Below are 72,089 nucleotides of genomic sequence, written 5' to 3'. Positions count from 1 at the left end.
TAGCGGTAAAAGAAGGCGTGGACAACAGACCGTGGTGCAAGATGAGTCTCATTGGAAAAAGAAGAGTATATGCTTTGATCTCCCATACTGGGAGACCAACATATTACGTCAAAACCTTGACGTCATGCACATAGATAAGAATGTGTGCGACAACATTGTTTTCACCATGTTGAACGAGAGTGGTAAATCCAAAGACCACCTAAAAGCTAGAAAAGATCTCCAATTGATGGGAATCAGGCATGACATGTGGCCACTTGAAGGTGGAAAGTATCCCTATGCAGTCTTTACCATGTCCAATCCACAGAAGGATGTCTTTCTGAAGACCATCAAGAATATGGTCTTTCTAGACGGGTACTCAAACAACATCTCTTGCTGTGTTGATTTAAAACAGCGTAAGTTATTGGGCTTGAAGAGTCATGACTGCCACATTCTAATGGAATATCTATTGCCAATTGCGTCAATACATGTATTGTCCACCCCTGTGTCTGCCGTCTTGGCAGAGTTATCAACCTTTTTCCAACAAATATGCAGTAAATCCATAGATCCTCAGCAACTTTCTCTCCTTCAAAATCGTGTGGTCCATACTCTGTACCACATGAAGATGATATTTCCACCTTCCTTCTTCACAGTCATGGTTCATCTAACGGTGCATCTAGTCGAAGAGGTATGCCTTGGTGGCCCAATACATTACCGGTGGATGTACCCAATTGAGAGGTAAAAATCTAAATACGCCTTCTCAACCTGTTTTATTATGATAGCCTGAACCTAGTTGTTTACTTATTATATTCTCGAAGGTACCTATGTCGTCTCAAGCACTACGTGCGTAATAGGGCACAACCGGAAGGCTCAATTGCAGAGGGCTACTTATTTGAGGAGATTTTTACATTCTTTTCAAGGTACCTAGATAATGTCGAGACAAGGATCAACAAACCAACGCGCATTGATGATCGGCCGACCGAAGTGCTGCCGAGCGAAATTGCCAGCATATTTCCAGAGGTTGGAAAGGCGGTTGGGGCTACTTCATTTTTTACTCTAACAACAAGCGAAAACCTTCAAGCACATCGTCATGTACTGGTCAATTGCATTGCTGTAGAGACATTCTTAGAGTAAGTATGGAGTGTGAGTTCTATGAGTATGAAGTGAGCCAATATGGTATTGAGAGTACTGACCTGCAATCAACTTTTTGTGTGCACAGTGACTTCAGAGCATTTAAAAAGAGAAAGCTGCAAAATAAAATAAGGTCTCAGTCTCACATAGATAGTGTTGTGCACAGAGGATTTCCCAACTGGTTCAGGCATGAGATAATCTTTTATATCTCAGGATTCCTACTACCCTTTGATGCTATTTTGCGTCTAATTGTTCCATGCCAGGTTCCCTTTGGAAGCACCAGTCATTCGAACGAGTTGGAGTGGCTTGCCTATGGTCCCATTGCTCAGGCTAGACGCTTCACGACTTACAACGTAATGGATTTAAATTTAGAACCATGTCGAGGGAGGAAAGGATGAAAACACAAAATAGCGAGATTTACGTCACTTCAGATACTAGAAGTTATGCAAGCAAACGGGATAGCAATGTTGTTGTTGGCGGTATCTCATATTACGTGAGATTAGTAGATATCATTGAGCTAAATTACAGTGATCAGTTCACGTTAGTTTTGTTCAAGTGTCTTTGGGCAAACACCACGTCGAGTAAAGGCATACGACAAGACGTATTGGGCCATACCTGTGTCAACTTTGCCACTTTAATTCACACCGGTGATCGAGAAGACGACGAGCCATACATCTTAGCATTTGAGGTGCGTCTTGTGTTCTACGTGGATGATGAGGTTGACAACGGATGGAGTGTCGTAGTCCATGTGATGCCAAGAGATTTGTTTGACATGGTGAAGATTATGAACATTGTGAGGTCGACCTTCATCCCCAACCTTGTATGATTAGCTAGCTTGAATTTGATGTCGAAGGCTTGCAGTTGACATGAGATGGTGATTTAGAAGAATCCACTAATGACGGCGTTGAAGATCGTGATGAGGCCGCCGATTCGTAAATACATTTCTTCGTCATGCATTTAGTTCATATTTATAGGAGATTCTGCATAAATATTAATTGGCACAATGAGTGAAACTACTAGAAATCAGTATTCTTCGGACGAATTTTAAGACAAAATTGAGATAAATTTTGAACAAATTAGAGACAATTTTTATTTCGAACAAAATAAAGACGAATTTTTTTTGTCCAAAAAACCCTTGTTGCAAATTTACTTTTTGTCTGAAATTTTGTCCGAAATTTTTTTCAAACGATTTTGTGACAAATTTCGAATACACTAAATTTCTAACTCTTATGATGTATTTTAGACAAATTAGCCAACATAAAGGTAATGTATTTCAAACAAATTTCAAACGTAAAAATATTTTATTTTAGACAAATTTTAAACAAAAAATATGCTTCATTTTAGACAAATTTCTAACGAATTTAGTCAAATATAACAGATTTTTTTCGAACAAATTTTAGACAAATCAAATATTTTTTATCGATTAAATTTTAGACAAATCTAATTTAATATAATTTACGTATTTGAAACAAATCTCATACAGAACAAAAAATAATTTTCGCACAAATTTTCTACAAATTTTCTATAATATTTCAAACAATTCTCATACAAAATAATTTGTTATTTAATATATAAATATTTTAGAAAATAAATTGTATACGATCTGCTTTCTGTATTAAGACCATTTTAATAAATAAATTTTTCATATTACATCATTGAAATTATAAATACAATAAAATCATGAAAAAGTTAATTACAATAAAAAACTTAAAAAATATTTTTGTCCATAAATATAATCAAACTAAAATTAAAAAAATAATTAAACTAAAATAAAGAAAGAAAGCCTTTAAAAAGGTCACAAATCATGAATAAATTAAAATGTACTAACCAATTCACCTAAAAATTCCTTAATCTAAATCAGAAAAAAATATATACTCCAAATATCAATCACTCATGTTATCAACCTCATCATCATTAAAGCCTGTCTCAAGCTCATCTTCCGCAGGAACAGATAATGTTGAAGGAAGTGGGAGATTCAACTTTTTTATATAAAGCATGAAATGTCTTTTCAGTAGAACCAATTCTTTTCTGTTGAACTTTTAGTTGACATCCTTAATTTTTTAACTTGTGCTCAGTATCATTCAACTTAACCTTTTGGCCTTCGTTGATCATTTCTTGCTCCTTTGTCCCTTTTTTTTCCACATGTGAAATTCTTACTCAATATTTAGATCGTCTTTGAATGTGTTTAAGCAATTTTTAGAACTCAACTTTAAAGAAGAGATCTAAACTAAAAGAACCTAAACCAAAAATAAATTTTTTTCTTTACCACAACTTCGTTTCAAATAGTATAATTATCTAGTAAATAATGTTAAATCATGCATATATATTTATAAATATATACATGGTTTAACATTATTGATTACTTCAGCTAAATTTGGCAATGAAATTATAGTAAATGATGAATATACTAAAAAATAAAAATATATAATAAATAGAGTTAAGTAAGAAAAGACAAAAGAGACAAAGGCATATATAACTAAGAGGATTAAATCAGAATCAAAACTTGGTCATGTCACATTTATGTTTTTTTAGTTAATTTGTTATAATCAAAAGTTCAATTATAACTCGGCCAATGAATTTGGGATGGTCAAGTTCATATATAGATAAAAGATCACACCAAGCGAAACTACAATTTAAAATGAAATCTTTTATTGTTTCAAAACTTCTATTGACTACATGGAAACTAAGCATTCAGAGAATATAATGCTAGCTATTAACAAAAATTAATAATCTTTGAATTTAGATTCCATAGATAATACTAATTTATACACACATACATTCATGTATATATAAGTCTTATTGTGCACATATCTTTAGAAGATAGGAAACGTGATCCACTTTAAAAATCTGTAAGATAACAAATGATAAGTATATATGCCTGGTTTAACATTGTTGACTACTTCAACATAATTTGACAACAAAATTATAATAAAAGATGAATAATTGAATATACTAAAATTATATGGTAATTAGAGTTAATTAAGAAAAGAATATTTCCTGTTGCTATGATCCTGATCCACACCACACCACAATATACATCTACTCCATGCATTTGAATTACAACTATTTCACAGCAAGCTTATTAATGTGAAGCGCATCATTGAACTCATGATTCAAGCATGGTGTTCACTGTTAAACAAACAGAATTCTGACATCATTGATAAAATTCACAATTCTAATTTAAATTGTGGCTGCGTTACTACTGTAAATATATTGTTACAATTATAATCATTTTAATTGTGGGTTTTTCTATTTTTGTGATATGCATTGTGATTGTTATGGGTTTTTCTTTTTCACTAGTGCAACTTAAAAAGCGGTTTCATGTTGTTCACTATTTTCCTGGGTTATGGCTTAATGCGGCTAATGTTACCATCCCCCCCCCCCAACAATTATTCAACCACTAACATTCAGACTATATATATATAATTCTAAATTTAATTAATCCAATTTGACCTTGTTAAACTTTCATACATATAAAAAATATTAGAATGAACAAATATTGGCTAAAATTGCGATGAATATTAAAATGAAGACAATGAAATGTTACTGCAAAAAGTGTAAAGACAAACAAGAAAAAGACTTTAAATGGTGAAAGATCTAAAAGAATGTATATACGAATGAAAATAATGACTAAGATGGTGACAGAAAAGGAGAAACAAGAATGAAATAAAAGACATCCAATAGATGCAAAACAGAAGAGAGTATCACTCATATCCAAAGAGTTAAGAACAAACCCTAACTTTTTTAATAGGACTCTAATTTTATCCTTAGAAAGACCAAAGGACCATTGATAAAACTCCAAGTCATAGTCTGATAACGAGAACCATCATTAACAAAGAAACAAACAAGAATCACATCACTACTCACAAAAAATTGGGACTTGATAGAGGTCGCACAAAGACTCAAAGTGGCAAGGGTTGGAGGCGGGTGGCGGTGCGAGGTCCGAGACCGGAGGAGGCGACCACATGCAGGAGGCAGAACAGTGTGAGCGGGTGAGAGCTATTACCTGTGAACGCAAACCACGAGGGTGGTGGTCGCCTGAGTTGCGAGGTCAGAGGTTGGCTGGAGTGCGACCCGGAAGATCAGCGACGCCGCGGCGGCCACAAGGCAGAGCACGTGAGCGAGTTAGGGCTCTATAATCTGTGAGCGGAAAGAACGAGGGAGGGTAGAGGTCGCTTGAGTTGCAAGGGCGGAGGTTGGCTGGAGTGCGACTCGAAAGATCGATGGTGGCCACAGGTAGGAGAGCAGTGTGAGTGAGTGAAGGCTCTCTGTAAACCGTAAGGAGGCAGAGCAGTTTTCGAGAAAGAGATAAAAATTGAAACCAAAAGGGCGGGTTTGAATAAAATTTGGCTTTTTGGTGCAGAGTAAAGAGGTGGTTTTGAAACAATTACATATGTTAAAATTTTAAAATTAAATTATATCTAAATTTTACCAAGAAATTAAAAAAAAAATTATATCATTAGTATTTAAAAGATAAGTTTTGGAACATTGGTACCTAATAAAAGGCAAATATTTAATAAAATTAAATTTAAATTTAATTTTAAACTATTTGAATTTTAAGTTGTATTTTTAAATCTTTGTTATATAATAATTTTAAAAAATATATTTAGTAAAATTAAATTTAATATTAATGCTAGCTAAAGATATTTATGATACATTTAAAAAAATATTTATAATTGTGCATAAACATTTTATTTGGTGATGCATGTCAATAGATTTCAATTAAGATCATAAGTAATTTTTTTTCTAAATTCTTGAAGGTGTTTATATAGTTCCTACCTGCGTGACACAATCATTAATCAATAGATAAATTCATATACAAAGCTACACTTTATATATATATATTTACTGTAGGGATTAGGGTGAATTCTTCTTTTAAGCTATGGTATTTGGATTAATTTGTTAGAGGTCTCTTGAAGAAACTCTATATAAGTAAGTTCTTTTTTTAGTAACTATCATTGTGTGTATTAATGTTCATTTTTTTCTTTTATTAAAATCAGTTTGTTAAAAATCAATTTTTATAGTTTAATTTGGTTTTAAACCAAATAAAACTAGTATCTAATTTTACTGCAATAATATTAAAACTAAGCGTTTTATCAATTGTTATATGAAAAAGTAGTTTAGTTCAGTTTCTAAAATATTTAGGATGTGTTTGGTTTAGCATTAGAAACACAAGAAACCCATTCAATCTTATTGAATACTAAAATTTTTTGTTTGGCAATTTTTTTTCTCTAAACACAAATATGATTCTGGATTTTAACTCCCATTCATCAGAAGCAATAAATTATAACTTTTGCGTTTAGCGTTTGCGTTCAATTGTTAAATTGAAAAATTAATTAAAATTTTTATTTTTTCTATCAATTTTGTCATTTAACGTCATTTGTAACAAGAGATATTAGAAACAATCATCAGAGTTCTTGAATATTTTTTATGGTTATGTTTTACAAACAAATAATTTTTTAATATCATTGTAGTATTCTTTGTTAAGTTTTGATTTTTTATCAATTTTTTATTTATTTTGTTGTTCATAGTATGGATTTTTTTTTAGAATTTTTTTATGTTCACTAATGTATATATTTTTATTTTTAATAGAATTTTTATTGTTATTTATTCATATAAATTTTTTAATCATTTTTATTAATACATATTTTTTATAGAACTTTATTATTTTTTTATTTGACTTTGTTTCATTTTTACCATGCATTTTTAAAATTAGTATATACTTTATTTATTATTGTTATTTTTTCATAATATAAATTATTGATCTTGGAACCTTGACTCGCATGATCTCTTCCACTAATGGATCTTCACCTCTAAGAGGGTTTTCCTTCCAATCTGTTCGACTGCTTTGCCTTTGGAGGTCGATGATGAGAGGATAATTTATACGCTTTTTGGCATTGTTTTTACATAGTTTTCAGCATAATTTACTTAGTTTTTAGTATATTTTTATTAGTTTCTAAATAAAAATCATATTTCTGGACTTTACTATGAGTTTGTGTATTTTTCTGTGATTTCAGGTATTTTCTGGCTGAAATTGAGGGACCTGAGCAAAAATCAGATTCAGAGGTTGAAGAAGGACTGCAGATGCTGATAGATTCTGACCTCCCTACACTCAAAGTGGGTTTTCTGGAGCTACAGAACTCCAAATGGCGTGCTCTTAATTGCGTTGGAAAGTAGACATCCAGGGCTTTCCAGAAATATATAATAATCCATACTTTGATTAAGGATAAATGACGTAAACTGGCGTTGAACGCCAGTTCCATGCTGCATTCTGGAGTCAAACGCCAGAAACAGGTTGCAAAGTGGAGTTAAACGCCAGAAACAGGTTACAAACTGGCGTTCAACTCCAAGAAAGACCTCTACACATGTAAAGCTCAATGCTCAGCCCAAGCACATACCAAGTGGGCCCTAGAAGTGAATTTCTGCATCATTTACTCATTTCTGTAAACCCTAGTAACTAGTTTAGTATAAATAAGACTTTTTACTATCTTTGTAAGGGATCCTTGATTAGTTTTTATGCTATCTTAGACTTTCATGGGGGCTGGCCATTCGGCCATGCCTGGACCATTATCACTTATGTATTTTCAAACGGTAGAGTTTCTACACACCATAGATTAAGGTGTGGAGCTCTACTGTTCCTCATGAATTAATACAAAGTACTACTATTTTTATATTCAATTCAAGCTTATTCCTTCTCTAAGATATCCATTCGTACCCAAGAACATGATGAATGTGATGATTATGTGACGCTCATCATCATTCTCACCTATGAACGCGTGCCTGACAAACACTTCCGTTCTACATGCAAACAAGCTAGAATGAGTATCTCTTAGATATCTAATACAGAGGACCGAGTCCGAGATATTAGAATCTTCGTGGTATAAGTTAGAACCCATGAATGGCCATTCTTGAGATCCGGAAAGTTTAAACCTTGTCTGTGGTATTCCGAGTAGGATCTGGGAAGGGGTGGCTGTGACGAGCTTCAAACTCGCGAGTGCTGGGCGTAGTGACAGACGCAAAAGGATAGTAAATCCTATTCCAGTATGATCGAGAACCGACAGATGATTAGCCATGCAGTGACAGCGCATTGGACCATTTTCACAGAGAGGATGGGATGTAGCCATTGACAACGGTGATGTCCTACATAAAGCTTGCCATGGAAAGGAGTAGGAATGATTGGATGAAGACAGCATGAAAGCAGAGGTTCAGAGGAATGAAAGCATCTCTATATGCTTATCTGAAATTCTCACCAATGAATTACATAAGTATCTCTATCCTAAGCTATGTTTTATTTATCTTTTAATTATTAAAACTCTATATCCATTTGAATCCGCCTGACTGAGATTTACAAGGTGACCATAGCTTGCTTCAAGCCGACAATCTCCGTGGGATCGACACTTACTCACGTAAGGTTTATTACTTGGACGACCCAGTGCACTTGTTGGTCAGTTGTGCGAAGTTGTGACAAAGAATTAAGATTATGAACGTGCGTATAAAGTTTTCAGCGCCGTTACCAAGGAATGGAACCGTCACGGTTTCTGCGCACCAAGTTTTTGGCACCGTTGCCGGCGATTGTTCAAGTTTGGACAACTGATGGTTCATCTTGTTGCTCAGATTAGGTAATTTTCTTCTTGTTTCAACTTTTATTTGGTTTTCAAAAACTTTTTCAAAAATTTTTCTTTGTTTTTGTTTTTCTTAAAATAAATTTTCGAAAAATAAAAAATTTAATAAAATGATAAAACCAAAAATATTTTGTGATTCTTGTTTAAGTCTATAGTCAAGTTTTAAGTTTGATGTCAATTGCATCTTTTTAATTTTCTAAAAAAAAAATTATTTTCGAAAATTTCATGCATTGCATTCTTCATGATCTTCAAGTCGTTCTTGGCCAGTCTTCTTGTTTGATCTTCATATTTTCTTATTTTGTGTCTTTCCTTGTTTTTCATATGCATTCTTGAAACATTAATGCCTAAAGAATAAAATTTTTTAAGTTTGGTGTCTTGCATGTTTTCCTTTCTTGAAAACTTTTCAAAAATAAGTTATTGGTGTTCATCTTGACATTCAAAGTGTTCTTGGTGTTCATCTTGACATTCATAGTGTTCTTGCATGCATCACATGTTTTGATCCAAAATTTTCATGCATGGAGTCTTTTTGATGTTTTTCTCTTTCATCATTAAAAATTCAAAAAAAAAAATATCTTTCCCTTATTCTATCATAAAATTTCGAAAATTTGGGTTGACTTTTTCAAAACTTTTTAAAATTTAGTTGTTTTTTATGAGTCAAATCAAATTTTCAATTTAAAAATTCTATCTTTTTCAAAAATCAAATCTTTTTCATTTTTTTTTATAAATTTCGAAACTTTCAAAATTATTTTCAAAATCTTTTTCTTATTTTTATTTCATATTTTCGAAATTAATGCTAACAATTAATGTGATTGATTCAAAATTTTTAAGTTTGTTACTTGCCTAATAAGAAAGGTTCAATCTTTAAACTCTAGAATCATATCTTTTTGTTTCTTGTTAGTCAAGTAATCAACTTTAATTTTCAAAATCAAATCTTTTTAAATTTCTTTTTCAAATCTTTTTCAAATTAAGTTTCAATCGTATCTTTTTCAAAATTAATTTCAAAATCTTTTCTAACTTCCTATCTTTTCAAAATTTAATTTTCAAATCTTTTTCAAACCAATCCTATCTTTTTGTTTCAATCATATCTTTTTCAAAACTACCTAATTAATTCTCTTTCTAATTTTCGAAAATCCCTTCCTTCTTTTTTTTTAAAAAAAATTCCTTTTTAATTAATTAATTGTTTTAAAAATTTAATTTAATTTGATTTCAATTTTAATTTTCAAAATTTAACTTTAAATTTTAATTTTAATGTAATTAATTTTCGAAATTCCCTCTCTCTCATCTCCTTCTAATTATTTATTTATTTATTTATTTACTAACACTTCTCTTCATCTCAAAATTCGAACCCTCTCTTCCTCTTGGTGTTCGAATTTCTCTTCTTCTATTCCTATCTTCTTCCACTCACATAAAGGAATCTCTATACTGTGACATAGAGGATTCTATATTTTCTTTTCTGTTTTCTTCTTTTTCATATGAGCAGGAACAAGGATAACAACATTCTTGTTGAAGCTGATCCTGAACCTGAAAGGACTCTGAAGAGGAAGCTAAGGGAAGCTAAAGCACAACTCTCTGGAGAAAATCTGACAGAAATTTTCGAAAAAGAAGACAACATGGCCGAAAATAATAACAATGCAAGGAAGATGCTTGGTGACTTTACTGCACCTAATTTCAATTTACATGGAAGAAGCATCTCGATCCCTGCCATTGGAGCAAACAACTTTGAGCTTAAACCTCAATTAGTTTCTCTGATGCAACAGAACTACAAGTTTCATGGACTTCCATCCGAAGATCCTTTTCAGTTCTTAACTAAATTCTTGCAGATCTGTGATACTGTTAAGACCAATGGGGTTAATCCCGAGGTCTACAGGCTTATGCTTTTTCCGTTTGCTGTAAGGGACAGAGCTAGAATATGGTTGGACTCTCAACCTAAGGATTGCCTGAACTCTTGGGATAAGCTGGTCACGGCTTTCTTAGCCAAGTTCTTTCCTCCTCAAAAGCTTAGTAAGCTTAGAGTGGATGTTCAAACCTTCAAACAGAAAGAAGATGAATCCCTCTATAAAGCTTGGGAGAGATACAAGGAACTGACCAAAAAGTGTCCTTCTGACATGCTTTCAGAATGGACCATCCTGGATATATTCTATGATGGTCTGTCTGAGCTATCAAAGATGTCACTGGACTATTCTGCAGGTGGATCCATTCACCTAAAAAAAACGCCTGCAGAAGCTCAAGAACTCATTGATATGGTTGCAAATAACCAATTCATGTACACTTCTGAAAGGAATCCTGTGAATAATGGGACGCCCATGAGGAAGGGAGTTCTTGAAATTGATACTCTGAATGCCATATTGGCTCAGAATAAAATATTGACTCAGCAAGTCAATATGATCTCTCAGAGTCTGAATGGATTGAAGGAATCATCCAACAGTACTAAAGAGGCATCTTCTGAAAAAGAAGCTTATGATCATGAGAACCCTGCAATAGCAGAAGTGAATTTCATGGGTGAACCCTATGGAAACACCTATAATCCCTCATGGAGAAATCATCCAAATTTCTCATGGAAGGATCAACAAAAGCCTCAACAAGGCTTTAACAATGGTGGAAGAAACAGGTTTAGCAATAGCAAGCCTTTTCCATCATCCACTCAGCAAAAGACGGAGAGTCCTGAGCAGGATCCATCTAGCTTAGCAAATATAGTCTCTGATCTATCTAAGGCCACTTTAAGTTTCATGAATGAGACAAGGTCTTCCATTAGAAATCTGGAGGCTCAAGTGGGCCAGCTGAGTAAAAGGGTCACTAAAACCCCTCATAGTACTCTCCCAAGCAATACAGAAGAGAATCCAAAAAGAGAGTACAAGGTCATTGAATTAACCATCATGGCCGAACCTACAAGGGAGAGAGAGGACGTGAATCCCAGTGAAGAAGACCTCCTGGGACGTCCAGTGATCAATAAGGAGTTTTCCTCTGAGGAACCAAAGGAATCTGAGACTCATCTAGAAACCATAGAGATTCCATTGAACCTCCTTATGCCATTCATGAGCTCTGATGAGTATTCTTCTTCTGAAGAGAATGAAGATGTTACTGAAGAGCAAGTTGCCAAGTACCTTGGTGCAATCATGAAGCTGAATGCCAAATTATTTGGTAATGAGACTTGGGAAGTTGAACCTCCCTTGCTCATCAATGAACTAAGTGATCTGGATCAACTGAGATTGCCTCAGAAGAAACAGGATCCTGGAAAGTTTTTAATACCTTGTACCATAGGTACTATGACCTTTGAGAAGGCTCTATGTGACCTTGGATCAGGGATAAACCTCATGCCACTCTCTGTAATGGAGAAACTGGGAATCTTTGAGGTGCAAGCTGCCAGAATCTCATTAGAGATGGCAGACAACTCCAGAAAATAGGCTTATGGACAAGTAGAGGACGTGCTAGTAAAGGTTGAAGGCCTTTACATCCCTGCTGATTTCATAATCCTGTATACTGGGAAGGATGAGGATGAATCCATCATCCTTGGAAGACCTTTCCTAGCCACAGCAAGAGCTGTTATTGATGTGGACAGAGGAGAGTTAGTCCTTCAACTGAATGAGGACAACCTTGTGTTTCAAACTCAAGGATCTCCTTTTGTAACCATGGAGAGGAAGCATGAAAAGCTTCTCTCACTGCAGAGTCAATCAAAGCCCCCACAGTCAAACTCTAAGTTTGGTGTTGAACCCCCACATTCAAACTCTAAGTTTGGTGTTGGAAGGTTCCAACCTTGCTCTGAACATCTGTGAGGCTCCGTGAGAGCTCACTGTCAAGTTATTGACATTAAAAAAGCACTTGTTGGGAGGCAATCCAATGTTATCTAATTATATTTATTTATTTTCTATTGCTATTTTATGTTTTCTTTAGGTTGATGATCATGTGAAGTCACAAAAACTACTGAAAAATAAAAAACAGAGTGAAAAATAGAATGAAAAATAGCACACCCTGGAGGGGAACAGTCTGGCGTTTAAACGCCAGAAACAAGCATCTGTCTGGCGTTTAACGCCAGAAACAAGCATCTACCTGGCGTTAAACGCCAGAACAGAGCATGAAAGTGGCATTTAACGCCAGAAACAGGCAGCAGTCTGGCGTTAAACGCCAGGATTGCATGTATAAGGCATTTTTCACGTCTAAAGGGTACAGGGATAAAAAATCCTTGACACCTCAGGATCTGTGGACCCCACAGGATTCCCTCAGGATCTGTGGATCCCACAGGATCCCCACCTAATCCTATTCTCTTCTCTTCACACCTTTTCATAACTCTCTTCCCCAAATGCCCTTCACCAATCACTTCAATCACTCTTTCCCATCACCCCGTCACCACTCACATCCATCTTCTCTTCCCCAAAAACCCCACCTACCTTCAAATTCAAAATATTTTCCCTCCCAAACCCAACCCTAAATGGCCAAACCCTAAACCCCTCCCCACTTCTATATAAAACCCTCATTCCTTCTTCTATTTCACACAACATAACCATATCTTCTTCCACTTGGCCGAAACCTACTCTCTCTATCTCTCTCTCTCCTCCATTTCTCTTCTTCTTCTACTTCTTTTTTTCTTCTTTTGCTCGGGGACGAGCAAACATTTTAAGTTTGGTGTGGTAAAAGCATTGTTTTTTATTTTTCCATAACCATCTATGGCACCTAAGGCCAAAGAAACCTCTAGAAAGAGGAAAGGGAAGGCAATTGCTTCCACCTCTGAGTCATGGATGATGGAGAGATTTATCTCAAAGGTCCATCAAGACCACTTCTATGAAGTTGTGGCCAAGAAGAAAGTGATCCCTGAGGTTCCTTTCAAGCTCAAAAGGAATGAGTATCCGGAGATCCGACTTGAGATTCAAAGAAGAGGTTGGGAAGTTCTCACCAACCCCATTCAACAAGTCGAGATCCTAATGGTTCAACAGTTCTATGCAAATGCATGGATCACAAGGAACTATGATCAAAGTGTGAACCCAAATCCAAAGCATTGGCTTACTATGGTTCGGGGAAAATACTTAGATTTCAGTCCGGAAAATGTAAGGCTGGCGTTCAACTTGCCAATTATGGAAGAAAATGCACGCCCCTACACAAGAAGGGTCAACTTTGATCAAAGGTTGGACCAAGTCCTCATAGACATATGTGAGAAAGGAGCTCAATAGAAATTTGACTCAAGAGGCAAGCCAGTTCAATTAAGAAGGCATGACCTCAAACCAGTGGCTAGGGGATGGCTAGAGTTCATTCAACGCTCAATCATTCCTACTAGTAACTGGTCTGAAGTTACTATAGACCGGGCCATCATGATCCATAGTATCATGATTGGAGAAGAGGTGGAAGTTCATGAGATTATACCTCAACAACTCAACAAGGTGGCTGACAAGTCTTCCACTTGGGCAAGGTTAGCCTTTCCTCACCTCATATGCCACCTCTGCAATTCAGCTGGAATTGACATAGAGGGAGATATCCTCATTGAAGAGGACAAGCCCATCACTAAGAAAAGGATGGAGCAAATAAGAGATCATGGACCTCAGCAAGAGCATGAGGAAAGTCCCCACCATGAAATCCTTGAGATGCCCCAAGGGATGCACTTTCCTCCACAAAATTATTGGGAGCAAATCAACACCTCCCTAGGAGAATTAAGTTCCAATATGGGACAACTAAGGGTGGAGCACCAAGAGCACTCCATCATCCTCCATGAGATTAGAGAAGATCAAAGAGCCATGAGGGAGGAGCAACAAAGGCAAAGAAGAAACATAGAGGAGCTCAAAAGCACCATTGGTTCTTCAAGAAGAAGAAGACGCCACCCTCACTAAGGTGGACTCAAGGATGATGAAAAAATGAATGTTAAATATATTGGCTCTTGAAAGAATGATGAAAAAAGAGAAATGTTATTTGATAATCTGAAAAATCATAAAAATGATTCTTGAAGCAAGAAAAAGCAGTGAATACAAAAGCTTGCAGAAGAAAAAAAGAGAAAAGAAAAATGGCGAAAAAAAAAGAAAAAGAAAAAGCAAGTAGAAAAAGCCAAAAGCTCTTTAAACCAAAAGGCAAGAGCAAAAAGCCAATAGCCCTTAAAACCAAAAGGCAAGGGTAATAAAAAGGATCCAAGACTTTGAGCATCAGTGGATAGGAGGGCCTAAAGGAATAAAATCCTGGCCTAAGCGGCTAAACCAAGCTGTCCCTAACCATGTGCTTGTGGCGTGAAGGTGTCAAGTGAAAACTTGAGACTGAGCGGTTAAAGTCAAGCTCCAAAGCAAAAACAGAGTGTGCTTAAGAACCCTGGAAACCTCTAATTGGGGACTTTAGCAAAACTGAGTCACAATCTGAAAATGTTCACCCAGTTATGTGTCTGTGGTATTTTTGTATCCGGTGGTAATACTGGAAAACAAAGTGCTTAGGGCCACGGCCAAGACTCATAAAGTAGCTGTGTTCAAGAATCAACATACTGAACTAGGAGAATCAATAACACTATCTGAATTCTAAGTTCCTATAGATGCCAATCATTCTGAACCTCAATGGATAAAGTGAGATGCCAAAACTATTCAAGAGGCAAAAAGCTACAAGTCCCGCTCATCTGATTGGAGCTAAGTTTCATTGATATTTTGGAATTTAAGGATAGACGACATAAACTGGCGTTGAACGCCAGTTCCATGCTGCATTCTGGAGTCAAACGCCAGAAACAGGTTGCAAAGTGGAGTTAAACGCCAGAAACAGGTTACAAACTGGCGTTCAACTCCAAGAAAGACCTCTACACGTGTAAAGCTCAATGCTCAGCCCAAGCACACACCAAGTGGGCCCTGGAAGTGAATTTCTGCATCATTTACTCATTTCTGTAAACCCTAGTAACTAGTTTAGTATAAATAGGACTTTTTACTATCTTTGTAAGGGATCTTTGATTAGTTTTTATGCTATCTTAGACTTTCATGGGGCTGGCCATTCGGCCATGCCTGGACCATTATCACTTATGTATTTTCAAACGGTAGAGTTTCTACACACCATAGATTAAGGTGTGGAGCTCTGCTATTCCTCATGAATTAATATAAAGTACTACTATTTTTCTATTCAATTCAAGCTTATTCCTTCTCTAAGATATCCATTCGTACCCAAGAACATGATGAATGTGATGATTATGTGACGCTCATCATCATTCTCACCTATGAACGCGTGCCTGACAAATACTTCCGTTCTATATGCAAATAAGCTAGAATGAGTATCTCTTAGATATCTAATACAGAGGACCGAGTCCGAGATATTAGAATCTTCGTGGTATAAGTTAGAACCCATGGATGGCCATTCTTGAGATCCGGAAAGTCTAAACCTTGTCTGTGGTATTCCGAGTAGGATCTGGGAAGGGATGGCTATGACGAGCTTCAAATTCGCGAGTGCTGGGCGTAGTGACAGACGCAAAAGGATAGTAAATCCTATTCCAGTATGATCGAGAACCGACAGATGATTAGCCATGCAGTGACAGTGCATTGGACCATTTTCACAGAGAGGATGGGATATAGCCATTGACAACGGTGATGCCTTACATAAAGCTTGCCATGGAAAGGAGTAGGAATGATTGGATGAAGACAGCAGGAAAGCAAAGGTTCAGAGAAACGAAAGCATCTCTATATGCTTATCTGAAATTCTCACCAATGAATTACATAAGTTTCTCTATCCTAAGCTATGTTTTATTTATCTTTTAATTATTAAAACTCTATATCCATTTGAATCCGCCTGACTGAGATTTACAAGGTGACCATAGCTTGCTTCAAGCTGACAATCTCCGTGGGATCGACCCTTACTCATGTAAGGTTTATTACTTAGACGACCCAGTGTACTTGTTGGTCAGTTGGGCGAAGTTGTGACAAAGAATTAAGATTATGAACGTGCGTATAAAGTTTTCAGCGCCGTTACCAAGAAATGGAACCGTCACGATTTCTGCGCACCAGTCGACTTCCAACTTTAAGAGCTTTCTTCCAACTCTTTTCGTCATCGTACCTCCCTTCGCAATTCCCGCTTTGCTTTCCGTTGTCGTTCACCTTCCAGTTTGACTTGCTCTAACCGTCCATGATGGCCGTGGACTAATCCTAATATCTCTGTTGGACGGGGAGGTTCTTCATCTTCGGGTGGATGGACCTTAGGACCTCTGACTGAATCCGTCGCGACTAAGAGTTTCCTGAAGTCCCTTCTCCGTGGAGAACATGCATTCTTTCTCGAGGTGGAGGTATTGCAAGCGTGAGGTCATCACGGTGGAGCTCCGGTTCTGACTCAGATGTCATGTGACCGTCCGCCATTATCAAGGGTTGATCTCCAGATCCCCGGCAACAAATCTAATGTTCCGAGGGTTACCTGAAATGTTGATTTGAGCCTGAACGTGAGGTCTAGACTTCTTGTGAGGCAGCGTCCGACTTGTTCTTGTGCCGAGGTGCCGCCGTCCGAGTTCCTCTTGAGGAAGTGGGAGTGGTACCTGCAAGAGACCCCGATGCTTAAGTTAGAAAGGGGTTTAGGCAGATTTTTAGTAAATTAGAACATAAATATTTTTGAGGAGTGTCAGAGTATTTATAGTAGAGTTGATAACCACCTTTTTGGAGTAGTTCTACCTTTGTTGGTGGATGACTATTCCCTTTATCTTAGGAGTTTGTTGGAATCTATCTTTTAGGTGAGATAGAAATAGTAAGAGAGATTCGTGGAGACAGTTACTCGTTTGGATAAGTGAAACTGGACCTCCTTTGTTGTGTCCGACCTCTTAGGAGGTCGGGTAGAACGAGGTCTTTGGTGGGCCTTTAAGCTTATAAATAGGTTTGGCTTAGTGTTTTGGGTTAGGCTATGAACATGTATAATAATAAATGAGAAATTAATCAATACGATGATTATTTCATGTTTTGATAAAGAAGTTTTGGAATTGAGTTTTAGAAACAAAAAGTGTACTCTTTTATAAGTTATATATAATTAAAGTTATTTTAGGAAAAAGAAACTTTATTTTGGAATAGTAAAAATATTTAGGATAAATCATAGACAAATCTAAAATATAAACAATATTTTCATACTAAATGTTATAATTTTTCAATAAACAGATGAAATCCGTTTGAAAACTGATGCACTTTCATACGGAATTTACAAATGATGCTATTTTCGTCCTAAATTTGTGGAAAAAAAATTTGGCTAATTCGAATGGTTAGCTATAGTAAAAGAATTTAAGACTAATTATAGACAAATTTAGGATATAATTAATATTTTTCAAAATGCGGCCCAAATCTATCCAAAAGTTATTCAGATGAAATACAAAGGAATTATAGCTTTTGTCTGAAATGTGTTACTAATCTGTATGAAAATTTTGGCGTTATCCAAAACCAAAATTTGGGACAAAATTTAGATAAATTTAGGATAGAATATATTATTCCAATGCCTCCACTAAAAGTTGTTCAACATTTGTCTCAAATTTGTTCGAAATGAAAAAGTCATTTAGATGGAATAAATTTCGTTTAAAATTTTTGTCAAAAAAAGCCCTATTTCTAGTAGTAGAATAGTTTTTTTTTTTTTTATCTTTTCTACAATTTGTTGAAAGACTATCGCAAGATGCGGATTAAGACACTACAAGGTTTTCGTTTATTTATGGCAGTGTTTTCTCTTATTTGTGGAGGTTTATAACCCCCACCAAATGGTTCGTGGGGGTTTCTGAAACCTCCAAAATTTGAGGTGCCACGAAGTCTTTTGTGGAAGTTTTTAAAAACCTCCACAATATATTCAGCGGGGATTTTATGTGTGTCTAGTGGAGGTTTTATATTAGAATTTTGTGATAATTTTAAATCACTTTTGTGACAGTTTAAAACCCCCACAAATTGATTTTTTAATTTAAAAAAAGTAACTATTTTGTGAGATTTTCAACCCTCCACAAATCCTGTAATTATTTATTTATTTTTAATTTCAAATCATTCATTCACTACAAGAAAAACACCCATTCAACTACACTTTTTTTAAGCTACATTTAAAAAGCGTAGCCTATTCCTAGAATAGGCTATGCTTTTCTCAGTGTTGTCTTTTTGTAAGAGAAAAGGAAACACAATTTTGGCATCATTTGAAAAATGTAGCCTTAGGTATTATAGAAATCACTTATAAAGCGTAGCCTTTTCTAAATATCTATGGCTACACTTTTCACACCAAAGAGAGCACTTTTAAAGAGTAACCTATTTGTTATAATTTGGGTACTCTTCAAAAACGTCTCCTAATGTATCTAGGGCCAAATACGGCGTATAACTTAGTGAATATTTTCCCCTTTGCCCCCCAAAGCACGCAGATCAGCTAGCTCTTCAGTAACTCGCGCCTCACCTTCATTCACTATCAGAGAAAGCCTTCGCGTCCTCACTTCTCACCTTCGCCACTCACCGTTGCTTCTTCCCCACTCACCACTCACCACTCACCACACACGACTTTGCCACTCATCGTCAGCTGCTCTCTCCTGCATTGATCGTCAGTTGTGCTCTCTTGCATTGATCGTGAGCTGCACCCTCACCATCGTCATCTCTGCGCTCTGGTCGTCCTCTCTGCGCACACATCGTCGAGAAGGTATCTATAAATTTCCGTTTGGTTCTGAAATTTGGGTGTTTAGAGTTCCAATTTTAGGGTTTTTAATTTGGGGGGTTTGATACAATAATATGGTTTATATGCAACTGTGAATTGTGAATTGATGAACAAGCCATGTATTGTTGATGAACATGCAAGGTTCAACTTGAATACCCCTTTTTTTCCTAATTCTCGCCAAATCCCGTGTTGGAGTTCCTTCAAGCTGAGCTCGAGCTTCAGATAGCGGCTTTGCTTTCCATTCTTAGTGGAATTTGCGTTTTATTTGTTTATTTGTTTATTTTTTTCGAATTGTTACTGATTCTGGTTCGCGTGGCGATGTTATTTTGGAATAAAGAGGGAAGAGAGGAATTGCTTGTAGTGTTACTGAGCCACATTCAGATCCTGAGGGTGACAATGAGGAGGTATTTTTAGTTTGCTTTGGTACTATATCTGTTGGAGAATTTCTGAGTTGGTTAATTTTTTGTAACTGTCAGGTTAGTTAGAAATTAGAAGTTAGTTTGTTTGTTTCAAATTTTGACAATTTGCTGCACTATATCTATTAGACTAGCATCTGTTATAACAGTTATTTTAGTTTCGAAAGTTAGTGTCGATTAGTTTCAAATTCTGATCATTGTAGAACTCGACAGGAAGGAATTCACTACAAGAAAAACGGACAATTGCAGCGGAAAATTGCTTGCATTTCCCCGAACGGCTGCAAATTCATTGAGTAGCTGCTGTTCTTGATGCGTTATTCGTCTCCGTCAAAGACTGCTCAAGATAGGGGCGGTTTTGTGTATCAACTGACGCAGCAACAGCTCAAATTTATTTTATAATCGAAATTGGGTGAATTTAGGGCGATTAATCCTCGTTTTTGCGTGAACCCAAAGGGGGACAAAGGCGACAATCACTAGTTTCAAGACTCCTTACCGCCGTATATGTTCCGTTATCATCAGAGCAGCCGCTATGTCCTTCCTCGTCACGGATCTGCTCAAGCTCCCGTGCGCAAAAGCAAGGTGGAGAGGCACGTCCATTGTTTGTCCCTCCGCCGTGCACGTCCCGATGTCGTCGCGTGGCTTCCCAACCGTCCCGATATCGTCGTCCTCAACCTTCCCCCCTTGCACTGTTGTGCGCCGCTCAAACGTACCCTATTTCCCGCTTCCTGGTTCGCTTTCTCTCCCTTTTCTTGTTCTTCTAATTTCATCTTTTGTCTTCGTTCCTTTGTTTCAATTGAATCATTTTGATTGTTGATCGAATTTCTTTGCACCAATTTAGTTTAATTGCTTGTTCCCAATTTGGTTGCTATTTTGGTTCGAACCCTAGTTCCAATTTAATTGTTTCCTTAGTTGTTGACCTGAAGATAAATGGTTCATTAGTTGTTTCTTTGCTGAAAATATATTCCTGCATTCTATTAGAAATAATTGTCCAATTTTAATTGTGCATACAGAAGTAATCTGTTCCTTAAAATTTTTTAGAATTCCAATTTAGCTCCAAAATTGCCTCCGATACTGTTCTCATCTATCCTTTTTGAAATTGGAAAAAGGTTCTTTTACCTTTTGATCAATGTATATATAAGACAAAGGCTATGGTGGATTGAATGAAATGTTAAATGCTGAGATTATAAAACAGAGTTCTGTGTTCTCTTTTTTTTCTTGCTGAGTGTGTTCTCAGTCACATGAAATTGGTAGATACATTATTTTTTCTCCTATTAACTTCTGTGATCTCATGGTCAACCTCAATTTTGCTAATGCTTTCAATGCCATGTTCTTCTTTTACATTCTTTTCTGTCATTACTAGCACAATTTTGCTCCCTTGTGTCATTCATATGATGCAACTTAAAATTGTTATTGTTTATAAATGCTAGAATCTTATGTATGTATATAAATGAAGGCAATGAAAGCTATGGTTTTATCTTGTTTTCGGTTCTGCATTATGAAATTATATTGGAGTCACCTAGTCAAACTCTATATGGTACTTCCAACTGCTTTTTATGTATATATAGTGAATGCAAGGCTAATTCTTTTCCATATAGAAGTAAGATAAGAGATATGCTTTAACATGATATAATTTTTTTGTATTCTTTAAAATTGTGAAAAGAACTAAAATTAAAGGGTCCAATTTCTAGGAGTACAGAAATTAATTTGTGTCACATTTGAAATTAATACTCAAACTGTACATAATTTTAAAAAACACTATTATCAATCCAATGTCAAAAGTAAAAAAAAAGTGTCAATGCAAACCTTGTGGTTTTATATGTTGTATTCTGCTTGCATTTTAAAGCATGGCTTTCTTAGCCAATTTACAAAAACTGAAGCTTTGAGAATGTTTTTTTTAGAATAAATGCTAAATGTATTGGGCATTACTGTTTGACATGCCTTAACAACTCAAACTTGATCTAACTATAATGTGTGAAACTTTGCTTTTGTTTTTAAGTTTTCCTAGATAGTGCATTGAGAAATTATATTTACATTGTTCAAAAAGTGATTAGTGTAAGTGATGAGCGGATAATTTATACGCTTTTTGGCATTGTTTTTAGTATGTTTTTAGTAGGATCTAGTTACTTTTAGGGATGTTTTCATTAGTTTTTATGTTAAATTCACATTTCTGGACTTTACTATGAGTTTGTGTGTTTTTCTATGATTTCAGGTATTTTCTGGCTGAAATTGAGGGACTTGAGCAGAAATCAGATTCAGAGGTTGAAGAAGGACTGCTGATGCTGTTGGATTCTGACCTCCCTGCACTCAAAGTGGATTTTCTGGAGCTACAGAACTCGAAATGGCGTGCTTCCAATTGCGTTGGAAAGTAGACATCCAGGGCTTTCCAGCAATATATAATAGTCCATACTTTGGCCAAGATTTGACGACGTAAACTGGCGTTCAACGCCAGCCTTCTACCCAAATCTGGCGTCCAGCGCCAGAAAAGGATCCAAAACCAGAGTTGAACGCCCAAACTGGCACAAAAACTGGCGTTCAACTCCACAAATGGCCTCTACATGTGCAACACTCAGGCTCAGCCCAAACACACACCAAGTGGGCCCAGGAAGTGGATTTATGCATCAATTACTTACTCATGTAAACCCTAGTGACTAGTTTATTATAAATAGGACCTTTTACTATTGTATTAGGCATCTTTGATCAGTTGTATGCTATCTTAGATCACAATAGGGGGCTGGCCATCTCGGCCATGCCTGGACCTTCACTTATGTATTTTCAACGGTAGAGTTTCTACACTCCATAGATTAAGGTGTGGAGCTCTGCTGTTCCTCAAAGATTAATGCAAAGTACTACTGTTTTCTATTCAATTCTTCTTATCTCGCTTCTAAGATATCCATTCGCACCCAAGAATGTGATGAAGGTGATGATTATGTGTGACGCTCATCATCCTTCTCCCTTATGAACGCGTGCCTGACAAACACTTCTGTTCTACATGAATTAAGCTAGAATGAATATCTCTTAGATCTCCTAACCAGAATCTTCGTGGCATAAGCTAGAATGATGGCGGCATTCAAGAGAATCCGGAAGGTCTAAACCTTGTCTGTGGTATTCTGAGTAGAATTCAATGATCGAATGACTGTGACGAGCTTCAAACTCGCGATTGTTGGGCGTTAGTGACAGACGCAAAAGGAGGGTGAATCCTATTCCAGCATGATCGAGAACTGACAGATGAATAGCCGTGCCGTGACAGGGTGCGTGAGCATATTATTCACTGAGAGGAGGGGATGTAGCCACTGACAACGGTGATGCCCTTGCATAAAGCCAGCCATGGAAAGGAGTAAGACTGATTGGATGAAGATAGCAGGAAAGCAGAGGTTCAGAGGAACGAAAAGCATCTCCATTCGCTTATCTGAAATTCCTACCAATGATTTACATAAGTATCTCTATCCCTATTTTATTATATAATATTCGAAAACACCATTATCACTTTATATCTGCCTGACTGAGATTTACAAGGTGACCATAGCTTGCTTCATACCAACAATCTCCGTGGGATTCGACCCTTACTCACGTAAGGTATTACTTGGACGACCCAGTGCACTTGCTGGTTAGTTGTATCGAAGTTGTGACAAATTATGAATGTGTAATCACGATTACACGTACCAAGTTGCTCACGTGCCTGGAATAGTTTGAGCCTGGACATCACAATTTCGTGCACCAAGTTTTTGGCGCCGTTGCCGGGGATTGTTTGAGTTTTCGGCAAGCTTTTGGTCCGGTAACATCAGTGCCAGATTCCCTTTTGATCCGGCAACAGCACCAAGTTTTTGGCGCCGTTGCCGGGGATTGTTTGAGTTTGGACAACTGACGGTTCATCTTGTTGCTCAGATTAGGTAATTTTCTTTTTATTTTCTTTCAAAAATTTTTCAAAAATATTTCAAAATTTTCTCCTTTGTTTTCGAAAAAAAAATGTTTTCAAAAAAAAATTTTATTCAAAATTTTTAAGAATGAATTCTAGTGTTTCATGAAGCATGTAAAGCCTGGCTGGCTGTAAAGCCATGTCTAAATCTATTTGGACTGAGGCTTGCAATTTGTTATCAAGATCAATATACTCTGGTGTTAAATGCTGAAGCTTGGCTGGCCATTGGCCATGTCTAGTGTTTTGGACTGGAGCTTTCTTTGAAAGCTTGGCTGGCTAGTGAGCCATGTCTAATTCCTGGACTGAAGCTTTAGACTAACAATGCAAGATTCCTGGAATTCATATTAAAAATTTTGGAATCCTTATTTTTCTTTTTCATATAATTTTCGAAAAATATAAAATAAAAATCCAAAAAAATTAGAAAATCATAAAAATCAAAAATATTTTCTGTTTCTTGTTTGAGTCTTGAGTCACATTATAAGTTTGGTGTCACTTGCATATGCATCTTGCATTTTTCGAAAATATCATGCATTCATAGTGTTCTTCATGATCTTCAAGTTGTTCTTGGTAAGTCTTCTTGTTTGATCTTGATGATTTTTTGTTTTGTGTCTTTTCATGTTTATCATATGCATTCTTGAATTCTTAGTGTCTAAGCATTAAAGAATTCTAAGTTTGGTGTCTTGCATGTTTTCTTTGCATTAAAAATTTTTCAAAAATATGTTCTTGATGTTCATCATGTTCTTCATAGTGTTCTTGGTGTTCATCTTGACATTCATAGCATTCTTGCATGCATTCACTGTTTTGATCTAAAAATTTCATGCATTGCATAATTTTCATGTTTTTCTCTCTCATCAAAAAAATTCAAAAATAAAAAAAATATCTTTCCCTTTTTCTCTCTCATCAAATTCGAAAATTTGAGTTGACTTTTTCAAAAATTTTTAAAAATCAAGTTGTTGCCAATGAGTCAAATCAAATTTTCAATTTGAAAATCTTATCTTTTTCAGAATCTTTTTCAAAATTCAAATCTTTTTCAAAATTCTTAGTTATTTTCGAAAACTCCAAAAATATTTTTCAAAAATTTTTTTCTTATTTTTATATCAAATTTTCGAAAATAACATAATCAATTAATGTTTTGATTCAAAAATTTGAAGTTTGTTACTTGCTTGTTAAGAAAGATGCAAACTTTAAGTTCTAGAATCATATCTTGTGATTTCTTATGAACCAAGTCATTAATTGAAATTTTAAAAAATCAAATCTTTTTCAAAAACTAATTTCTATCATATCTTTTCAAAAATATCTTCTCATCTTATCTTTTTCAAAAATATCTTTTCAAATATCTTTTCTAACTTCCTAACTTCTTATCTTTTCAAAATTTGTTTCAACTAACTAACTAACTTTTTGTTTGTTTCTTAACTTTTTCAAAACCACCTAACTAACTCTCTCTCTCTCTCATTTTCGAAAATATCTTCCTTCTTTTTCAAAAATTTCTTTTTAATTAACTAATTATTTTTATTTTTTATTTTTGATTTCAAAAATTTTCGAAAATTACTAACATTTTTCAAAAACCATTTTCGAAAATCACTAACTCTTTTTCAAAATAATTTTCGAAAATTATCCCTCCCCCATCTCATTCTATTTATTCATTCATATCCTAACATCTCATCTCACCTCTCTTCCATCCTCACAGTTGTGTTTCTTCCATTATATTACATTCTTTGTCTCCCCCTCTTCTTCCACTCACGCAGGAATCCCTATACTGTGGTATAAAGGATCTCCATTATTATTATTATTTTTCTGTGCCTTCTTCTTTGTCATATGAGCAGGAGCAAGGATAAGAATATTCTTGTGGAAGAAGATCCAGAACCTGAAAGGACTCTGAAGAGAAAATTAAGAGAAGCTAAAATACAACAATCCAGAGATAACCTTTCAGAAATTTTCGAACAGGCAGAGGAGATGGCAGCCGAAAATAATAATAATGTAAGGAAGATGCTTGGTGACTTTACTGCACCTAATTCCAATTTACATGGAAGAAGCATCTCCATTCCTGCCATTGGAGCAAACAACTTTGAGCTGAAACCTCAATTAGTTTCTCTGATGCAGCAGAACTGCAAGTTTCATGGACTTCCATCTGAAGATCCTTTTCAGTTCTTAACTGAATTCTTGCAGATATGTGATACTGTTAAGACTAATGGAGTAGATCCTGAAGTCTACAGGCTCATGCTTTTCCCTTTTGCTGTAAGAGACAGGGCTAGATTATGGTTGAATTCTCAACCTAAAGACAGCCTGAACTCTTGGGATAAGCTGGTCACGACTTTCTTAGCCAAGTACTTTCCTCCTCAAAAGCTGAGCAAGCTTAGAGCTGATGTTCAAACCTTCAGACAGAAAGAAGGTGAATCCCTCTATGAAGCTTGGGAAAGATACAAACAGTTGACCAAAAAGTGTCCTTCTGACATGCTTTCAGAATGGACCATTCTGGATATATTCTATGATGGTCTGTCTGAGTTATCTAAGATGTCATTGGATACCTCTGCAGGTGGATCCATTCACCTAAAGAAAACGCCTGCAGAAGCTCAAGAACTCATTGACATGGTTGCTAATAACCAGTTCATGTACACTTCTGAAAGGAATCCTGTGAATAATGGGACGTTTATGAAGAAGGGAGTTCTTGAAGTTGATACTCTGAATGCCATATTGGCTCAGAATAAAATATTGACTCAGCAAGTCAATATGATCTCTCAGAGTCTGCATGGAATGCAAGCTGCATCCAACAGTACTCAAGAGGCATCTTCTGAAGAAGAAGCTTATGATCCTGAGAACCCTGCAATAGCAGAGGTAAATTACTTAGGTGAACCTTATGGAAACACCTATAACTCAACATGGAAAAATCATCCAAATTTCTCATGGAAGGATCAAAAGCCCCAACAAGGCTTTAATAATGCTGGAAGAAACAGGTTTAGCAATAGCAAGCCTTTTCCATAATCAACTCAGCAACAGACAGAGAACTCTGAACAAAATGCTTCTAATTTAGCAAATCTAGTCTCTGATCTATCTAAGGCCACTGTAAGTTTCATGAATGAAACAAGGTCTTCCATTAGAAATCTGGAAGCACAAGTGGGCCAGCTGAGTAAAAGGATCACTGAAATCCCTCCTAGTACTCTCCCAAGCAATACAGAAGAGAACCCAAAAGGAGAGTGCAAGGCCATTGACATAAGCGCCATGGCCGAACCTGTGAGGAGAGGAGAGGACGTGAATCCCAAGGAGGAAGACCTCCTGGGACGTCCAGTGGTCAATAAGGAGTTTCCCTCTGAGGAACCAAAGGACTCTGAGGCTCATCTAGAGACCATAGAGATTCCATTGAACCTCCTTATACCCTTCATGAGCTCTGATGAGTATTCCTCTTCTGAAGAGAATGAGGATGTTACTGAAGAGCAAACTGCCAAGTTTCTTGGTGCAATCATGAAGCTGAATGCCAAATTATTTGGCATTGATGCTTGGGAAGTTGAACCTCCCTTGTTTATCAATGAACTAAGTGATTTGGATCAACTGACATTGCCTCAGAAGAGACAGGATCCTGGAAAGTTCATAATACCCTGCACCATAGGCACCATGATCTTTAAGGCTCTGTGTGACCTTGGTTCAGGAATAAACCTCATGCCCCTCTCTGTAATAGAGAAACTGGGAATCTATGGGGTGCAAGCTGCTAAAATCTCACTAGAGATGGCAGACAGCTCAAGAAAACAGGCCTATGGACAAGTAGAAGATGTATTAGTAAAGGTTGAGGGCCTTTACATACCTACTGATTTCATAGTCCTGGATACTAGAAAGGAAGAGGATGAATCCATCATCCTGGGAAGACCTTTCCTGGCCACAGCAAGAGCTGTGATTGATGTTGACAGAGGTGAAATATTCCTTCAATAGAATGAGAACTCCCTTGTGTTTAAAACTCAAGGATCTCCCTCTGCAACCATGGAGAGGAAGCAGAAAAAGCTTCTCTCCAAGCAGAGTCAACCAGAGCCCCCACAGTCAAACTCTAAGTTTGGTGTTGGGAGGCCACAACCAAACTCTAAGTTTGGTGTTAAACTCCCATATCCAAATTCTAAGTTTGGTGTTGGAGAGTCTCAACAAAGCTCTGCACATCTGTGAGGCTCCATGAGAGCCCACTGTCAAGCTATTGACATTAAAGAAGCGCTTGTTGGGAGGCAACCCAATGTTTATCTAATTCTTATTTTTATTGTTTTTCATGTTTTCTTAGGTTCATGATCATGTGGAGTCACAAAATAAATATAAAAATTGAAAACGGAATCAAAAACAGCAGAAGAAAAATTACACCCTGGAGGAGCATCTGTCTGGCGTTCAGCGCCAGAACAGAGCATGGTTCTGGCGCTGAACGCCCAAAATGGGCAGCTTCTGGGCGCTGAACGCCAGAACAGGCATGGTTCTGGCGTTCAACGCCAGAAATGGCACACAGATGGGCGTTGAACGCCCAAAATGGCCACCAACCTGGCGCTGAACGCCCAGAGTTGGATACAAAGGCATTTTTACATGCCTAATGGGTGCAGGGATGTAAATCCTTGAACACCTCAGGATCTGTAGACCCCACAGGATCCACTCAGGATCTGTGGACCCCACAGGATCCCCACCTACCTCCACTCACTTCTTCTCACCACTCTCTTTCACACAACCCCATAAACACTCTTACCCAAAAACCCTTCACCAATCACCTCAAACTCTCTTCCCCATCACCTCTTCACCACTCACATCCACCCACTCTTCCCAATAAACCTACCTCATAAACTCCACCTACCTTCAAAATTCAAAACCAATTTCCCACCCAAACCCACCCATATGGCCGAACCTTAACCCCCCTCCATTCCCTATATAAAGACCTCCATTCTTCACCAAATTCACACAACACACCCCTCTACACTCTCCTTAGCCGAAACCACATCTCCCTCTCCCTCTCTATATTTCTTCTTCTTCTTCTATTCTTTTGTTTATTGCTCGAGGGTGAGCAATATTCTAAGTTTGGTGTGGTAAAAGCATAGCTTTTTTGTTTTTCCATTACCATTGATGGCACCTAAGACCGGAGAATCCTCTAGAAGAGGGAAAGGGAAGATAAAAGCTTCCACATCCGAGTCATGGGAGATGGAAAGGTTCATCTCCAAAGCCCATCAAGACCACTTCTATAATGTTGTGGCCAAGAAGAAGGTGATCCCTGAGGTCCCTTTTAAACTCAAAAGAAATGAGTATCCGGAGATCCGACATGAAATTCAAAGAAGAGGTTGGGAAGTTCTAACAAATCCCATCCAACAAGTCGGCATCCTAATGGTTCAAGAGTTCTATGCCAATGCATGGATCACCAAGAACCATGATCAAAGTAAGAACCCGGATCCAAAGAACTATGTTACAATGGTTCGGGGGAAACACTTAGATTTTAGTCCGGAGAATGTGAGGTTGGCGTTCAACTTGCCATACATGGAAGAAAACGCACGCCCCTACACAAGGAGAGTCAACTTTGATCAAAGGTTGGACCAAGTCCTTATGGACATATGTGTAGAAGGAGCTCAATGGAAGATTGACTCCAAAGGCAAGCCGGTTCAACTAAGAAGATTGGACCTCAAGCCTATTGCTAGAGGATGGTTGGAGTTTATTCAATGCTAAATCATTCCCACCAGCAATCGGTCTGAAGTTACTATAGACCGGGCCATCATGATCCATAGCATCATGATTGGAGAAGAGGTGGAAGTTCATGAGATTATACCTCAAGAACTCTACAAGGTGGCTGACAAGTCCTCCACCATGGCAAGGTTAGCCTTTCCTCACCTCATTTGCCACCTATGCAATTCAGCTGGGATTGACATAGAGGGAGATATCCTCATTAAAGAGGAAAAGCCCATCACTAAGAAAAAGATGGAGCAAGCAAGAGAGCCCAGTCATGGAGCTCAAGAGGCGCAAGAAGCTCATCACCATGAGATTCCGGAAATGCCTCAAATGCACTTTCCTCCACAAAACTATTGGGAGCACATCAACACCTCCCTAGAAGAATTGAGTTCCAATATGGGACAACTAAGGGTGGAACATCAAGAGCACTCCATCATGCTTCATGAAATAAGAGAAGATCAAAAAGCAATGAGGGAGGAGCAACAAAGACAAGGAAGAGACATAGAAGAGCTCAAGGACATCATTGGTTCCTCAAGAAGGAAATGCCACCATCACTAAGGTGGATTCATTCCTTGTTCTTGCTTTCTCTGTTTTTCGTTTTCTATGTTATGTGCTTATCTATGTTGGTGCCTTCATTACATGATCATTAGTAGTTAGTAACTTTGTCTTAAAGATATGAATGTCCTATGAATCCATCACCTCTCTTAAATGAAAAATATTTTAATTCAAAAGAACAAGAAGTACATGAGTTTCAAATTTATCCTTGAACTTAGCTTAATTATATTGATGTGGTGACAATGCTTCTTGTTTTCTGAATGTATGCTTGAACAGTGCATATGTCTTTTGAAGTTGTTGTTTAAGAATGTTAAATATGTTGGCTCTTGAAAGAATGATGACTAGGAGACATGTTATTTGATAATCTGAAAAATCATAAAAAATGATTCTTGAAGCAAGAAAAAGCAGCAAAGAGCAAAGCTTGCAGAAAAAAAAAAGGCGAAAAAAAATAGAAAGAAAAAGAAAAAGCAAGCAGAAAAAGCCAATAACCCTTAAAACCAAAAGGCAAGGGCAAATAAAAAGGATCCCAAGGCTTTGAGCATCAGTGGATAGGAGGGCCTAAAGGAATAAAATCCTGGTCTAAGCGGCTAAACCAAGCTGTCCCTAACCATGTGCTTGTGGCGTGTAGGTGTCAAGTGAAAACTTGAGACTGAGCGGTTAAAGTCAAGGTCCAAAGCAAAAAAAAAGAGTGTGCCTAAGAACCCTGGACACCTCTAGTTGGGGACTTTAGCAAAGCTGAGTCACAATCTGAAAAGGTTCACCCAATTATGTGTCTGTGGCATTTATGTATCCGGTGGTAATACTGGAAAACAAAGTGCTTAGGGCCACGACCAAGACTCATAAAGAAGCTGTGTTCAAGAATCATCATACTGAACTAGGAGAGTCAATAACACTATTCGAAATCTGAAGTTCCTATAGATACCAATCATTCTGAACTTCAATGGATAAAGTGAGATGCCAAAACTATTCAAGAGGCAAAAAGCTATAAGTCCCGCTCATATGATTGAAGCTCTGTTTCATTGATAGTTTGGAATTTATAGTATATTCTCTTCTTTTCATCCTATTTGATTTTCAGTTGCTTGGGGACAAGCAACAATTTAAGTTTGGTGTTGTGATGAGCGGATAATTTATACGCTTTTTGGCATTGTTTTTAGTATGTTTTTAGTAGGATCTAGTTACTTTTAGGGATGTTTTCATTAGTTTTTATGTTAAATTCACATTTCTGGACTTTACTATGAGTTTGTGTGTTTTTCTGTGATTTCAGGTATTTTCTAGCTGAAATTGAGGGACTTGAGCAGAAATCAGATTCAGAGGTTGAAGAAGGACTGCTGATGCTGTTGGATTCTGACCTCCCTGCACTCAAAGTGGATTTTCTGGAGCTACAGAACTCGAAATGGCACGCTTCCAATTGCGTTGGAAAGTAGACATCCAGGGCTTTCCATCAATATATAATAGTCCATACTTTGGCCAAGAATTGACGACGTAAACTGGCGTTCAACGCCAGCCTTCTACCCAAATCTGGCGTCCAGCGCCAGAAAAGGATCCAAAACCAGAGTTGAACGCCCAAACTGGCACAAAAACTGGCGTTCAACTCCACAAATGCCCTCTACATGTGCAACACTCAGGCTCAGCCCAAACACACACCAAGTGGGCCCAGGAAGTGGATTTATGCATCAATTACTTACTCATGTAAACCCTAGTGACTAGTTTATTATAAATAGGACCTTTTACTATTGTATTAGGCATCTTTGATCAGTTGTATGCTATCTTAGATCACAATAGGGGGCTGGCCATCTCGGCCATGCCTGGACCTTCACTTATGTATTTTCAACGGTAGAGTTTCTACACTCCATAGATTAAGGTGTGGAGCTCTGCTGTTCCTCAAAGATTAATGCAAAGTACTACTATTTTCTATTCAATTCTTCTTATCTCGCTTCTAAGATATCCATTCGCTCCCAAGAACGTGATGAAGGTGATGATTATGTGTGATGCTCATCATCCTTCTCCCTTATGAACGCGTGCCTGACAAACACTTCTGTTCTACATGAATTAAGCTAGAATGAATATCTCTTAGATCTCCTAACCAGAATCTTCGTGGCGTAAGCTAGAATGATGGCGGCATTCAAGAGAATCCGGAAGGTCTAAACCTTGTCTGTGGTATTCTGAGTAGGATTCAATGATCGAATGACTGTGACGAGCTTCAAACTCGCGATTGTTGGGCGTTAGTGACAGACGCAAAAGGAGGGTGAATCCTATTCCAGCATGATCGAGAACCAACAGATGAATAGCCGTGCCGTGACAGGGTGCGTGAGCATATTATTCACTGAGAGGAGGGGATGTAGCCACTGACAATGGTGATGCCCTTGCATAAAGCCAGCCATGGAAAGGAGTAAGACTGATTGGATGAAGATAGCAGGAAAGCAGAGGTTCAGAGGAACGAAAAGCATCTCCATTCGCTTATCTAAAATTCCTACCAATGATTTACATAAGTATCTCTATCTCTATTTTATTATATAATATTCGAAAACACCATTATCACTTTATATCTGCCTGACTGAGATTTACAAGGTGACCATAGCTTGCTTCATACCAACAATCTCCGTGGGATTCGACCCTTACTCACGTAAGGTATTACTTGGACGACCTAGTGCACTTGCTGGTTAGTTGTATCGAAGTTGTGACAAATTATGAATGTGTAATCACGATTACGCGTACCAAGTTGCTCACGTGCCAGGAATAGTTTGAGCCTGGACATCACAATTTCGTGCACCAGTAAGCTGTTGACTGTTGAGGATGAGTGGATAATAACTTTTTGTGTTAAGTCATTAATATGTACGAAATTATGGGTAGAGCAGAACTCCATACAAATTATTTTGATGGCTGCAGTAAGTTCATCAAATACTTATACTAAGACATTCAGTAGGATTAATGTTGATGGAAAGCGATTAGTTAAAAGAAGTAAGTATTGAGATATATGCAATCCTATGCCTCAAAAACCAACAAAATAAATCATATATATTAAGAATAGGATTTTAATCATGTATCAGATTAAGTACATATAGAGTACATATAGAGTACTTGTCTGGCATGATGATGGAATAAGAGGTATGTTATTTTTATTATTTCCATGTTGTGGAATAATTTTTACAGTATTTTAAATATGAAATTCCTTTTGTTAAATGATAGGGAATGTTCTTTTGTTTTAAAAAATAAAAGCTTATAGTAAATTATTTTTAAGAAAGCTGTTGGCAAAAATCTTTTTCCATTTTTTCTTTTCTTTGGGTCCTGATTAACGTGTGCTTGTATTGTACATTTAGCCATCATTCACAAGAATTTTGTGTCATGCCATCAAAATCAGCTTTGTTATTATTATGTTCTACACGTTAGTGTCCAACTTGAAAATATGTGCCTTTTGTGATTGGTTTAAATTGTGTAGGCTTTTACAGTGGTGTAGCACTTGGCGTTATTGGGTCTACCTTTTGAAGTTATTCATATTGACTCACTAAGTGTTATGTTTAGAAAAAAATGCAATGTGACTGAATATGCCAAAGTGCCCCCCCTTCTGTTTCTGTTTCAGCACCCATTTTAATAGGTTACAGTCTGTTGTCTCACTCCTTTTAGGTATCAAAGCTTGTTGTCATACATTCCCTATATTCACTCCTTCCTTCTACATTCAAATGTATTTTAAGCATTAATTCCATGAAATTGTGACCATTTGGTTTTGCAAAGAATAATGTTCTTCCTCATTTTAATGTATATTTGCAGGAGATACTCTTGGTTTCTGCTTTATATGAAATCTAGTTTTCTTCTAGATCCACAATAATTTACCGTGTGATATATATAATATAATGATCATTAACCCCAAATTTTATATTAACTGGACATTGTTATGTATATAATTGAATAGCTAGCTTTTACTTATATTTTAAAAAAAATATCAATCACCGACATAAAGTAGTTCAGTGAAACAGGGTCAACTAACCTTCAATTTATATGGAATCCTATTGGGGGGAAGCCTTGAAGTCTTGAGCTACTTACATTAATAGCCAATTAACAGTTACATTGAGCTTTGATATTTGCAAGAATTTAGTTTGCAGGGTCAAAACTTATTGATGACGTGTGTCTTGTAGTGATTTGATTCAAGAGCTGTACCCTTGCATGTTTATAAATTCTAAGTGGCCGGTTCAGTCCCCTATTGCAGCTCTTTCCCATTTCTTGAAGATAAGTATTGCTCATAAGTGTAGCAATGGTCGTATGAGCTTGCTGATTTTGTTTGAAATTTAAAATCAATAGTAAAAATATGTGCATGATAAGCAGCTCTTTCCCAGTGTATTTTTGCTTTTTATGCTTACTATATGTCATTCTGTTGCTCAGATATTCAGAAAAATGAAGCCCAATAAGTAAAACTCAAACTTGTTTACAATTTCATAATTACTAAGGGGCCTATTTTGATTATCCCTTATTTTGATGAACAAGTTCTCATGATAAAGGATTGGTATAAGAAGTGAGGACCTAGAAGATTCATTGGAGTTGTTGATAAAGGGTTGTAGCATGTTCCTTTCATTTCCAAGGCTTGTGATTCCAGCAGCAATCTATGGTATTTCGGTTCTGTCCCATCAGTATTTTACCAATGATATCTTTGATTTTCAGGTAAAATTTGAAACTTATGCTATAAAATATTTGAAGTGCACATTACTAGACAAAACACATTCTCATTTGCATTAATATATATCATTCATTTTAACTTGTGCCGGTCATATTTGGGATGTTTGTGTACAAGGCTGCAGTTCTAGTTCAAGTTAATAGAGACAATGAAGACTTGCAATTAGTATTTCCAGAAAATGAGTTACTCAATTGAATGATATTTTATTTGAAGGGAAATGAAGAGAGCTATAACCAAAGCTATTCACTGCTTAAAGTCCTTCAAATTTTAATGGTTGAGGCCATTGTTGGCATAGTTAGAGTTGGTCAATTGGTTCTAATAATTGCCAGAAGATGCAGCTTTGATATGTCCATTTTTATTTTGTTCATTCCAATTTAAGATTTCGATCATAGTTCTCTATTAATGAACTGAGTTTGATTGAGTTGCAAAAGTAATATATGTAATGTAATATGAATGTAGGCAATAATTAGGGGTGTGACATGGCTTCTACATTATTTTTGGAATGTACACAATTAGCATGTTTATTTGATTCTCAATTTGGTAGTGAATTTGTTTGAAGTTATTTATTATGATGATGAATTGTTGATTTGCTGCAGATTGAGCATTAAGATCTAGTTGCATCTGATGCATTCCATGAATGGTAACCGCCGATGATTTAGATCGAGTCTCCATTTGGAACTGGGAACACCGCCAATACTGCTCTGCTCTCTGCTCGCCCAGTCTTCGTCAAGAATTTGCTTCAATATATGTTCAATTCAGTCGCAGATGTTAGGTGCTCTATTTGACATCAATTTGTCTTTTTCTCTTCTATCAGAAGATTAATAACTTTTATAAGAAGATACTTATGTAGGATACAATATTTTGGTTTTTTTATAGTTTATTAGTAGTAAATTCTAAGTGATCTAATGTATATTTTGATATGGGTATGTTTAATTTAGTATGAGATGTATGAATACTCATTTATGATCATCCCAATATTTTTAGTTCATTATAAATATATTTTGTTAAAGGATAATTTTTATTATTTAAAGAATATTGTATGGTATTATTATGTATTTATTTTTATTTTATAATTTTTGACTAATTTAATTAAAAAAATAGGATTATATATATAATCATATTACTAAATATTAGGTTTTGGAAAAAAAATTATTAGAATATATATATATATAGAAAATAAAAAAAAAACAATGAGGGACCTAAGGCTACACTTATGTATAGTAGCTATAGTATAAAAAAAAAAGAGGGACCTAAGGCTACACTTATAAAAAGTAGCTATGGTATACAATGTGGCTACGCTTTACAAGTGATGCAGTAGCGTTGAAAAGCGTAGCCTATTCTGGAAAAATGAAAGCTGAAAAGCGTAGCCTTTGGTCCTGGACAGCATCACTTGAAAAGCGTAGCCTATTCCCAAACGCCAAAAGCGTAGCCCTTGGTGCAGAAAAGCGTAGCCTTTGAGAATAGGCAACGGCTGAATAGGAATCACCCCAAAAAGCATAGCCGTAGCCCAAAAAGCGTAGCCGTAGCCTAAGGCATCATTTTTTTTTACTTTTGGCTACACTTTTCAAGTGTACCTGAATGAGTGTTTTTCTTGTAGTGATTAATCTCATCTCATTTACATACTCTCAAATTAAAAATTTATTTTTTAATATCAAAATTTAAAAACTAAATCTTTTATAACACAATTCCTCAATATAAAACATAACTCTATATATAAAAAAATTATCAATATCAATAGTTCTTGTCAATGTATCAAACTATACAATGTCAAATGATCACTTCAGCCACAACAGAAATTCAATCATACAATATATCAAACCAAATACTTCTTGTCTAACACATATAATGTTGAAGTTACTCAGTATAGCACATATAACATCAAAATTAAACTTTCACTTACTTGGTCTCTAAAATAGGCAACTTCTCTTTCAGCACACATTTTCAAACTTTCTCCATTGGGAGGAGGTGTGTCATAGCTTCTGCGCCATTCATGGACTTGCTCTTTTCCATATCTGATAGCTATTTCTTGTTTATTGAGATCATGTAGTTCCCCATACCTGAAATGATAACGGTTACAAAATGCTGATTAGATCTTAACATTGTAAAGCAGGAACTAAAAGCAAAAATATATACCTTGATAGAAGCTAACATGTTTAAAGAATCATAATATATACCTTTCCAATAGGGTATGCAATTGGAAAACGAAATATCATCAGCACACGTACAACTGTACAAGTCCCACAAAATTTGAACCAACATAGAGTCCATATCTTGAGCATATAGCTTGAGGGATAACCTAAGCCAAAAGGCATCGAAACAGTTAGTTCTTCAATGTCAAGATTAAAATGTTTGAGTATGACAAAAATCATGAGTTGAAAAAGTATTTTACCTCTCCAAAAGCTAGAACAAAAGTTACAAATAAAATAACAGCAACAACAGGATGAAAAATTTTATCAAGGTAAGTAGGAAGTTTCTGCAGATCAAAAGAGAAGAATCTAGCATTAGTAGTTAGAAGATCAGCTAAAATCATACAATGGATTAGATATTCACTTATTCTATAATTGACCCAAATACTCATGATGGATATTTTTATTTTATAATCATTTTTTACCTTAAGTTCTCACACAACTAACATTGTATTGATGCAAGAGCATCTGAGATAACAGTATAAAAGTTTTAAAAATAGTGTATAAAACTTATTTCTTTGTTCATAAAACTTCTATTTATGTGATCGGCACAAAACATAATTACCGTAAATGAGCCCATTAATGAACAAATTCCCAAGTAAACCAGCATATTAGACTATCTGTAGTGAGGATCGAAGTGTAAAATCAAAGCCAAAACTAAAGAAATTGTTCCCACGGCATAAAATAGAAATGCTGTTGAAAAAAAGAAAACATCAATGACATTAGTTAATGGACTGGACAGTAAAGCAAGGAATCTTAATACCAAAATGTAAACAGGAGTAAATAACAACCTGGTTGAGTGGCCAAATCCCATATTTCTTAGACAGAAGTCGGAGTTTGCTCTTGAGGAGCATGGATGACAATGACAATTGATCCCACATTGCAAGACAGACATCCTAAGACCCCCATCATCAGAAGCCGCTCATTCAGCAAGAAGTGAGCCAAAATAGCACTACAAGAATATAACTGAATATGTTAGTTCTACCAACAATAGTCATAACTCACAGCATTCAAAACAATTAACTACTTAGCATTTTAGCTAGACTAGAGATCTATGTACCTGACAATAATACTGATAGCGCCAAATGGCATAACGAGTATTGCCGGAGCATAAATATAAGCCATAAAGTTTGCTACCTTCCCAACAATCACTGCACCAAAGTTGTTTCAGGGTCCTGATGTAATCAAACAGTCTCATTCTCAAACACACAACCAAGTAGGAAAAAAAGAGAAAATAGGAAGGTTCCTCCTAAACTTACTTAAAACCAGCCATCCCACCAAAGTAGCTCTAGTAAATAAGTATAACCACCAACACCTGCAAATTTCAATAATAACAAATTCAAATTATAATTTGTATGAAAACTACATTGAAGAAATTATTGAAGCACAGAACAGAACAAAGAGGAAAAGGTAATTAAAATTTACATGAACGTAATTTTAACTGCAGAATTGATACAAAGTATACCCCGATTTTAGAATCCAACCAAACTATAATCAGAAATAAGAAAGCGACATTATTAACTTCTTCCCCAGTTCATTAAATATGACTGTCTGAAATGCTTTCCACTTCGGTAAAAGGGTAGCATCCTAGAGCAAGCAACAAAGTTAAGATTGTTTTTGTATTATCAAACACCTTATGTGCATATGAGGACCACTACATTTTAAACATACTATGTACTTTCTTTTCACTTCAGAAAGTTAGAAATACAAAACTGTAAGAGTACATATGCAGAGATTAATGGAGAACCTTTAATGGGTTTTTGACTGTATTTTCTCCAAGTCCACATATCAGAGGGAACTACCTCTCCACCTTGTCTACTGCTTGGTGTTGTTGCTGCTGCAATACAAATCGACTTCTTTTCCTGACTTTTCCTGAAAATAATAATAACTACTTTTTACTTTTTGATTAGTTATCTTATAAATCTAAATCTAATTCAAATAGACACAAGAGAATATCTCTTTGGTATAGCTAGTGATTGATAGAATAGGAATCTTCAGGTGGTTTTGTGTGAAAAGTAGTACTAATTGAAAAGATAAGCTTACTTATTAATTAGTGTTGAAAGCTCCGTTAGTGATTATTGTTATAGTGACAGCCACAATATCCTACTAGCTTTCTATATTGACCTTGAAAATCACCCTCAATATTTTTCTTAGGTTTAGATTTATCTGACACAATCTAAAGAGAATCTATGTAAACTAATAGAAGCATAAAACAACCTAAAAGTCAGCATAAAAAAGAATAACTACAAGAAAATATGAGTTTGAAGACCCTTCCAAGAAGCATTAAAGATTCTAACTCTCAGTATCAGACAAATAGCTTTCTGTTGATCTATTCTATTGGTCACTATGATTAAGTTACATTATATCTATGATATATTTATCATATGATAACTTCAAATAACTAGGAATGTAATGCTCTTTTTTATAATCTCATTTTAACAAAAAAATTAACTTATTGGTACAAATTCTCCAGTTTTTGAATCTGTTCAATCTCTACCACCACTTGGGGCAATCCAGATTAGCTGAGATCCACCCCTATACCAAAAAGCAGAACTTTAATAGCTGAAATCCAAAATAATGGATATTTGACCAATCAACACGAACAATTAATTGAAGAAATTATCTGCAGTTACTTTATATATTTCCTTTTAAGAATTATATTTAAATTTCAAAGCTTACAGGTTCCAAGAAAACATGGACTAAGATTGATAAGCTACAGAATTTAGAATCTATAAAGAAAAAGTTATTAACTCTACACTAATAGATATACCTTAAAAGCACAGCCATCTCCTTCAAACTTCATATATTTGCTTTTTCTTTTTTTTTTTTTCATTTCTATTTGTAAGGGGTCATCTAGCATGTGCTTTTTAGAGTATACACAAATCAAATTCCTATAAAAACAAAGATTATTAAGTCAACTACATTTGTTAAAATAAATATATGGACATATTTCAAATTTAATAAAGAGAAGTATAAAATAAACCTGCCAAAACTGAAGGGCTTGCACAAAGGATTAGTACCAACTCTATCTCCTGCTACATAGGTCTGTATAACAATTGGCAGAATTCAATTTCTTCAGCAGTTACACATGTACACAAAGACTATTAAAACAATAAAACAATAAAAATTATAATATTAAAAAAAAACCATATTTTTAGCAAGATGTGGGGCCTTTTTTTCAATTAGTAATGCAATAACAGCAGGATCTGCTTCAGTCTGGTGATTTGACATCAAGATGATATTGTGTCCCTGTAATAATATTTCAGTCTTAAAATTTCCTCCCACATCTATTAAAATGTTAACAAAGGGAGAATATACAGCAAGCAAATAATCAAATAGATAACTCAAAGGCATAAAGTAAGGATGTTAAAAACTGTAACCTTCTTAAGTCTTTCTTCAATTTCAATGAAAAAGGGCATGTTGCCAACATAAGAATTTTTGCAACAAAGATCCACCCGAATAGGGTAAAGCAGAGGTACAGCAAGATGGAATTCATATTGTATTTAAAATTGATTATAAAAAAGTCCAAACACTTTATATTACAAAAAGGATAACCATTCTGAATACATCAATAATTGCTCTGAATACAGGGTGGAAAAATCAAACAAATTACATCAATAATTTAGGTAATGGATAACCATTCTGTTCAAATAAAAATTGAATAACTCATACAATCAACTATTTATATTACAAAAAGGATAAAAAAAAAACATAAATTGCTTGATAGAGAATTTCAAGATGGATACCTAGAATTGTAAATCCAGGATCTATTCTTGCTTTGGACAAAAGTGTTTTCACAACTTCATCTTTATTCATATATAATTGTAGGAACCTTTCTATCAAATTCTGCATCTGTAAATAATTTTTGTTTTAAGATTTTATTTTATTTTTTTAAATCAGCTTCCTGACAAGCTAGTAGGTTTTGCTTATAACGTGAAACTTTCTTGCTATCATTAATTGTAGCAGATGCTGATCCTGAATCCACAATGAGAGCATCAGTTATGTGATTGTTCAGTTATAGTTCACTTTGGAAGTCGTGAGAAGTTTGAGTTAAGGATTGCAATTCTTGCATTTTCTGCAATTCAATTCACGAAATCCACAGACGAGGTGCAGAAATAGCAATCAGGAATCATTGAAATTATAGAAGCAAGTGAGAAAGTATTCGTATGAAGCTGAACTAGGCACATATTGGGCTTAATAGAGATCTCAAATTCAATTCTCCTTTCTCACAAACACGGAGATTGTCTGAACATATTCTGAACGGAAGTGAGTGAAAAAATTTAAGTTCCGAACCAAACAAGAACAAATTAGGAAGAAATTCTCACCGAATGACTTGGAACGACATGAGAATCAGTTCCACGAGATATGATAGCTTCGAACGCAGCTTCAATCGAAGCTTCCAGAGACTCTCGCTTGCTCGCCTTCCAAATTTCCTCGGCCAGTGCCACTGCATCCGTGCTGAAACCGCGCTCTGAGTGCCTCAAAACACCAGAGAAAAAGCAGAATCAATGGAAGAAGCCGTCGTGGAAGACGAGGAAGAAGCAGAAGATCTAAGCATTACCTCAATGATCTGAATGGAATCATTACTGAATCTCTCGTCCTCTCCCTCAACGATCTGAATGGAATCATTATCCAGTAGCGATGACATTGAGATTTTAGGGTTTTAGAGAGATCTCACTCTCCTTCATCCTCTCTCTCGAAGCGCTGTTTTGATTTTTTTTTTTATATGGACTGAGTGAATATTTATTTTGGGTTGGATTTTTTTATAACTGATTGGATTGAGAGTAGTGGGAGTTTTTGTTAATTATTTAACGAGGTTTTATAATTTGTCACAAATAAAATATATTATGGAGGTTTTTAGTAACCCCCATTAAAAAACTACCACAAACAAATAAAAATTTTGTAGTGAGATAAAGTTAATTAGCACGTGAGTAAAATGGTTTTTTATTTTTTCTATTATCTTTACTGTTACACATAGAAATTTTCCAAACAAACTAAAAAGTAACAATCTATTTGTATTTTTTTAATGATGCCAAAACAAGTACTAAGAAATATACTTATTCTTCATGTTATTATTATTATTATTATTATTATTATTATTATTATTATTATTATTATTATTATTATTATTATTATTATTATTATTATTAGTAAATTTTTTTATTATTTCAAAAATAAATAAATATTTATAAGTTTACCTATTTTAATATTTTACTACTTCTTCTTTTACTTCTTCTTCTTCTTCTTCTTCTTCTTCTTATTATTATTATTATTATTATTATTATTATTATTATTATTATTAAGAACTATATCCTATTATTATTAATAATTTTTTTTATTATTTCAGAAACAAACAAATATTTATAAGTTTATCTATTTTAATATTTTAATTCTTGATATTTCTGTTACAATAAACATTCTTGTTATTATATTATTATTATGGCAACATAAACTCATTATAATAAAAATTTATTATTGTTCCCATTATTATTATTGCCATTGTGATTACTTTATTATTAAGACCGATATCCCCTATCATTTTAGTACGTTGTCCATTATTCTTGTCCATATTATTATTATTATTATTATTATTATTATTATTATTATTATTATTATTATTATTATTATTATTATTATTTCAAAATTAAAAAAATCAACACCAAATTTAATTTCTTTAATATTTTTATTCTTTAGATTCCTCCCGCTATAATCATTCCGGTGATTATACTATTTTTTTGGCAATATATACTCATTATAATAAATATTATTATTATTATTATTATTATTATTATTATTATTATTATTATTATTATTATTATTAATTCAGAATAAAAGACGTATATAGGATTTGGTTTTTCACAATTTCAAACACTTGCAAAATAAAAGTATCCTTCTTATAAAATACCCCAGCGTCTGCGCCTCACATCTTCTTCACAATCCTTATACACTTCAGTCCTACCTCACAGCTCTGAATACATTGAACCAAGTCCCCCCCCCCCCCACCAAGAGAAGTTCTCACCTCTCGCGCTTTGGCCTGCGTTTGCTGTCGCCGACGAGGACTGCTCATCTCACGTCGCATTCTCAGTCTGTAGAAGCTGCCAGTCGCGTCGCTGTCTCTGCCCGCGTGGTCGTCATCGGTTCGAGACAGCTGTTGGCCCGTCCTCTCTGCTCCGATAACCACCCCTTTCTTTCAATAAAATGTGTGATGTTAAAATGTGATTACAGTAGGTGTTCTTATTGTAAATGGAGTTTGTGTATGTTTCGTTATGTTTACCTTACTCCTTTGTCTTCTTATCAAATTAGGTAATTTCTAAAGAGATGAGAAATTTTATCAAAGTCCTATCATGATAACCAATGCTCTGAACCTTCCAATTAATCATGTCTCATCTTTTGCTGAAATCCTACTCCAATTAATCATCTCATCTGTTACCAAACGCACCTCGCCTATAAAGTAAATTGATTTGTGTATTTGACCAATTTGTGAATACTTGTCCTTCTTTCATTTAGAACTTGTATTTAATTGGGTGGATGAGGTAAATATATTATGATTATTGAGATCATGATGAGAAATTTTTAGTTTGTGATATATACAAGAGTTTCATTTGATTATCCCAAAACTATAATAATAAACTTTCTTGCTATACATGGATTATTTGCAAAATAGAGTTTGATATCCAAGAAAAAAGTTTTTAACATGGTTAGACTTAGTACTAAGGATGAGAAATTATGATTTGTGTATTTGACCAATTTGTGAATACTTGTCCTTCTTTCATTTATTTAAAATACTCTTAATTGGATCTAAAATGACTTGATTTTTTTCTGCATTCCTGGTATTCAGACATTAAGATAGCTAGGAAAGGTTGTTACACGAAAAAACCAAAACTCAGACCAGCATGTCAGCATCCTCAAGCGGCTCCGCTTCCGGCTTCAGCTTCCCACCATGATGTCGCTCAAATTCTCCCGGCCAGTGGTGATGGTGTCCCAGCAACTTCACACCCGTACCGTCCACCGCGCAGTGAACGAAGGCCTGCTCCACAGATGAGCACAAGTAGCATTCACAACTCGGAGCCATGCCACGAAAACTTGGACGCTAATGCAGATGAGGTAGATTCTCTTGATCAAGAAGTTGATGACCAATCCTTTGTTGCTTCCGGAGCTCAGAGTCGCAAAGGACGCAAGACTACAGAGTTTTGGACAATTAAGAACATCAGTAACATATTCAATTATTTTTCTTTCTTCAATTCGAGTTAGACCCCATGTTATGTATTATTTTTCGTGCATAATGTCCACAACGGAGACACACATAAGGTATTAAATTTGGCTTATAGATGCCGACGGCACAATCAAGCCCGCAAAATTAAGCGTGAGGGAGGCTATGGAACGGCCTAACGGTAGAAGGATCGTGCTCAAGTTCAACAACGCAAAGCAACCAATTGGAGACGAAGCTGGACTGTTGAGTGGCGTGCTTGGTCTGCTGGGATCTGACTATGAAAAATTTTATATCTTTGAGGAAAGTTGGCGTAAGATTATCACTAAAAACAAGGTTTATAACGAATATGTCAAGGTAAAATTTTATATCCCCTTTGAATTAAATCTGCTTATTTTTACAATAATTGACAAATTGTATTATCTTTGTAGCAAATTTTCTACTTTGATGAAGATAACGAAGGAACTATCAAGAAAAATATTTTGAAAAGCATAGGGAAGTCTTGGAAGAAAACAAGGTTGAGGTTGTATAATATTTTTTACGAGCCAACATTCACGACTGAACAAAATATTGAGCATCGTCTGCCAGGTATTGATTGAGAGCATTAGAGATGGTTCCTTGACTATCGCGCCAAAGCTGAGTGATGAGCGGATAATTTATACCCTTTTTGGCATTGTTTTTACATAGTTTTTAGTATGTTTTAGTTAATTTTTATCATGTTTTTATTAGTTTTTATTCAAAAATCACATTTCTGGACTTTACTATGAGTTTGTGTGTTTTTCTATAATTTTAGGTATTTTCTGGCTGAAATTGAGGGACCTGAGCGAAATCTTATTCAGAGGCTGAAAAAGGACTGCAGATGCTGTTGGATTCTGACCTCCCTGCACTCGAAGTGGATTTTCTGGAGTTACAGAAACCCAATTGGTGTGCTCTCAATTGCGTTAGAAAGTAGACATCCTAAAATTTTCAACAATATATAATAGTCCATACTTTGCCCCAGATTTGATGGCCCAAACTGGCGTTCAAAGTCAGCCTAAAAATTCTGGCGTAAAACGCCCAAACTGGCACCAAAGCCGGTGTTTAACTCCAGAAACAGTCTAAGCACGAAAAAGCTTCAATTCTCAGCCCAAGCACACACCAAGTGGGCCCCGAAAGTGGATTTCTGCACTATCTGCATTTAGTTACTCAGTTTCAGTAAACCCTAGTAACTAGTTTAGTATAAAAACTACTTTTAGAGACTTATTTATCTATCTTGGGATCACTTTTGATCTTGAGAACCATATAGACTATTGTACACATTTGGAGGCTGGCCTCACGGCCATGCCTAGACCTCTTTCACTTATGTATTTTCTACGGTGGAGTTTCTACACCCCATAGATTAAGGTGTAGAGCTCTGCTATTCTTCATGAATTAATGCAAGTACTATTGTTTTTCCTTCAATTCATGCCTACTTCTTCTCCAAGATATACTCTTGTTCTTAATTCAGTTAAGTCAGAATGAAGGGGTGACCCGTGACAATCACCCACTATCTTCGTTACTCGCTTAGCCAAGATTCGCGTGCCTGACAACCACAAGCGGTCTACATGATGTTCAACGTAGTCATTGGACGACAGCCGGAGTATATTCTCTTGGGTCTCTAATCAACGATTCACATCGTTTCTCCTGACAACAGAGCATCTGAATTTGATATTAGAACCTTCGTGGTATAGGCTAGAACCATTGGCAGCATTCCTGAGATCCGAAAAGTCTAAACCTTGTCTATGGTATTCTGAGTAAGATCTGGGAAGGGATGACTGTGACGAGCTTCAAACTTGCGAATGTTGGGTGCAGTAACAGTGTGCAAAAGGACAATGGTCCTATTCCGACGCTAGCGAGAACCGACATATGATTAGCCGTGCGGTAGCTGTACATGGTATTTTTCATCCGAGACGAGAAATCCGATAGTTGATTAGCCGTACAGAGATCGTACATGGATTTGTTTTCATCCAAGAGGATCATACAGCTTGCCATGGAAGGAGGTAACGCATGGTTGGAAGAAGGCAATAGGAAAGCAGAGGTTTAGAAGTAACAAAGCATCTCCATACGCTTATCTGAAATTCCCACCAGTGAATTACATAAGTAACTTTATTTTATTTTATGTTTTATTTATATTTTAATTATCAAAATCTCATAACCAATTTAATCCGCCTAACTGAGATTTACAAGGATGACCATAGCTTGCTTCAAGCCGACAATCTCCGTGAGATCGACCTTTACTCACATAAGGTTTATTACTTGGACGACCCAGTGCACTTGCTGGTTAGTTGCATCGGAGTTGTGAAAAGTGTGAATCACAATTTCGTGCACCAAGTTTTTGGCACTGTTGCCGGGGATTGTTCGAGTTTGGACAACTGACGGTTCATCTTGTTGCTTAGATTAGGTAATTTTATTTTATTTTTAAGCTTCTTATTTTTATATTTCAAAAAACTCAAAAAAAATTTTTAAATGTTTTCAAAAAAAAATGTTCTTCAGAATTTTTAAGAACGAATTCTAGAGTTTCATAAGATATGTTGAAGCCTGGCTGGCTGTTTAGCCATGTCTAATTCTTTTGGACTGAGGCTTCCACTTCTCATTGACATGCTTGTATGTTTTATGCTAAAGCTTGGCTGGCTATTTGGCCATGTCTAATTCTTTTGGACCGAAGCTTTCACTTAAAGCTTGGCTGGCCATTGGCCATGTCTAATTCTTTTGGACCGAAACTTTAGACTAACATTGCATGATTTTTGGAATTCTTATTAAAAATTTTGTATCACTTTATTTTTTTTTCCTAATTAATTTTCGAAAAATACCAAAAAATTAATAAAATCATAAAAACCAAAAATATTTTGTGTTTTTTGTTTGAGTCTAGTGTCAAATTTTAAGTTTGGTGTCAATTGCATCTTTTTAATTTTTCTTAAAATTTTCGAAAATTCATGCATGGTGTTCTTCATGATCTTCAAGTTGTTCTTGATGATTGTCTTTGTTTAATATTGTGATTTTCTTGTTTTGTGTTTGTTGTTGTTTTTCATATGCATTTTCAATTTGTTAGTGTCTCAACATTAAAAATTTCTAAGTTTGGTGTCTTGCATGTCTTTCTTTTCTTAAAAATTTTCAAAAATAAGTTCTTGGTGTTCATCTTGATCTTCAAAGTGTTCTTGATGTTCATCTTAACATTCAAAGTGTTCTTGCATATTTTTCTTATTTTGATTCATAATTTTTATGTCTTGTGTCATTTTTGTGTTTTTCTCTCTCCTCATAAAAATTCAGAAAAATAAAAAATATATCTTTCCCTTATTTCACTCATAAATTTTGAAATTTTGGATTGACTTAGTCAAAAATTTTTAAAATTTAGTTGTTTCTTATGAGTCAAGTCAAATTTTCAATTTAAAAATCCTATCTTTTCAAAACTTTTTCAAAAATCAAATCTTTTTTATTTTTTTTATATATTTTCGAAAACTTTAAAAATTTGATTTTCAAAATCTTTCTCTTATTTTTATTTCATAATTAATGCTAAAAATTAATGTTTAGATTCAAAAATTTTCAAGTTGATACTTGCCTATTAAGAAAGGTTCAATCTTTAAATTCTAGAATCATATCTTTTAGTTTCTTATTAGTCAAGTAATCAACTTTAATTTCAAAAATTAAATCTTTTTAATTTCCTTTTCAAATCTTTTTCAAAATTTGATTTCAAAATCTTTTTCTAACTTCCTATCTTTTCAAAATTGATTTTCAAATCTTTTTCAATTAACTACTTGACTTTTTGTTTGATTTTAAAAGTTTACTAATTCTTATCTTTTTCAAAACCACCTAACTACTTTTCTCTCTCTAATTTTTGAAAACTCCTCACCACTTTTTCAAAATTCTTTTTTAATTAACTAATTATTTTAAATTTTAATTTAATTTTATTTCTCTTCTTAATTTTTGAATTCTAACTAATAATTAAAATAAAAATAAAAATATTTTTCTTTTCTTTTTAATTATTTTCGAAAACTCTCTCTCTCATCCCTTTCTATTTATTTTATTTATTTACTAACACTTCTCTTCTTCTTATAATTCGAACCCTCTCTCCCCTCTGTGTTCGAATTCTCCATCTCTTCTCTCTACATCATTCTTCTATTCTTCTCTTCTTCTACTCACATAAAGGAATCTCTATATTGTGACATAGAGGATTCCTCTTCTTTCTTTGTTCTCTTCTTTTTCATATGAGCAGGAACAAGGATAAGAATATTCTTGTTGAAGCTGATCCTGAACATGAAAGGACTCTAAAGAGGAAGCTAAGAAAAGCTAAAGCACAACACTCTGGAGAGGACTTAACATAAATTTTCGAAAAAGAAGAAGTTATGGCAGCCGAAAATAACAACAATGGTGGAGATGCAAGGAAGATGCTTGGTGACTTTATTGCACCCTCCTCTGACTTCTGTGGAAGAAGCATCTCAATTCCTGCAATTGGAGCATATAACTTTGAGCTTAAGCCTCAATTAGTTTCTTTAATGCAGCAGAAATGCAAGTTTCATGGACTTCCATTGGAAGATCCTCATCAGTTTTTAGCTGAATTCTTGCAAATCTGTGACACTGTGAAGACCAATGGGGTTAATCCTGAGGTCTACAGACTTATGCTTTTTTCTTTTGCTGTAAGAGAGAGAGCTAGGACATGGTTGGATTCACAACCTAAAGAAAGCCTGAACTCTTGGAAAAAGTTGGCCAATGCTTTCTTGGCCAAATTCTTTCCACCTCAAAAGTTGAGTAAGCTTAGAGTGGAAGTCCAAAACTTCAGACAGAAGGAAGAAGAATCCCTCTATGAAGCTTGGAAATGATACAAGCAATTGATCAGAATGTGCCCTTCTGGCATGCTTTTAGAATGGAGCATCTTATGTATATTCTATGATGGTCTATCTGAATTGTCCAAGATGTCATTGGACAACTCTACTGGTGGATCTCTTCATCTGAAGAAGATGCCTGAAGAAGCCCAGGAACTCATTGAAATGGTTGCATATAACCAGTTCATGTACACTTCTGAAAGGAATCTTGTGAATAATGGGACAATTCAGAAGAAATGAGTTCTTGAGATTGATACTCTGAATGCCATATTGGCTTAGAATAAAATATTGACTCAGTAAGTCAATATGATATCTCAGAGTCTGACTGGAATGCAAGCTGCATCCAGTAATACTAAGGAAGCCTCCTCTGAAGGAGAAGCCTATGACCCTGAGAATCCTAGAATGGAAGAAGTGAATTACATGGGAGATTCCTATGGTAACACTTACAATCCTTCATGGAGGAATCGTCCTAATTTGTCATGGAAGGATCAACAGAAGCCTAATCAAGGCTTCAATAATAATAATGGTGGAAGAAATAGGTTTAGCAATAGCAAACCTTTTCCATCATCTTCTCAGTAACAGACAGAGAATTCTAAGCAGAGCCACTCTGACTTAGCAACTGTAGTCTCTGATCTATCTAAGACCACTCTCAGTTTCATGACTGAAGCAAGGTCCTCCATTAGAAATTTAGAGGTACAAGTGGGTCAGCTGAGTAAAAGAGTTACTGAACTCCCTCTTAGTACTCTCCCAAGCAATACAGAAGAGAATCCAAAGAGAGAGTGCAAGGCCATCTACACGTCCAACATGGCCGAACCTGTAGAGGAGGGAAAGGCAGTGATTTCCAGTGAGGAAGACCTCAATGGACGTCCACTGGCCTCCAAGGAGTTCCCTAATGAGGAACCAAAGGAATCTGAGGCTCATATAGAGACCATAGAGATTCCACTGAACATACTATTGCCATTCATGAGCTCTGATGAGTATTCTTCCTCTAAAGAGGATGAAGATATTATTGAAGAGAAAGTTGCTCAGTATCTAGGAGCAATCATGAAGCTGAATGCCAAGTTATTTGGTAATGAGACTTGGGAGGATGAACCTCCATTGTTCATCAATGAACTGAATGATCTGGTTCAACTAAAATTACCTCAGAAGAAACAGGATCCGGGAAAGTTCTTAATACCTTGTACCATAGGCACCATAACCTTTGAGAAGGCTCTGTGTGACCTGGGGTCAGGGATAAACCTCATGCCCCTCTCTGTAATAGAGAAACTAGGGATCTTTGAGGTGCAAGCTACAAGAATCTCACTAGAGATGGCAGACAATTCAAGGAAACAGGCTTATGGACTTGTAGAGGATGTCTTAGTAAAGGTTGAAGGCCTGCACATCCCTACTGATTTCATAATCCTAGACACTGGAAAGGAAGAGGATGATTCCATTATCCTTGGAAGACCCTTCCTAGCCACATCAAGAGCTGTGATTGATGTGGACAGAGGAGAGTTAGTCCTTCAATTGAATGAGGACTACCTTGTGTTTAAGGCTCAAGGATCTTCTTCTGTAACCATGGAGAGGAAGCATGAAAAGCTTCTCTCAATACAGAGTCAAACAGAGCCCCCACACTCAACTTCTAAGTTTGGTGTTGGGAAGCCAACACCATTAAGCTCTAAGTCTCTGTGAAGCTCTCTAAGAGCTCACTGTCAAGCTATTGACATTAAAGAAGTGCTTATTGGGAGGCAACCCAATGTTATTTAATTATATTTATTTGTTTTCCATTGTTATTTTATGTTTTCTTTAGGTTGATGATCATGTGAAGTCACAAAAACAACTACAAAATTAAAGCGAAATCAAAAACAGCATCAAAAATAGAACACCCTGGAGGACAGGCTTACTGGCATTTAAATGCCAGTAAGGATAGCAAAATGGACGTTTAACGCCCAGTCTTGCAGCATTCTGGGTGTTAAATGCCAGAATGGGTAGCATTCTGGGCGTTTAACACCAGAAAAGGGTGTCTGGATGGCGTTAAACGCCAAAAAAGGGCAGCAGGCTGGCGTTTAACACCAGGAAAGGTAGCAGAGCTGGCGTTAAATGCCAGATTTGGCACACAATGGGCGTTTAAATGCCAGAATGGTGCAGGGACTTGAATTCCTTGACACCTCAGGATCTGTGGACCCCACAGGATCCCCACCTACCCCACCTCTTCTTTTCTCCTCTTCACACCTTTTCATAACACTCTTTCCCATACACCCTTGACCAATCACCTCAATACCTCTTCCCCAAACACCCTTCACCTATCAAATCTTACCCTCTTTCCCACAATCTCTTCACCACTCACATCCATCCTTCATAAAACCCCACCTACCTCACCATTCAAATTCAAACCATTTCCCTCCCAAACCCACCCCCTTCATGACCGAATTCCCTCTCTCCCTTACCCTATAAATACCCCTCGTCACTACCTTCAATTTCACACAACATACACACTACTACCCCCCTTGGCCGAACCCAAACCAACACTCCATCTCCTCCATTTCTTCTTCTTCTCCTCCTTTCTTTCTTCTTTTGCTCGAAGACGAGCAAACATTTTAAGTTTGGTGTGGAAAAAGCTCTGCTTTTATTTTGTTTTTCCATAACCATTAATGGCACCTAAGGCCGGAGAAACCTCTAGAAAGAGAAAAGGGAAGGCAATTGCTTCCACCTCCGAGTCATGGGAGATGGAGAGATTCATCTCAAAGGTCTATCAAGACCACTTCTATGAAGTTGTGGCCAAGAAAAAGGTGATCCCCGAGGTCCCCTTCATGCTCAAAAAGAGTGAATATCTGAAGATCCGATGTGAGATTTGAAGAAGAGGTTGGGAAATTCTCACCAACCCCATCCAACAAGTCGGGATCTTAATGGTTCAAGAGTTCTATGCCAATGCATGGATCACTAAGAACCATGATCAAAGTGAGAACCCGAACCCAAAGAATTGGCCCACAATGGTTTGGAAGAAATACTTGGATTTCAGACCGGAAAATGTGAGGTTGGCATTCAACTTGCCAATGATGCAAGAAGATCTTTACCCTTTCACTAGAAGGGTCAACTTTGATCAAAGGTTGGACCAAGTCCTCATGGACATCTGTGTGGAAGGAGCTCAATGGAAGAGAGACTCAAGAGGCAGGCCGGTTCAATTAAGAAGGCTTGACCTCAAACCCGTGGCTAGGGGATGGCTAGAGTTCATCCAACGCTCTATCATTCCTACTAGTAACCGGTCTGAAGTTACTGTGGACTGGGCTATTGATGAGACACAGAAGTTGGTGAATTAAAAATTATTAAAATAGTTACGTTGCAAGTATAGTTCTTAACTCACTGAAAATCTGCCTATCAATTTAGAGATATGTCACAGAGAGTTTAAATTAAAAATTACTGGGAGTTGGAGTCCCAGGTCGTCTCCCAACGAGTTGCAGAAAAGTGTGCTATTTTATTAATCAGATGTTCCAAAAAGTTGAGTTGAGTAGATAGAAAATTAAATTGAGAAAATTTAAATAATATGAATAAAAGCCTTGACTGGGAGTTGATTAGTTGGAATCTCTATTATTGATGGGATGATTTCAAGATTAATTTATAATTAATGGTTGTTCTATTTAGTTATCCTTTACTAGGTAAAGGAAAGTCAAACAAGTTGGAATTCTAGATCTATTCACGAGTTGCAACCCACTTAGTTCAAAGGGATTGGTGTTAGTGACTGGATAGCAATCCAATAGTTAACCCAATTACAAATTCTCTTTCAATCCTTCCAACTCAAGAGTTCCTTTCAATCAACTCCCCATCAAGTGAAGAAACTACTCGCTCATTATAAATAATAAATCCATAACATATGAAAGAGAATTAAAAGAAGACATGATTATTGGAATGGAAAATAAATTAAAATGGAAGAATTAATCCTTGTATTAAATAGTCATGAAAGTATTCAAATGACAAAATTGAACAAAGCAAAGAACATAGAAGAATAAAACCAAGTTAAGAGAACGAACTAGAATGACGAAGTCTTGATGAGGAAATAACTCTTCTCAATGTTCCAATGCTAAGACCAATTAAAAATTAAAATTCTAAAACCTAGAGAGAAAAACCTAAAGGAGTAAAACTAGATCTAAAACTGAAAACTATGTAGAATGAATGTTGTCTTTTGTTTCTGCATATTCTCTGGCTCTAGTCTGCTGTTCCGGGCCGAAAACTGGGTCGAAATAGGGTCCAAAATCGCCCCCAGCGAATTCTGCAGATTATGCAGATCGCACATGTCACACGATCGCGTCATCCATGCGGACGCGTCATTCGCGCTTTTCCTTGCCACGCGTTCGCGTCGTCCATGCTACCGCGTTGCTTGAGCTTTTCCAATCCGCGCGGCCGCGTGAGCCATGCGGCCGCGTCACTGCGATTTGCTCTCCTTTGCACGGTCGCGTGAGCCATGCGACCGCGTCACTTCTCGCTGGCTATCTCCTCAAATTCTTGTGTTCTTTCCATTTTTGCTAGCTTCCTTTCCAATCTCCAACTCATTCATGCCCTATAAAGTCTGAAACACTCAACACACATATCACGGCATCGAATGGAATAAAGGAGAATTAAAAATACATAATTAAAGTCTCTAGGAAGCAGTTTTCAAACATGTTATAAATTCAGGAAGGAATTATAATTTCATGCTAATTTAATGATATAAGTGGGTAAGGATCATGATAAAACCACACAATTAAACACAATATAAACCATAAAATAGTGATTTATCAACCTCCCCACACTTAAACATTAGCATGTCCTCATGCTTAATTGAAGGAGATAAGGAAATAAGTATGAACATGTAGAAACTCATGAAATGCAATGCAAGCCTATATATATATAAATAAATGCAACTATATGATTCTTGCCCACTTGATCAAAAGTAAATAAGCTCTTCAAAACAATTACAAATCAAATTCCACTAATTCTATCATTATACAATAAAACAGATAAAAGTGCAAGAAGATAGCTCATGAAAGCCGGGAACATGAAAATTCAAGCATTGAACCCTCACTGATAATGTATGTACGCTCTAATCTCTAGTGTATAGGGTAATCACTCTATCCTTCTCAAATCATGCTTTCTAACTTTTGTTCTTCTCCTAACCAATCAACAACAGTTAATATACCAATGCAAACATCATGAGGTCTTTTCAAGGTTGTAATGGGGCCAAGGTACAGGTAGGGGTATTGGTGCACGAAATTGTGATGTCCAGGCTCAAACAATCCCTGGTAATGGCTCCAAAGCTTGGTGCTTTGATCTTAATTCATAATTGTCACAACTTCGATACAACTGACCAGCAAGTGCACTGGGTCGTCCAAGTAATACCTTACGTGAGTAAGGGTCGAATCCCACGGAGATTGTTGGTATGAAGCAAGCTATGGTCACCTTGTAAATCTCAGTCAGGCAGATATAAATTGATAATGGTGTTTTCGAATATTAATTAATAAAATAGAGATAGAGATACTTATGTAAATCATTGGTAGGAATTTCAGATAAGCGAATGGAGATGCTTTTCGTTCCTCTGAACCTCTGCTTTCCTGCTATCTTCATCCAATCAGTCTTACTCCTTTCCATGGCTGGCTTTATGCAAGGGCATCACCGTTGTCAGTGGCTACATCCCCTCCTCTCAGTGAATAATATGCTCACACACCCTGTCACGGCACGGCTATTCATCTGTCGGTTCTCGATCATGCTGGAATAGGATTCACCCTCCTTTTGCGTCTGTCACTAACGCCCAGCACTCGCGAGTTTGAAGCTCGTCACAGTCATTCAATCATTGAATCCTACTCAGAATACCACAGACAAGGTTTAGACCTTCCAGATTCTCTTGAATGCCGCCATCATTCTAGCTTACGCCACGAAGATTCAGGTTAAGAGATCTAAGAGATACTCATTCTAGCTTAATTCATGTAGAACAGAAGTGTTTGTCAGGCACGTGTTCATAGGGGAGAATGGTGATGAGCGTCACACATAATCATCACCTTCATCACGTTCTTGGGTGCGAATGGATATCTTAGAAGCGAAATAAGAAGAATTGAATAGAAAACAGTAGTACTTTGCATTAATCTTTGAGGAACAGCAGAGCTCCACACCTTAATCTATGGAGTGTAGAAACTCTACCGTATGAAAATACATAAGTGAAGGTCCAGGCATGGCCGAGATGGCCAGCCCCCTAAACGAGATCACAGGATCAAAATACAATCCAGGATGCCTAATACAATAGTAAGAGGTCCTATTTATAATAAACTAGCTACTAGGGTTTACATGAGTAAGTATTTGATGTATAAATCCACTTCCGGGGCCCACTTGGTGTGTGTTTGGGCTGAGCCTGAGTGTTGCACGTGCAGAGGCCATTTGTGGAGTTGAACGCCAGTTTCTGTGCCAGTTTGGGCGTTCAACTCTGGTTTTGGATCCTTTTCTGGCGCTGGACGCCAGATTTGGGCAGAAGGCTGGCGTTGAACGCCAGTTTACGTCGTCAATTCTTGGCCAAAGTATGGACTATTATATATTGTTGGAAAGCCCTGGATGTCTACTTTCCAACACAATTGGAAGCGCGCCATTTTGAGTTCTGTAGCTCCAGAAAATCCACTTTGAGTGCAGGGAGGTCAGAATCCAACAGCATCAACAGTCCTTTTTCAACCTCTGAATCTGATTTCTGCTCAAGTCCCTCAATTTCAGCCAGAAAATACCTGAAATCATAGAAAAACACACAAACTCATAGTAAAGTCCAGAAATGTAAATTTAACATAAAAACTAATGAAAACATCCCTAAAAGTAACTAGATCCTACTAAAAACATACTAAAAACAATGCCAAAAAGCGTATAAATTATCCGCTCATCACAACACCAAACTTAAATTGTTGCTTGTCCCCAAGCAACTGAAAATCAAATAGGATAAAAAGAAGAGAATATACTATAAATTCTAAACTATCAATGAAACATAGTTTTAATCATATGAGTGGGACTTATAGCTTTTTGCCTCTTGAATAGTTTTGGCATCTCACTTTATCCATTGAAGTTTAGAATGATTGGCATCTATAGGAACTTCAGATTTCGAATAGTGTTATTGACTCTCCTAGTTCAGTATGATGATTCTCGAACACAGCTTCTTTATGAGTCTTGGCCGTGGCCCTAAGCACCTTGTTTTCCAGTATTACCACCGGATACATAAATGCCACAGACACATAATTGGGTGAACCTTTTCAGATTGTGACCCAGCTTTGCTAGAGTCCCCAATTAGAGGTGTCCAGGATTCTTAAGCACACTCTTTATTTTTGCTTTGGACCTTGACTTTAACCGCTCAGTCTCAAGTTTTCACTTGACACCTACACGCCACAAACACATGGTTAGGGACAGCTTGGTTTAGCCGCTTAGACCAGGATTTTATTCCTTTAGGCCCTCCTATCCACTGATGCTCAAAGCCTTGGGATCCTTTTTATTTGCCCTTGCCTTTTGGTTTTAAGGGTTATTGGCTTTTTCTGCTTGCTTTTTCTTTTTCTTTCTATTTTTTTTTTCTGCAAGCTTTGCTCTTTGCTGCTTTTTCTTGCTTCAAGAATCATTTTTTTATGATTTTTCAGATTATCAAATAACATGTCTCCTAGTCATCATTCTTTCAAGAGCCAACATATTTAACATTCTTAAACAACAACTTCAAAAGGCATATGCACTGTTCAAGCATACATTCAGAAAATAAGAAGCATTGTCACTACATCAATATAATTAAACTAAGTTCAAAGATAAATTCGAAACTCATGTACTTCTTGTTCTTTTGAATTAAAACATTTTTCTTTTAAGAGAGGTGATGGATTCATAGGACATTCATATCTTTAAGACAAAGTTACTAACTACTAATGATCATGTAATAAAGGCGCAAACATTGATAAGCACATAATATAGAAAACGAAAAACAGAGAAAGCAAGAACAAGGAATGAATCCACCTTAGTGATGGTGGCGTTTCCTTCTTGAGGAACCAATGATGTCCTTGAGCTCTTCTATGTCTCTTCCTTGTCTTTGTTGCTCCTCCCTCATTGCTTTTTGATCTTCTCTTATTTCATGAAGCATGATGGAGTGCTCTTGATGTTCCACCCTTAGTTGTCCCATATTGGAACTCAATTCTTCTAGGGAGGTGTTGATGTGCTCCCAATAGTTTTGTGGAGGAAAGTGCATTTGAGGCATTTCCGAAATCTCATGGTGATGAGCTTCTTGCGCCTCTTGAGCTCCATGACTGGGCTCTCTTGCTTGCTCCATCTTTTTCTTAGTGATGGGCTTTTCCTCTTTAATGAGGATATCTCCCTCTATGTCAATCCCAGCTGAGTAACATAGATGGCAAATGAGGTGAGGGAAGGCTAACCTTGCCATAGTGGAGGACTTGTCAGCCACCTTGTAGAGTTCTTGAGGTATAATCTCATGAACTTCCACCTCTTCTCCAATCATGATGCTATGGATCATGATGGCCCGGTCTATAGTAACTTCAGACCGGTTGCTAGTGGGAATGATTGAGCATTGAATAAACTCCAACCATCCTCTAGCTATAGGCTTGAGGTCCAATCTTCTTAGTTGAACCGGCTTGCCTTTGGAGTCAATCTTCCATTGAGCTCCTTCTACACATATGTCCATAAGGACTTGGTCCAACCTTTGATCAAAGTTGACTCTCCTTGTGTAGGGGTGTGTGTTCTCTTCCATGTATGGCAAGTTGAACGCCAACCTCACATTCTCCGGACTAAAATCTAAGTATTTCCCCCGAACCATTGTAACATAGTTCTTTGGATCCGGGTTCTTACTTTGATCATGGTTCTTGGTGATCCATGCATTGGCATAGAACTCTTGAACCATTAGGATGCCGACTTGTTGGATGGGATTTGTTAGAACTTCCCAACCTCTTCTTTGAATTTCATGTCGGATCTCCGGATACTCATTTCTTTTGAGTTTAAAAGGGACCTCAGGGATCACCTTCTTCTTGGCCACAACGTCATAGAAGTGGTCTTGATGGGCTTTGGAGATGAACCTTTCCATCTCCCATGACTCGGATGTGGAAGCTTTTGTCTTCCTTTTCCCTCTTCTAGAGGATTCTCCGGTCTTAGATGCCATCAATGGTAATGGAAAAACAAAAAAAGCTATGCTTTTACCACACCAAACTTAGAATATTGCTCGCCCTCGAGCAATAAACAAAAGAATAGAAGAAGAAGAAGAAGAAATATGGAGAGGGAGAGGGAGATGTGGTTTCGGCTAAGGAGAGTGTAGAGGGGTGTGTTGTGTGAATTTGAAGAAGAATGGAGGGCTTTATAAAGGGTAGGGAGGTGGGGTATTGGTTCGGTCATATGGGTGGGTTTGGGTGGGAAATTGATTTTGAATTTTGAAGGTAGGTGGAGTTTATGAGGTAGGTTTATGGGGAAGAGGAGATGGATGTGAGTGGTGAAGGTTTAGTGGGGAAGAGAGATAGAGGTGATTGGTGAGGGGTTTTTAGGGAAGAGTGTTTATGGGGTTGTGTGAAAGAGAGTGGTGAGAAGAAGTGAGTGGAGGTAGGTGGGGATCCTGTGGGGTCCACAGGTCCTGAGTGGATCCTGTGGGGTCCACAGATCCTGAGTGGATCCTGTGGGGTCCACAGATCCTGAGGTGTCAATGATTTACATCCCTGCACCCATTAGGCATGTAAAAATGCCTTTGCACACAACTCTGGGCGTTCAGCGCCAGGTTGGTGCCCATTTTGGGCGTTCAACGCCCAATTGCTGCCATTTCTGGCGTTGAACGCCAGAACCATGCCTGTTCTGGCGTTCAGCGCCCAGAAGTTGCCCATTTTGGGCGTTCAGCGCCAGAACCATGCTCTGTTCTGGCGCTGAACGCCAGACAGATGCTCCTTCAGGGTGTGATTTTTCTTCTGCTGTTTTTGATTCCATTTTCAATTTTTCTATTTATTTTGTGACTCCACATGATCATGAACCTAAGAAAACATGACAAACAATAAAAATAAGAATTAGATAAACATTGGGTTGCCTCCCAACAAGCGCTTCTTTAATGTCAATAGCTTGACAGTGGGCTCTCATGGAGCCTCACAGATGTGCAGAGCTTTGTTGAGACTCTCCAACACCAAACTTAGAGTTTGGATATGGGAGTTCAACACCAAACTTAGAGTTTGGTTGTGGCCTCCCAACACCAAACTTAGAGTTTGACTGTGGGGGCTCTGGTTGACTCTGCTTGGAGAGAAGCTTTTGCTGCTTCCTCTCCATGGTTGCAGAGGGAGATCCTTGAGTTTTAAACACAAGGGAGTTCTCATTCCATTGAAGGACTATTTCACCTCTGTCAACATCAATCATAGCTCTTGCTGTGGCCAGGAAAGGTCTTCCTAGGATGATGGATTCATCCTCTTCCTTTCCAGTATCCAGGACTATGAAATCAGTAGGTATGTAAAGGCCCTCAACCTTTACTAATACATCTTCTACTTGTCCATAAGCCTGTCTTCTTGAGCTGTCTGCCATCTCTAGTGAGATTTTAGCAGCTTGCACCCCATAGATTCCCAGTTTCTCTATTACAGAGAGGGGCATGAGGTTTATTCCTGAACCAAGGTCACACAGAGCCTTAAAGATCATGGTGCCTATGGTACAGGGTATTAAGAACTTTCCTGGATCCTGTCTCTTCTGAGGCAATGTCAGTTGATCCAGATCACTTAGTTCATTGATGAACAAGGGAGGTTCAACTTCCCAAGCATCAATGCCAAATAATTTGGCATTCAGCTTCATGATTGCGCCAAGAAACTTGGCAGTTTGCTCTTCAGTGACATCCTCATTCTCTTCAGAAGAGGAATACTCATCAGGGCTCATGAAGGGTATAAGGAGGTTCAATGGAATCTCTATGGTCTCTAGATGAGCCTCAGAGTCCTTTGGTTCCTCAGAGGGAAGCTCCTTATTGGTCACTGGACGTCCCAGGAGGTCTTCCTCCTTGGGATTCACGTCCTCTCCTCTCCTCACAGGTTCGGCCATGGCGCTTATGTCAATGGCCTTGCACTCTCCTTTTGGGTTCTCTTCTGTATTGCTTGGGAGAGTACTAGGAGGGATTTCAGTGATCCTTTTACTCAGCTGGCCCACTTGTGCTTCCAAATTTCTAATGGAAGACCTTGTTTCATTCATGAAACTTACAGTGGCCTTAGATAGATCAGAGACTAGATTTGCTAAATTAGAAGCATTTTGTTCAGAGTTCTCTGTCTGTTGCTGAGTGGATGATGGAAAAGGCTTGCTATTGCTAAACCTGTTTCTTCCACCATTATTAAAGCCTTGTTGGGGCTTTTGATCCTTCCATGAGAAATTTGGATGATTTCTCCATGTTGAGTTATAGGTGTTTCCATAAGGTTCACCTAAGTAATTTACCTCTGCTATTGCAGGGTTCTCAGGATCATAAGCTTCTTCTTCAGAAGATGCCTCTTGAGTACTGTTGGATGCAGCTTGCATTCCATGCAGACTCTGAGAGATCATATTGACTTGCTGAGTCAATATTTTATTCTGAGCCAATATGGCATTCAGAGTATCAACTTCAAGAACTCCCTTCTTCATAGGCGTCCCATTATTCACAGGATTCCTTTCAGAAGTGTACATGAACTGGTTATTAGCAACCATGTCAATGAGTTCTTGAACTTCTGCAGGCGTTTTCTTTAGGTGAATGGATCCACCTGCAGAAGTGTCCAGTGACATCTTTGATAGCTCAGATAAACCATCATAGAATATATCCAGGATGGTCCATTCTGAAAGCATGTCAGAAGGACACTTTTTGGTCAACTGTTTGTATCTTTCCCAAGCTTCATAGAGGGATTCACCTTCTTTCTGTCTGAAGGTTTGAACATCAGCTCTAAGCTTGCTCTGCTTTTGAGGCGGAAAGTACTTGGCTAAGAAAGCCGTGACCAGCTTATCCCAAGAGTTCAGACTGTCTTTGGGTTGAGAATCCAACCATAATCTAGCTCTGTCTCTTACAGCAAAAGGGAAAAGCATGAGCCTGTAGACTTCAGGATCTACTCCATTAGTCTTAACAGTATCACATATCTGCAAGAATTCAGTTAAGAACTGAAAAGGATCTTCAGATGGAAGTCCATGAAACTTGCAGTTCTGCTGCATCAGAGAAACTAATTGAGGTTTCAGCTCAAAGTTGTTTGCTCCAATGGCAGGAATGGAGATGCTTCTTCCATGTAAATTGGAATTAGGTGCAGTAAAGTCACCAAGCATCTTCCTTACATTATTATTATTTTCGGCTGCCATCTCCTCTGCCTGTTCGAAAATTTCTGAAAGGTTATCTCTGGAATGTTGTATTTTAGCTTCTCTTAATTTTCTCTTCAGAGTCCTTTCAGGTTCTGGATCTGCTTCCACAAGAATGTTCTTATCCTTGCTCCTGCTCATATGACAAAGAAGAGGGCACAGAAAAATAATAATAATAATAGAGATCCTTTATACCACAGTATAGGGATCCCTGTGTGAGTAAAAGAAGAGGGGGAGACAAAGAATGTAATATAATGGAAGAAACACAACTGTGAGGATGGCAGAGATGTGAGATGAGATGTTAGGATATGAATGAATAAATAGAATAAGATGGGGGAGGGATAATTTTCGAAAATTATTTTGAAAAAGAGTTAGTGATTTTCGAAAATGGTTTTTGAAAATTGTTAGTATTTTTTTTCGAATTTTTTTTTTTAAAATAAAAATAAGAATAATTAGTTAATTAAAAAGAAATTTTTGAAAAAGAGGGAAGATATTTTCGAAAATTAGAGAGAGAGAGTTAGTTAGGTAGTTTTGAAAAAGTTAAGAAACAAACAAAAAGTTAGTTAGTTAGTTGAAATAAATTTTGAAAAGATAAGAAGTTAGGAAGTTAGAAAAGATATTTTGAAATCAAATTTTTTGAAAAAGATAAGATAAGAAGATATTTTGAAAAGATATGATAGAAATTAGTTTTGAAAAATATTTGATTTTTAAAATCACAATTAATGACTTGATTCACAAGAAATCATAAGATATGATTCTAGAACTTAAAGTTTGAATCTTTCTTAACAAGCAAGTAACAAACTTGAAATTTTGAATCAAAACATTAATTGTTTATGTTATTTTCGAAAATTTGATATAAAAATAAGAAAAAGATTTTTGAAAAATATTTTTGGAATTTTCGAAAATAATTAAGAATTTTGAAAAAGATTTGATTTTTGAAAAAGATTTTGAAAAAGATAAGATTTTCAAATTAAAAATTTGATTTGACTCATGAGAAACAATTTGATTTTTAAAAATTTTTGAAAAAGTCAACTCAATTTTCGAATTTGATGAGAGGGAAAAGGGAAAGATATTTTTTTTTTTTTTTTGATTTTTGAAATTTTTATGAAAAACATGAAAATTATGCAATGCATGAAATTTTTAGATCAAAACAATGAATGCATGCAAGAATGCTATGAATGTCAAGATGAACACCAAGAACACTATGAATGTCAAGATGAACATCATAGACATATTTTTGAAAAATTTTTAATGCAAAGAAAACATGCAAGACACCAAACTTAGAATTCTTTAATGCTTAGACACTAAGAATTCAAGAATGCATATGATAAACATGAAAAGATACAAAACAAAAAATCATCAAGATCATACAAGAAGACTTACCAAGAACAACTTGAAGATCATGAAGAACACTATGAATGCATGATATTTTCGAAAAATGCTAGATGCATATGCAAGTGACACCAAATTTATAATGTGACTCAAGACTCAAACAAGAAACAGAAAAATATTTTTGAATTTTTTGATTTTCTAATTTTTTTGGATTTTTTTTTCGAAAATTATATGAAAAAGAAAAATAAGGATTCCAAAATTTTTAATATGAATTCCAGGAATCTTGCATTCTTAGTCTAAAGCTTCAGTCCAGGAATTAGACATGGCTCACTAGCCAGCCAAGCTTTCAATGAAAGCTCCAGTCCAAAACACTAGACATGGCCAATGGCCAGCCAAGCTTCAGCATGTAATTCAGACATGACACGCCTGACATACCCTACAGTCGTGTAAGAGCTGATGGTTGGAAGCCTCAGTCCAAAAGAATTTAGACATGGCTTTACAGCCAGCCAGGCTTCACATGCTTCATGAAACACTAGAATTCATTCTTAAAAATTTTGAATAAAATTTTTGAAAACATTTTTTTTTTTCGAAAACAGATGAGAAAATTTTAGAAATATTTTTGAAAAATTTTTGAAATTAAAATAAAAAGAAAATTACCTAATCTGAGCAACAAGATGAACCGTCAGTTGTCCAAACTCAAACAATCCCCGGCAACGGCGCCAAAAACTTGGTGCTGTTGCCGGATCAAAAGGGAATCTGGCACTGATGTTACCGGACCAAAAGCTTGCCGAAAACTCAAACAGTCCCCGGCAACGGCGCCAAAAACTTGGTGCACGAAATTGTGATGTCCAGGCTCGAACAATCCCTGGTAATGGCTCCAAAGCTTGGTGCTTTGATCTTAATTCATAATTGTCACAACTTCGATACAACTGACCAGCAAGTGCACTGGGTCGTCCAAGTAATACCTTACGTGAGTAAGGGTCGAATCCCACGGAGATTGTTGGTATGAAGCAAGCTATGGTCACCTTGTAAATCTCAGTCAGGCAGATATAAATTGATAATGGTGTTTTCGAATATTAATTAATAAAATAGGGATAGAGATACTTATGTAAATCATTGGTAGGAATTTCAGATAAGCGAATGGAGATGCTTTTCGTTCCTCTGAACCTCTGCTTTCCTGCTATCTTCATCCAATCAGTCTTACTCCTTTCCATGGCTGGATTTATGCAAGGGCATCACCGTTGTCAGTGGCTACATCCCCTTCTCTCAGTGAATAATATGCTCACGCACCCTGTCACGGCACAGCTATTCATCTGTCGGTTCTCGATCATGCTGGAATAGGATTCACCCTCCTTTTGCGTCTGTCACTAACGCCCAGCACTCGCGAGTTTGAAGCTCGTCACATTCATTCAATCATTGAATCCTACTCAGAATACCACAGACAAGGTTTAGACCTTCCGGATTCTCTTGAATGCCGCCATCATTCTAGCTTACACCACGAAGATTCCGGTTAAGAGATCTAAGAGATACTCATTCTAGCTTAATTCATGTAGAACAGAAGTGTTTGTCAGGCACGCGTTCATAGGGGAGAATGGTGATGAGCGTCACACATAATCATCACCTTCATCACGTTCTTGGGTGCGAATGGATATCTTAGAAGCGAAATAAGAAGAATTGAATAGAAAACAGTAGTACTTTGCATTAATCTTTGAGGAACAGCAGAGCTCCACACCTTAATCTATGGAGTGTAGAAACTCTACTGTATGAAAATACATAAGTGAAGGTCCAGGCATGGCCAAGATGGCCAGCCCCCTAAACGAGATCACAGGATCAAAATACAATCCAGGATGCCTAATACAATAGTAAGAGGTCCTATTTATAATAAACTAGCTACTAGGGTTTACATGAGTAAGTATTTGATGTATAAATCCACTTCCGGGACCCACTTGGTGTGTATTTGGGCTGAGCCTGAGTGTTGCACGTGCAGAGGCCATTTGTGGAGTTGAACGCCAGTTTCTGTGCCAGTTTGGGCGTTCAACTCTGGTTTTGGATCCTTTTCTGGCGCTGGACGCCAGATTTGGGCAGAAGGCTGGCGTTGAACGCCAGTTTACGTCGTCAATTCTTGGCCAAAGTATGGACTATTATATATTGCTGGAAAGCCCTGGATGTCGACTTTCCAACGCAATTGGAAGCGCGCCATTTCGAGTTCTGTAGCTCCAGAAAATCCACTTTGAGTGCAGGGAGGTCAGAATCCAACAGCATCAACAGTCCTTTTTCAACCTCTGAATCTGATTTCTGCTCAAGTCCCTCAATTTCAGCCAGAAAATACCTGAAATCACAGAAAAACACACAAACTCATAGTAAAGTCCAGAAATGTGAATTTAACATAAAAACTAATGAAAACATCCCTAAAAGTAACTAGATCCTACTAAAAACATACTAAAAACAATGCCAAAAAGCGTATAAATTATCCGCTCATCAGGTATACATATGGTTAAGTGAGCTGATAAATTGAATCTTTAATTAACCCAAGCTTCAACCCAACCTATACATTTTTAATGTAATCTTGAAGTTCATACCTAGCTACCCAGAATTCCCTTTTTCAATCCATACTCATGTATCAACTTTGTATTTGATTCTATCATATGTGCATTGATCTTTGAGTTCTAAATTTAACATTGGGGTAATTTTGTCCCCTTATTTATTTATTTATTTATTTTAATTTTTTTTAAATTGAAAGAAATATAGCTTATCAATGCACATAGATTTTTAATTCTTATAGTTTCACATGAGTAGGTGTCCAAATTCCCATTAAATTCTCATGACACATTCCCTTAACAACTTTTGTTCCCACAATTTCCCATACTTAACTAGCACACACAATTCTATCTTAAGCTAACCAAAGATTCAATTTGGGATATACAATTGTTTTTCAGCTTAAGGTTAGTAATGTGGTAAAATATAGAACAAATGGGATTTAAAGGCTCAAAGTGGTTAACAAAGGTAATTGAAAAGGGTAGGCTTAATTTGGATAAGTGAGTTCAAACAAATAATAGCCTCAATCATGTGCAAGCATGCAAATATAATAAATATTGGACATATAAGATAAAACAAAATATAGATTACAATCATAGAGAAGTAAACACATAAGAATAAAATAGTTATGGTTAAATAATGTAACCATACATAAAGGCTCAAATCTTTCACAGGTTGTGTTCTTTGTTCCAAATACAACTTAAGCAAATTTATCATAAAAATTTTGAAAAATTAGTGAAATTTTGTTCCAAAAATAGAGTCTTAAAAGAAACTTATTGTCTTTTCAATCAAGTAGAACATGCATGCGACTATCCTAACCTATGCAATTTATTCTATTCTATAGAAGAAAGAAAATCTAACTAAAATATCCTAATTATTGGTGCTAGGGAAGAGAAATTACCTCCGGAAGTCAGGTACTGACCGACCTCCCCACACTTAAGGCTTTGCACCGTCCTTGGTGCCGTCTGTCAGGAACAGGGGTGGGCTGGTAGCAGTATCTCCACAATCAGGACCATTATGGCTTCCTGTGCTGGTAAAAGAAGTGGAGTCCGGGGTATTCGAGTCCCTGAAGTGTCCCTTGAGTAGCTCCTTGAGGTGTTTGAATCGGCGCTCGTTACGGCGCTCTCTCATCTTTGCTTTCTGTTCTTGCCGATCCAACCTTTCGATTATCTGCTGGAGCAATTCATCAGTTGTAGGTGTTTGTGGTGTTGAAGAAGGATTATCTTCAACTGGAGTAGTAGGAAGGCTTGTAGTGGCTGCTGGGAGTCTAAGGGATTTCCCGTTAGGGATATACTGATCATCCCGTGGATGCACGGCCTTGGTGTCCCCAGCTCTGTAGGAGACTCCGGCTGCTGAGACAAGATCTGAGACCAAGGCGGGGAAAGGTAAGTTGCCCACAATTTGTACGTGTCCCATAGCATTCCGGATATGTCTTGAGAGATGCAAAGGTTGGTCTATGAGGATGCACCATAGTAGAACAACCATGTCCACAGTGAAGAAGGACTCATGAGTGTTCGGAAAGACGTAATGGGACATGATCTGTGCCCAGACGCGAGCTCCAAGGTAAGTGCTGAAGCCAAGATTCCCTTAGGGCGGGTACGGTGGTATCCGTAGATCCAACGGCTGCCAGGTAATACGATAACTCCGAGAACGGAGTCCCAGTCAAATTGGTACCTCTGGCACTTAAGTGCGGCTTCTTGGAAGGCGTCCATTCCTTCTAGAATAGGGGGAAGACTCAGAGCTTGCTGAATGGCCTCTTCTGTGATGGGGACTTGCTTCTTGGCTGTCTCCGTAGGAAACCCCATTGTCTTCGTTCAATTTGCGGCTCAACAAAGGTAGCAATATTGGACGGGAGGATAAGAAGGTATTCATTGTTATAGTTTCTTTCTGCCAGGATAGGGAACATCTGCTCACAGTAGCGATTGGGAAATCGCACAGTGTCCTTTGCTGGAAAGGCTTTCTCCTTCTCATCAACCTTTATTATCCTCTTAACTCTTTTTGTTGAGGGCTTGACTGTGGTTGAAGAAGGCTCTGCCACTAATGCTCTTTTAGTTCCTCTTCTTGCTTATGGTTTAGAAGTAGCTTTCTCTTTTCCTTTCTTGGTGGCCATCCTGAAAGAAGGAAAGAGAAAGTAAATTAAATTCAAAGAGATATACAGTAAGGAAGGAAACGGAAAAGAGGGTGATGGATGCACATTAAGATATACTGACATTATCACATGCTCGCGAGTACATGTGAAAAGCCAACAATGGAAAATAGCTAGTGCATATAAAGACAAGTGACTGCAAGGTGTTTATTGGCATGCCGGCAAAGGGCATGAGTAGCATAGACCAAGCAATACTTTGTAACAAACCATCACGTTTGTATTGACAATTAAATTCAATGAAAACAATAGTAAAGAGAATTTGTGAAAAGCAAGCATTGAATAGTAGAGTAAAGTAATGTAGAAAAGTGCATAATGCTATATGGGCTTTTTCACAAACACATGACATGCATGGTAAATAAGATATAGAAAGTATGAAGGTGAACATGCAAGCAATCCCTTAAAAATAATAATTGTCAAGTAAATTGCAACAATCCACAAGCATATAATGAGGAATAATGACTCAAAAAAATTTCTAATACCATGTAAAAAGGAAAAGAAGAAAAAGGAAAATATGAATAATGAAAAGAAAAATAATATATAAAATGATAGAAAAGAGAAGAAGGAAGAAGAAAATAGAACCTTGGTAATGGAGGTGAGAGAGAGAGAGAGAGAGTGATAGGTGAGATAGAAGGAAGAAGGGAGAAGGAAGAAATAAGGAGGGAAAAGGAAAATTAGGATTTGGAGGAGAGAAAGATAAGATATGTGGCAATTTTAGGTTGAGCTGTGCGGCGCATGCGACGCGGCCGCGTGGGGCACGCGTTCGCGTGGATGCGCTTCAAGTATGGTGACGCGATCGCGTCGGCCACGCGGTCGCGTGACCCATGTTATGCTTCTAGCGCGAGTGCAGCCTCGCACCAGCACAACTCTCTGTTTAAATTAATTTATTTGCCAAAATTGGGACGACGCGATCGCGTGGGTCACGCGATCACGTGAGTGTGCGCCAGAAAATGGATGATGCGGCCGTGTCGCCGACGCGGTCGCGTGATAAGGATTGTGCTTCCAGCACCAATCTAGCATCAATCTCGCATAATATTTCATTGTGCACCCTTTTACGTCGAAAACTCAGGGCACACGGCCGCGTGGGGCACGCGGTCGCGTGGGAGGCCATGATTCCCATGCGACGCGAACGCGTCAGCGATGCGGTCGTGTGGGTTGATTTGTGCTATTGGCACGCCTCCAGCCACGCTCCAGCGTGACTTTCTGTTCATCTTTATTTTTCTTTACTCTCCTTACGACGCGGACGCGTCGCTGATGCGATCGTGTCGCGTAGCGGAAAATTTTTATTTTTTTAAATGGAAATAAAAATATGTAAATGCAGATGCACGAAAGTACTAAGAAAGAGAAGAGTTATTGAATAGGAAAAACTAAAAATAAAGAAAAGAACGATCATACCTTGGTGGGTTGTCTCCCACCTAGCACTTTGCTTTAACGTCCGTAAGTTGGACGCTCCACGAGCTCAATCTTCTGCTATGTAGGGATCTTCCAAGAGGAAGATCTCAAGCTCCTTGTTTCTCTGCATCTTCTCGCCATGGTATAGCTTCAAGCGTTGTCCATTAACCTTAATGAGTTCAGAGCTTGAGGGATGGCTTAGGTGATAAACTCCGTACGGTTCGGCCTTCTCTACTCTGTATGGACCTTCCCATCTTGATCTCAACTTACCTGGCATGAGCCTTAGTCGAGATTTGTAAAGGAGGACTAAATCCCCAGGTTGGAACTCTTTCTTCTTGATGTTTTGGTCATGTACAACCTTCATCTTTTCCTTGTATATTCTGGATTTTTCATAAGCTTCTAGGCGAAGGCTCTCCAGCTCCTGCAGTTGCAACTTCCTTTCAGCTCCGGCTTTCTCAATTCCCATGTTGCACTCCTTAACTGCCCAAAAAGCTCTGTGTTCTACTTCAACTGGGAGATGACAAGCTTTTCCATAAACCAAGCGAAAAGGACTCATCCCAATGGGTGTCTTGTATGCTGTTCTATATGCCCAGAGTGCATCTTGTAGCCTGGTGCTCCAGTCTTTTCTATGAGGCTTTACTATCTTTTGCAAGATACGCTTAATTTCTCTGTTTGACACCTTGGCTTGCCCATTAGTTTGGGGATGGTAAGCTGTTGCAACTTTATGAATTATCCCATGCTTCTTCATTAATCCTGTCAGTCTCCTGTTACAAAAATGGGTGCCTTGATCGCTCACGATTGCTCGTGGTGATCCGAAGCGACATATAATATGGTTTCTCACAAAGAAAACAATAGTGTTAGCATCATCAGTGCGGGTAGGAATTGCTTCCACCCATTTGGAAACATAATCCACAGCTAACAATATATAAAAATATCCATTAGAATTTGGAAATGGACCCATGAAGTCAATGCCCCAAACATAAAAAATTTCACAGAAAAGCATAATTTATTGAGGCATCTCATCTTTCCTGGATATATTGCCAAATTTCTGGCATGGGAGACAAGATTTACAAAACTCAGTAGCATCTCTAAAAAGAGTAGGCCACCAGAATCCACAGTCTAAGATCTTTCTAGCTGTTCTCTGAGGGCCAAAATGTCCTCCACTCTCAGATGAGTGACAGGCCTCTAAAATGGACTGGAATTCTGATTGAGGCACACAACGTCTAATTACTTGATCAGCGCCACATCTCCATAAATATGGGTCATCCCATATATAATATTTAGACTCACTTTTTAGCTTGTCTCTTTGATGCTTAGAAAAATTTGGAGGAAATGTGCGGCTAACTAAATAATTAGCAACAGGTGCATACCAAGGGACTACCTCAGATACTGCTTGCAGGTTATCAAAAGGAAAATTATCATCTATAGGAGTAGAATCATCCTTAATATGCTCAAGGCGACTCAAGTGGTCTGCCACTAAATTCTGATTACCACTCCTATCCTTTATTTCTAAATCAAATTCTTGTAACAGCAGTATCCAACGTATGAGTCTTGGTTTGGATTCCTTTTTAGCTAATAGATACTTTAAAGCTACATGGTCCGAATACACTACTACTCTAGTACCAAGTAAATAAGCTCGGAATTTATCCAGAGCAAAAACAATAGCAAGAAGCTCTTTCTCAGTAGTAGTATAGTTGGACTGGGCATTGTCTAAAGTCTTAGACGCATAAGCAATAACGAAAGGATTCTTACCTTCACGCTGAGCCAGCACTGCTCCTACTGCATGGTTGGAAGCATCGCACATGATTTCAAATGGCTGGCTCCAGTCTGGTCCTCTCACAATTGGAGCTTGTGCCAGAGCAGTCTTCAGCTTATCAAACCCTTGTTTGCAATCCTCACTGAACTCGAACTCAATATCCTTCTGCAGTAATCTGGATAAGGGAAGTGCGAGCTTACTAAAGTCCTTAATAAATCTCCTGTAAAAACCTGCATGGCCAAGGAACGAACAGACTTCCCTCACAGAAGAGGGGTAAGGTAAACTAGAAATAACATTCACCTTTGCTGGGTCTACAGAAATGCCATTATTAGATACCACATGTCCTAATACAATTCCTTGTTTTACCATAAAGTGACATTTTTCGAAATTTAATACAAGGTTTGTATTAACATATCTATCTAATACTCTAGATAATCCATCTAAGCAAAGGCTAAAAGAATCACCATAAACGCTAAAATCGTCCATAAAAACATCCATACAGTTCTCAATAAGATCAGAGAAAAGACTCATCATGCACCTTTGGAAAGTAGCAGGTGCATTGCACAAGCCAAAGGGCATTCTCTTGTAAGCATAAGTCCCAAAAGGACATGTAAAAGTAGTCTTTTCCTGATCCTCAGGAGCTATATGAATCTGGAAATAACCTGTGTAACCATCTAAAAAGCAATAATGTGATTTACCTGACAGGAGATCCAGCATTTGATCAATGAATGGAAGTGGGTAGTGATCCTTACGGGTAGCTTGGTTGAGACGCCTGTAATCAATGCAGACTTTCCAAGCATTCTGAACTCTAGTTGCTATGAGCTCTCCATGCTCATTCTTCACTGTAGTGACTCCAGACTTCTAGGGCACCACTTGTACTGGGCTTACCCATTCACTGTCTGAAATGGGATATATGATACCTGCTTCCAATAGTCTGGTCACTTCCTTTTTGACAACTTCCAAGATGGTGGGATTCAATCTTCTTTGGGGTTGACGGACAGGTCTTGCTCCCTCTTCTAAAAATATTCTGTGCTCACATACTTGAGGGTTGATGCCTACTATGTCTGCCAAGCTCCACCCAATTGCCTTCTTATGCTTCCTCAGCACATCAAGTAATTGCTCTTCTTGTTGAGAAGTAAGTTCCCTTGCAATGATAACTGGAAGCCTCTGCTCATCTTCGAAATAGGCATATTTGAGATGTGGAGGGAGGGGTTTCAATTCTAACTTCTGATCATAAGCAGGCTCTAGATTGGCTGGGGCTTGTGAAAATGACAAAGTGCCCTCATTGTCAGTTAAAAGGGTCCCTACACTTGGACCTTTTCCAGTGTGCCTCTCTTCTAACTCTTTCTTGTGAACTTCAGCTACACTTTCATCTATGACATCACACTGGAAGATAGAACGATCTTCTGGGGGGTTGTCAATGACTCCATTTAGATTGAAGATTACTATGCGGCCATCTATTTTAAAGGAGTATGTTCCTGAAAAAGCATTCAATTTGAATTTTGATGTCTTCAGGAATGGTCTTCCAAGTAGGATTGATGATGGCTTATCTGAATCATTATGGGGCATCTCCAAGATATAAAAATCAGTGGGAAATGTAAGCCCTTTAATGTTCACCAAAACATCTTCAGCAACTCCAGCCACTGTAATAATGCTTTTATCTGCTAACACAAAACGAGCTGCCGACCTTTTTAAGGGAGGGAGCCTCAAAATATCATATATAGACAAAGGCATTATACTGACACATGCTCCTAAATCACACATGCAATCATAAATTACTACACCACCAATAGTACAGCTAACTATACAAGGACCTGGATCACTACATTTTTCAGATAATCCTCCCATTAAAGCAGATATAGAACTACCTAAAGGAATAGTTTCTAATTCATTAATTTTGTCTTTATGGATACATAAGTCTTTTAGAAACTTTGCATATTTAGGT

At 37.0% G+C, this 72,089-nt stretch overlaps 2 protein-coding genes and 4 non-coding genes across 6 annotated transcripts; 2 read left to right on the top strand and 4 right to left on the bottom strand.

The window, feature by feature from the left end:
• Nucleotides 1-10,732: 10,732 nt before the first annotated feature.
• LOC148581456 (small nucleolar RNA R71) lies at nt 10,733-10,840 on the bottom strand. Its single transcript, XR_015894053.1, has one exon. It is a non-coding gene; the product is annotated as a small nucleolar RNA R71 (small nucleolar RNA).
• Nucleotides 10,841-25,970: 15,130 nt separating this feature from the next.
• LOC148581455 (small nucleolar RNA R71) lies at nt 25,971-26,078 on the bottom strand. Its single transcript, XR_015895880.1, has one exon. It is a non-coding gene; the product is annotated as a small nucleolar RNA R71 (small nucleolar RNA).
• Nucleotides 26,079-39,172: 13,094 nt separating this feature from the next.
• LOC148581454 (glycerol-3-phosphate acyltransferase, chloroplastic-like) lies at nt 39,173-41,334 on the bottom strand. The gene is given in 8 exon segments (XM_088492383.1): nt 39,173-39,221; nt 39,457-39,509; nt 39,511-39,577; nt 39,670-39,731; nt 39,834-39,935; nt 40,067-40,123; nt 41,012-41,157; nt 41,274-41,334. Coding segments are annotated over 8 exon segments (597 nt in total).
• Nucleotides 41,335-43,402: 2,068 nt separating this feature from the next.
• Nucleotides 43,403-44,739, top strand: LOC148581453 (uncharacterized). The gene is made up of 5 exons (XM_088492382.1): nt 43,403-43,421; nt 43,525-43,896; nt 44,015-44,250; nt 44,325-44,481; nt 44,687-44,739. The coding sequence occupies exons 1-5, from the start codon at nt 43,403-43,405 to the stop codon at nt 44,737-44,739; spliced, it is 837 nt and encodes a 278-aa protein (XP_088348508.1).
• Nucleotides 44,740-48,656: 3,917 nt separating this feature from the next.
• LOC148581452 (small nucleolar RNA R71) lies at nt 48,657-48,760 on the bottom strand. Its single transcript, XR_015896691.1, has one exon. It is a non-coding gene; the product is annotated as a small nucleolar RNA R71 (small nucleolar RNA).
• Nucleotides 48,761-60,485: 11,725 nt separating this feature from the next.
• LOC148581451 (small nucleolar RNA R71) lies at nt 60,486-60,593 on the top strand. Its single transcript, XR_015895879.1, has one exon. It is a non-coding gene; the product is annotated as a small nucleolar RNA R71 (small nucleolar RNA).
• The last annotated feature ends 11,496 nt before the right edge of the window (nt 60,594-72,089 follow it).

The sequence above is a fragment of the Arachis ipaensis genome, chromosome B10 (assembly GCF_059453495.1).
Source record: "Arachis ipaensis isolate K30076 ecotype BB chromosome B10, ASM5945349v1, whole genome shotgun sequence".
Classification (NCBI taxonomy): Eukaryota; Viridiplantae; Streptophyta; class Magnoliopsida; order Fabales; family Fabaceae; genus Arachis; species Arachis ipaensis.
Note: the sequence above shows the minus strand (reverse complement) of the source record. Positions and strands in the feature narration are given on the sequence as shown.

What these genes read in the sequence shown, in the direction of transcription:
- LOC148581453 (XM_088492382.1), top strand. An exon ending in TTTATAACGAATATGTCAAG is followed by an intron (nt 44,251 to 44,324) that starts GTAAAATTTTAT and finishes TTATCTTTGTAG; the next exon opens with CAAATTTTCTACTTTGATGA. An exon ending in TATTGAGCATCGTCTGCCAG is followed by an intron (nt 44,482 to 44,686) that starts GTATTGATTGAG and finishes CTATAATTTTAG; the next exon opens with GTATTTTCTGGCTGAAATTG.